Source organism: Rhyacophila brunnea, unplaced genomic scaffold (genome assembly GCF_057557595.1).
Source record: "Rhyacophila brunnea isolate RB1 unplaced genomic scaffold, BYU_Rbru_1.0 scaffold_11, whole genome shotgun sequence".
Taxonomy (NCBI): Eukaryota; Metazoa; Arthropoda; class Insecta; order Trichoptera; family Rhyacophilidae; genus Rhyacophila; species Rhyacophila brunnea.
In genome coordinates, this window is record NW_028232763.1 from 29,237,357 (window position 1) to 29,309,445 (window position 72,089).

General features: G+C 34.1%; 4 protein-coding genes across 6 annotated transcripts; 2 read left to right on the top strand and 2 right to left on the bottom strand.

The window, feature by feature from the left end:
- Positions 1–13,218: 13,218 nt before the first annotated feature.
- On the bottom strand, positions 13,219–39,162 carry capu (formin protein cappuccino). 2 transcript variants are annotated; one of them, XM_085960226.1, is made up of 11 exons: positions 37,315–39,162; positions 34,986–35,168; positions 27,605–27,780; positions 24,973–26,206; positions 24,708–24,844; positions 22,904–23,167; positions 19,402–19,611; positions 18,995–19,135; positions 17,489–17,666; positions 16,018–16,315; positions 13,219–15,299 (listed from the first exon to the last, which is right to left on the bottom strand). In XM_085960226.1, the coding sequence occupies exons 1-11, from the start codon at positions 38,576–38,578 to the stop codon at positions 15,185–15,187; spliced, it is 4,200 nt and encodes a 1,399-aa protein (XP_085816352.1). In that variant the 5' UTR covers positions 38,579–39,162; the 3' UTR covers positions 13,219–15,184. The 2 variants fall into 2 exon arrangements, with proteins under 2 accessions (XP_085816352.1, XP_085816353.1); XM_085960227.1 differs by lacking the exon at positions 34,986–35,168 and having other exon boundaries at positions 37,315–39,089.
- A 1,711-nt stretch (positions 39,163–40,873) lies between these two features.
- Positions 40,874–43,039, top strand: LOC147078562 (uncharacterized). Its single transcript, XM_085960228.1, has 2 exons — positions 40,874–41,059; positions 41,635–43,039. Exons 1-2 carry the CDS (start codon positions 40,987–40,989, stop codon positions 42,894–42,896), a joined length of 1,335 nt encoding a protein of 444 aa, XP_085816354.1. The 5' UTR covers positions 40,874–40,986; the 3' UTR covers positions 42,897–43,039.
- Positions 43,040–54,014: 10,975 nt separating this feature from the next.
- Positions 54,015–61,716, top strand: tank (EI24 domain-containing protein tank). Its single transcript, XM_085960506.1, has 7 exons — positions 54,015–54,150; positions 54,267–54,433; positions 55,885–56,140; positions 57,664–57,783; positions 57,913–58,136; positions 59,530–59,604; positions 60,542–61,716. Exons 1-7 carry the CDS (start codon positions 54,136–54,138, stop codon positions 60,651–60,653), a joined length of 969 nt encoding a protein of 322 aa, XP_085816632.1. The 5' UTR covers positions 54,015–54,135; the 3' UTR covers positions 60,654–61,716.
- Positions 61,717–62,694: 978 nt separating this feature from the next.
- On the bottom strand, positions 62,695–71,685 carry LOC147078564 (transforming growth factor beta regulator 1). 2 transcript variants are annotated; one of them, XM_085960507.1, is made up of 5 exons: positions 71,490–71,685; positions 71,188–71,407; positions 64,769–65,051; positions 63,152–63,383; positions 62,695–63,066 (listed from the first exon to the last, which is right to left on the bottom strand). In XM_085960507.1, the coding sequence occupies exons 1-5, from the start codon at positions 71,607–71,609 to the stop codon at positions 62,908–62,910; spliced, it is 1,014 nt and encodes a 337-aa protein (XP_085816633.1). In that variant the 5' UTR covers positions 71,610–71,685; the 3' UTR covers positions 62,695–62,907. The 2 variants fall into 2 exon arrangements, with proteins under 2 accessions (XP_085816633.1, XP_085816634.1); XM_085960508.1 differs by having other exon boundaries at positions 62,696–63,066; positions 71,564–71,685.
- Between the last annotated feature and the right edge of the window lie 404 nt (positions 71,686–72,089).

Consider the following 72,089-nt stretch of genomic DNA (forward strand, 5'->3'; position numbering starts at 1 on the left):
TCCCATCCCGTAGCACATTTTGAAACTGTAAACGAATATTATCAGTATGCCGAAATCACCAGAACAACAATGGGGTCACCTCACGCGGACCGCGCTACATCGACACCTGCATGACTCAATGAACGTTTTTATCATTTTCTACATGCATATTTTCGGCTCACGTGTTTATTGTTTTAGTGGTTGGCACTCTGTATTTATAAGAATATTGTCTATTATCGATGATCTGCAGGTTGGTTCTGTTCAAAATATTATCTATGGATGCAATATCGCAAGTAATTTTAACATACGCACACGTAGAACCTCATTACCATGAATAATAATTCAAAATATACTAAATTTGTCGCCGTACCAGCATGTGACAATACGTGACGTGATCATACTGTAATACTGTATGATCCTTTAGTCTATCTACACTTTACATTATTTATAGAATCATTACTTTCGAAACAAGAGAACCAACATTTGAATCAAGAATAAACTTTGATATACTTATTAATGAAATGTCTCGATGAATGTTTAAGCACGACGAATTCATTAAACCGTTCGTTTTTATCCTGTTCATCATACACACTCACGTATAGAGTTGGGTATTTCCCGAGAAAATCTCAATCTCGAGATTCGGGATTTCCCGAAATGATGAAATTTCGAATTCTCAAGATTCGGGATTTCCAGAAAATATTTCTCGAGAATTCTCGAGATATCGGGAAATTTAAAAATACCTGTAAAAATCCTAAAATCAGTGTAAAATACCTAGGTCTATGGTAAAAACAGACAAATTCGAAAAACGTGTTTTTTTTTTTATTTAAGTATGTAAGAAGACAAACAAAATAAAGTGGGAAAACATTACTTATTGAAATGGAATTTCAAAAAACACAAGACTGTCAATCGTTGCGTCTGACAATCGCGTACGCTTATGATACACAAAATTCCCTGATGTTGCAAAAATTGCGCTCATTTTGAGTCAACGTTGGGTTAATTGTGTTAAATATCCGATCAGTCTTGGAACGTTTTGTGTTTTCTGTCGACTTTTTTCATATAGAAAATCGTTTGTTCAATTAACATTTGATAATAAAGAAATCCCGAATCGCGAAAAAAGATTCTCGATATCCGGAATTTCCCGAAATGTTAAAAATTTCAATTATTGAGATTCGGGATTGAAAATCTCGAAAATTTCTCGAGAATTCCCGTCGAGAAATTCCCGAAATCCAACTCTACTCACGTATAATGCTAAATTTTAAAAGCTTTGAAAGTAGAAAAATTGCGTTAGCAATAAACGAAGGTTATGCAAATAATTACGCGCTCCTTTAGTTATAATAGGTACTAATATATTAACACAAGCGACGATATAAATCGTCGGATCACCCTCGCCAACAGGTGCTATTTTGGTTTCCAAAGGCTTCTAAAGAACAAGACTCTTTCAGAAAAACCAAAATAACCTTATATAAAACTCTCTTGCACCCAGTATTAACGTATTGATTAGAATGCTGGGCACTCTGCAAGAGAGCTCTCTGAGGAGAGTTTTGAGAATCATCTTTGGAGCATTTGGAGGTCAAGGTATAATGAAGAGCTGTACACACTTTATAGCATATGCATATGAAAATGGAGAGACTGAGCCGGATCGGCCACGTGTATAGAATGCTGGAGGATATACCAGCAAGGCGGACTATATATGCAAGCCTCGAGGGCAAGAGAAGACCAAGACAGCCGAAATTCAGATGGCTGGGCTGCACCACAAATGATTTAAGAATGCTCGGTCAAAGCAACTGGAGAGCTGGATCGTCCAGAATGGAGGAAGTTTTTGAAGGAGGCCAAGACTTGCCAAGGATTGTAGTGTCATAATTGATGATGAATATATTAAACTTTCCGAATTTATTAACCACATAATTATTATAAATACGGTGTTCAGATATTACAATAGTCTCGATACTATCTGGTCAATAATTCAGTGGCGCGTTTAATGACGTAGACGCCCGACGCATAATATGATAAAAATGACACCAATATTAATAATAAATAATAAATGCAGAAATGTTGTTATGCTTTGAGTGATATTTTACACCCAATTTGTGAGAAATGGGCTTCTTTTTCTAAATTTAAATATAATTTGATAGCTTTGAGACTGGTTTAAACTGTTTGGAGGCCCCCTTTTAAATTTTCCGACGAATCAATTGCGTCATTTGTGTGAAAGAAACGCACCCCTACTCAAAATTGCACACTAGTGTGATCAATTCCATCAAACTTTTATGCTAAAAACAGGAAACACTACTTATACATCGTTATGTTTCGAAAAATTGCATCATGCCTACGCCACTGCGCCATACCATTAACTTACCTCCATACCCATGGGAAATTTTACACATTTATGCTAATATTAACCAGAATACTAATTATTTTTTATCGGCTCTCTTTTCACCCCTTTATTTCCAATACGTACCGTAAATATTATTAAAAAAATGAACATTGAATAATATTATTGCAATACAAAATGCCTTAGCCTTAGGTTTCATATTATTATGTAAATTAGTAAGCAAGATTTTTGTTTTAATTTTACTTAAACAAGTATTATGAAAATATATTATCAGCGTGAAAAACGTACCTTAATAATTTTGACTAAAAATAAGTTTTTTTCAATATTGTAAAAAAAATAATGGATGAAAAAGTGCTATACCCTTTTGACTCTCTCACCATAAATATTTTTTTTTCCAATTTTATATTTAAAATACAGATGGTTACTTTTTTCTCATCTGTTTCGAACTGGGCATATTATTTTTGAGTAGCGTTTATGGTTCAAAAAGCATAAACACTAAAATTGCAAAACAAGTGACCCCTAGACTAGAAAATTGCCGTTTAAATTATAGCCGAGTGTTTTGACTCTCAGACGACCTTTGGCGGAAATTTGAGTATTTTTTTTTTTTTACAAAAATACCCTTTTTAACCCAGATAATTTTTAAGGTCTACTTTATTTATGATTCAAATTGGAAAATAAGGATGAATATTGATTGCCGCGCAATTCATTATGTAGGTAAGATATCCTTGAGATGTATTGTCATTAATTTAAAAGTTATGAATGAAATACATAAATAGGTATATAATTCAGGTATTTTCATTCGCCGCTATTTTATTTAAACTTTAAAGCTTTTTTACCTTTAAAATAAATTATGTCCTATATTCGCTACATAAAATATATAGACGAGCCTACTTATATGAAAGTGAGGCTGAAAAAAGGACTCTTGGATTAAGTTAGCTACTAGTCAATCTCGCAATTTTCCCCACAGTGCTGTCTGTACTCTACATAAAAACCCAAAAAAGTCAGTCATGCAAGCCTGAACGAAGCCATTTTTTACCCATGAAGTTTTCAGATTGACAACTTTAGTACAATCCCGGTTTGACCGGCGTAGTCCCGAAATGGAAACCCCGTGTCCGCGTGAACCTCAGCCTGGAAGTCACTGACGTGGTTAGAACGAGCCTGGAAAATTTTGAAAAGAAAACTAAATCTGACGAGAAAAATTACATTTCGGGGAGGAAAACCGTACTGACGAAAAATAACCTAATTTTATTTTTGGCGGAATAAAATTGGGAGGATTTATTTTTTGTTAAGAACACTGTTCGTAATTTTAAATAATTCCCTTGGCATTATTACAAAAAAAATCGTTTTTTGGTAACTAGCATTAAAATGATGTATTCCCCCTCTTCCCCTTAATCAAGGTTTAGGAGTTTCATAAATGCGAATAGGTAGACAGGACTCAGTAACTTAGCAAGAAATATTGGACCCCTACACAAAAAAACCACTCAGCGCCTCTAAGAATCTCTTTTTCCAGCATTCTGTACCTCTACCATAGACATTCTGCAGATGGTAGGAACTCACCGGCCTTCCAGTGGGTCTATTCTATACTTATCGAACACTAAATTGATAAATAGTATCAAACTTAGGGTAGGTTTGTATCAAAATATTAGCACTTATTGTAACAATTACACGAAGCCGGTTTTTATTGTTGCAATAAGTGCGATATTTTAACAGCAGCAAGATAGGAGCTGTTAAAATATAGCACTTATTGCAACAATAAAAACCGGCTTCGTGTAATTGTTACAATAAGTGCTAATATTTTGATACAAACCTACCCTAAGTTTGATAATATTTTTCACTTTATCACTTTAGCGGTCGATAAGCATAGAATAGACCCACTGGATCTCGGAATCCAGTTAGGTTGAAGAAAAGATAAACCAGATTAACTCTTTTAAGGCTCTTATGGTCAACTTTCTTATCTTCTCGTTACTAACAAGGTCCGGACACTACAATCAGTATCAGCCGCAAGCAGCGCTCGGAATGGAGCAGAACGCACTGGAGCGCTGTTCCGATTCGTGAATTCCTCGAGAATACCGTTCCGTCTCGTGGAATCCTCGAATATACCGTTCCTTCTCGTGGAATTCTAGAAGATAGCAAGATGTCTCGTAAAATTCTCGAGCCTCATCAGAATATTTCATATAGCGTTCCGGTTCAAAATATTTTGAAAAAATAATGAATTAATTATCTTTCAATTATTAATTACTGGTTGAAAATCCCTGATTATTGTTTCTACATAATATGTCGATACAAATGAATGCCACAATTAGCCAAGTTAAAATTTTGTTCTTAGAAATGCATCGAGCTAAGGTACCTATATTTTTTCCCAACAATGCATTTCTAGACAACCCATGTGTCTAATAATAAAAAATAAAAGTTTTTATTGAAGAAAGCACCCCTAGATTTATTGCTCTCTTCCGTATTCTTAATAAGACAATATGAGATAATAAGTGTTTTATTATAACGATGTTTTTTTGCGTGCAGACAAAATCACAAAATACATCATTTATTTAGGGTACCTATTATGGGTATAGATTATAGAAGGACGTAAGGTAGATGGTTTGTGAAATACAAAAGTATCATGATGCAATCAATCCACTTTTTGAATATTCACGTCATTCTTATGATAATAATATACAATGGAAAATGTATTAGGCACTCATAAGACCATTGCAGGTAGGTGTATATTGGTATATTATATTATAATCAATTAATGAAAATAGTTTTTTTATTATTAATTAAAAATTATCATGGGGCAGTACCTTCTAAAATTTTCATGTTTTTAATATAAAAAATGTATTAGGCTCTCATAATACTTCTGCAGGTAGATTGTTTATGAAAAACGGCAATGCCTTCTAGAATTTTCACCTATTTATTACTAAGCTTAAAATAATATTGATATTGCATATTTAAAAAAAAAATGTATTAAGCTCTCATAAGACCTCTGCAGGTAGATTGTTTGTGAAAAATGGCAATGACTTCTAGAATTTTCACCTATTTATTACTAAACTTAAAATAATATTGATATTGCATATTTAAAAAAAATGTATTAAGCCGCGTTGACACGGTCCAAGTACGATCCAAGTAGACTTGGATAGGAATAATTAGTATGAAGATGTCTCATCCAAGTGACAGCTTCATACTATTTATTCCTATCCAAGTAAACTTGGATGGCATCCGATCCAAGTACACTTGGACCGAGTGCCATCCAAGTGCACTCATATGTGACATCTTCATACTAATTATTCCTATCCAAGCTACTTGGACCGCGTCCTACTCATCCAAGTTAACTTGGATAGGAATCAATAGTATGGAGCTCTCACTTGGATAGGAATAATTAGTATAAAGCTGTCACTTGGATGAGACATCTTCATACTAATTATTCCTATCCAAGTCTACTTGGATCGTACTTGGACCGTGTCAACGCGGCTTTAGGCTCTCATAAAACCCCTGCAGGTAGATTGTTTGTTAAAAATATATTAGGCACTCATAAACTTATGTAGGTATAATTACTTTATACTCAATTAAAGAAAATTGTTTTTGATTATTTTTCAATAGTACCTACATGATAATGGCAATTTCTTTTAGAATTTTTGCATTCTTACTAAGTTTAAATAATGAATAATGATATTTTCATACTGTATAAGGTTCTCATAAAATCCCTGTAGAGTGTAGGTAGTAGATGGTTTATGAAATACAAAAGTAGGTATCATGATACTATTTACTTTTAGAATATTCTCTACATTCTTATAAAGGCAATGGAAAATGTCTTAGGTACTCATACAACCTATGCAGGTGAATATATTGTTAAAGTTTTTTTTTTTAATTTAAAATTTATACACAATTTCACCTCGCTAACTCATTAGTTTTTGAAATACGGAACTGTTAAAATAAATCATTTAACAAAGAACCTGCTTTTTGTTTGATTTATATAAAATGTGTAATCAAATTGACACCACGGGTGCTGTGTTTATAGGGTGTGTCAAGTATAATTATTATTAGGACGATGCTTGTTTGAAAAGCCAAGCCTTTGGCAAATTTGAAACTTGCCAAACGTGCCGTTATAGTAAAGTTGAAAAATACTGGCTTAGAGTACATATACTGAACTACTTTAATTAAAAAATATATCATCATTGGGTTGTGAATTTTACAGAATTAAAAAAAAGAAAATTCATATGTAGTGGCGCCCAGATGTCTTGTCATCCAACTGGTGGCGCAGACTAATCCCATTCCTATAGCAATTCAACTCAATATAGAATGTCTGGTACTCTGAATGTACTCGGTCAGAATGAATTGAAAAAATACTTAGGTAGGTTATTTCTAGGGCCATTGATGAAATTTATTTTTGGATTTTCAAATATTGTTAATTTTTTATATATTTTTAATAGTTGTCCTCGTAATATATTTTATCCAATACATATTTTTCTATTATCATAATATTGTGTAATAATAATTTATTCGTGGAAATAGTAGATCATTTTGTCCTCTTTAAATTTTTCCACCAGCATCAGATTCAATTGAAAATTTCCCTGACCAGATTACAGAATTTTTTCTAGCTTTTCCGCCAGCAATCAATTTTTCATCCAGCGAGGCTATTCTAACATACCACTTAAAAAGTTAATTATTACAATAAGTTAACAGTCTGAAGTTTCTTTTATCTTATCTTATTATTAATAGTTATCTTTTAACAGCCCCACTCTTGGCTGTGTTAACTTTTAGAGCGAGATAGAGTACATCAATTTTACATATTGAGATGATTAAATAGATATACCTATGCATAGAGGTCTCCAAGTAGAGTAAATGTAATTGCTGGTATAAAAATTCTATATCACTGTCTTTAACATTCTGTATATCTTGTCAAGAAAAAAATATTGACATGTCATTTACATTTATGAGTGTTTTTAATGTTTTAAGGATTTACTTCACCATATTCGATCCTACGAGGAACCTCAACAGAGTGGAAGTTTTATAACAGATTTTGCTTTTACGAGAAATTGATGTTAGCGACTTTCTCATTATATTAGGTCCATACTCTGGGTCCAAACATACATTGAAAAACAAAATATGAATTTGACCCACGACATTATAAGCCGGTACGTCATCGCTAGGCCATCGTGGGTTTAACATAATAATATGTTATACCTATACAATTAAAAGAATGTAATCCAATGTTAATAATAATGATTTTACCTTTTCATAGAAAACATAATAACATACTTGAATTCCTTTTAAAGCGTATAGGTATATATGAGGCGTCTAATTCCAAAAAGCAATAAGTCTACATTTGGTCAAAATCGAGAAAAAAATTCGCACGTATTCTTTGTATAATTTTACACAATATGTATTGATTTATAAATTCCAAAACGCGACATAACCCTACGAAAAAAAATATTTTAAGTCTCGATTTATTACAAAAAGCGCCAAGTCCGTTTTTCATATTATTTAAAGCTTGGTTGATTTCGCGCGTGTTTATGTCAACCAATAAGGGAACGTTCAATATTGAAAAGGGCGTCTCCCATGCTGTAGCATCTGGTAAACTTATGACAGTGCCACAGAAATATGTGCCTTATGCGGGATAAATTAAAAAGTGAAGTACAAGTAGCGCTAAGTCCAATTTTATTTTGCCTATATTTATTACATTTAAGAGTTTATCGGCTGAAACAAATTGCCATTTGGTTCTAATTTTGACATAGAATACAACAGAAAAAAAATCTCACGTTAAAACAAATAATTGAAGCTAGAAACATAAAAACGTTGTTTCCCGAAAATATTGAATTGTGGACTTGTCGCTTTTTGTAATTAGACACCTCATATAATGTATGTGATGATGTAAAAACTGGTCCAAAACCTTTAAAATAAGAAAAAAAAGTGTAGATAGCAAAATTTTATTAAATAACTAAAATACATTTCAAACATATTATAAATAGCTATTTCATAAGATATATTAAAAAATCTTCCATATCATTCACCTATATTCTATAATAATATATTTGTTTACCTATATTATGTAATAATATTATACCAATTCAATAAAAAAAACCAATTTAAATATATCTACACAATTATAATCAATAAACATGCAACAAAAATAATTGCGTTTCATGAAATCAGGTACATACTTTTAAATTATTGTACTAGTAATAGTTATATAGTTATTATTTATTATGTAATAGCAAGTTACCACATAATGGAAAGGGCATAGTATCGTAAACACAAGTTTTCTATAAAATTAATATCACTTTCACATATAAATGCGAATGTTCACAATCAATATTATGTTATATGAATCAACATCGGTCACCCTGTCAACTCTCAGAATTATAAGATGTACCTATATTACACATGTTCTTCAAAAAACGTTTTTAAAGAATTTAACAGCATAATATTAATTATATTAAATTCTATAAATTGGTTTTTAATCAATACGGGTCAATCGTCCATAAATGACGTTGCACGCTTATGAACATTTTGATCAATTAATTAGAAAAAAATTAATTTGTATTTTATTGGATTTGTGACATCACGTCTACACCACTCTTTACCGCGTTAGTCACAAATCATCACAATATTATATCAGAAGCTCCTCCCACCATTGATGTGTGATGTCATACATAGACGACCCTTTAACTATTTCAGTTGTAACAGCATTAGACACTTTTACATATTATTAGTGGTGTTACAACTTAAATAATTACGTATCAAATGAAAACAAAAATTGCAAACATTAATACAATTAATATTATGTATATTGTTATGCAATTCTACCAAGTACAGTAAACTCCTGATTATCCGTGTGCGGATTATCTGGTTTGCGGATTATCCGTGCACAATACGATGTATACGATATAATAGCTCTTTGGAAAATTCGAACTGCTATTAGAAAATTATTAAAGGATTCCCGCAAACAAACCAAAATAACAGATTATCTTAATAAATAATGAGTAGGTATTAAACATGTTAAAATAATTGTCTGCTTTAGAAATCTATAATATGTAGTACTTTAACCTTTCTAACGCGGCAACTGACTTTAGTCAGCCTATACGCGCAAGTCATCCGCGCGTCAGCTGACTAAAGTCATTTCGATTTTCGTTTGCCTAGTACTGCTTTCGGCCAGGCGCGAAAAAATCTAATATTGATTTAATTTATTCAGAAATCATCCTTCTCTTGACATCTGTCAATGAATAGCCTAAACTTTTGTTCTATCTAATTTAAATAAATATTTTTCGGGAGCGTGTCTTGGATAAAAAAATATCAGTCATCGGGCCAATTCAAACTTGCCGGGTATATAGTGTCTTATCGCTTCTTAGTGCATGTGCGCCGAAGATATTTGACTGACGTGTTTGTAGCGATACGAATTCGCGATATAATATGTTATATTGTTTTTTAGTGATTGAAAAACTATTTGGTGCATAAACTGTTATATAGAATATGAGAAAGTTACATTGATCAAAGTGAATTTACAAAACATTTTACAAAAGGAATGCTTTTTGAGATTGCATTCATTCGTCTACCTGCTAGTATATTATCCGCGAGTTAATAGTTTCGGAAAATAATTTGAACAAGGTGTAATTTAAATATAAGAGTCCGCGATTCAATATTTCTCTTTGTTTATTGTTGATTAACATTTTTAAATACTATTTTCCGATTATACTAATAGGTAAAACGGACAAAAGTTGTTTATTTACCTTAGTTATCAGTCATTTATAAAGAAAAGATATGTTAAGTAAATAAACATTTTCACACAATTGAAAATTTCTGTATCGGAAAAATTAAAAACATTTTGTGATAGCATATTGTGTGTGGTCGATATTTTGTCATTATTTTAAAATGGATATCCCTGGTAATTTGAGCGATGAAATGGGAGAAGCAATTCATGATCCTGATTCAGATTATGAATTGAGTGAAAATGAGTACTACGATGATTCAGATACTTCCAGTGCCCCATCAGAAAGTGCTGCTGCCGCCGCCTCTAATTTAAATGTAAATCGTAATGTTGACGATCTGTCTTCGTGGACTACTGGACCTTTCATACCAGTTGTTCACGAATTTGATGATTTCTTTTCTGGAGTCAGCCCGCACACAAATTTATCAGATAGCTCTAAAGAAATAGAATTTTTTGAGCATTTTTTGAATTCAAATATAATGGACAGAATCGTAATCGAAACAAATAACTATTATACAGAAGACATTAGAACACAAGAACCATCGCCGAAATCACGAATGCATAAGTGGGTCAACACAGACGTCCCAGAAATGTACATTTTTTTTGCTGTAAGTATGTTGATGACTAGAAATCGTCACATCACAATAGAGGAACATTGGTCAACCGATCCACTCTTATCCAGCCAAATGTTCGGGAAAGTAATGCCAAGAGACAGATATACTTTGCTTTTGAGGATGTTGCACTTTTCGGATCCCAATACTCAAATTCCTGGAGATAAATTACATAAAATTAAAATTCTGATCGACCATTGCCGAGAAATATTCAAAAAAACAATGATGCCGCACGAGAACTTATGTATCGACGAAAGCATAATTGTTTTCAAAGGTAGATTGCTGTTTAAACAGTACATTCCTTCAAAACGCCACCGTTTCGGCATAAAAATGTTCGTTCTTTGCGATGTGATGACTGGTTATATATTAGATTTCATAATATATTGCGGGGAAGGAACAGATATTGTCGATGAGCAGGGACTTGGCATTTCGGGAGCTGTGGTAACGACATTAATGAACGAATATTTCGGTAAAGGTCATACTATGTGGACTGACAACTGGTATTCAAGCCCAGACTTATTTAAACATCTTCACGAAAAAAAAAAAACAAATGCTTGCGGAACAGTCCGAAAAAATCGAAGAAATATGCCAACATTTAGGAAGCTCAAGAAAGGAGAAGTGGAGTCAAAAAATAGTAGCTCGCTATTGGCTATAAAATGGCACGACCGGCGCGAAGTCCATATGTTGACTACATTGCACAATGATTCATTTACAATTACACCCACAGGAAAATTCAATAGGCAGACCGGAGAGCCTATACTGAAACCTACATGTGTTATCCAATATAATAAATGTATGGGATCTGTAGATAAAGCTGATATGATGTTAAGTACACTAAGTTGTATGCGAAAATCAATAAAATGGTACAAAAAGGTGGCTTTCCATATCATAGATCTGTTTTTATTAAATTCATATATTCTGTTTAGTACTATCACAGGCAAAAAAACAGGTCTAGCTAATTTTCAGTTAAAAGTAATCAGGCAAATATTTGAAAAATATCAAGTTCCAGCCACATCCCGCGCACAGCAACCCGTCGACCATCCACTGCGCTTATCAGCTAGAGCGATGGCAAAGCATATGCCGGACATAATTCCTCCCGCAAATAAACGGATAAATCCTTGCAGAGTTTGTCATCTTTGTGCGAATACAAAAAAAAAGCCGAAAACCAAAAAATATTCCAGATACATGTGTTCTGAGTGTAACGTGCCATTATGCGTGTATCCGTGCTTTAGAGAATACCATGAAAAGGTGAACTATTAAAATATTTAAGTGTTTCAAAAATACTAAAATGACCTACCTACATATCAGACGATGTTGAAATTTATAAATTAATAACATTTGAAACTATGTGGATTATGTGTTCTGTTTAGTGAATAGTGTATTGTCATGTTATCAAAATAAACCATTAATATTATCAAGTGGGGTGTAAAAAAGGATTTCTCATAATTTATTAAGTGGTCTGGGATTACGGTTGCATTAACTCTGAAGTTTTAAACATAATTCTGTCATCGACGCACTTGTCCGGAGCCGACACGTCAACAAAATGGCGACTGAAACGTAAGTCACACGCTTTTTGTATAACGCGGCTTGTTCGTCATTCTTTATCATAATCAGGGCACAAATGTTTATTTTTAAGATCGTTAAAAATATTACGACTATTCATAATCACCATTGAACACTTAAAATATTTTTGATGACTGTATTTGTACATGTTTGACTGACATTTATTGTGATTTATCAATACTTGAAATCATGACGCGATCTATTGTATTAAAGCGGTATTCTTGACGCTTTGAAAGGGTTAAAAAGAAAAAACCATAGTTCGGATTATCCGTGCTTTTCGTTTATCCGTATTGCCTGCCTCTCACCGTTAGCCCAGATAATCGGGAGTCTACTGTAAATGCAAACCAATTGAGAAAAATGAATAAAAAACATTATAGTAATATAATAAATAGTAAAACAATTTAGGTATGTTTAACTTTCACCAAAAACCAGTACATTATTTCGAATTGTGCTAAATAATATAAACAATAATTTATTATTATCTTTGCTTTTTCTTTTGGTAGTAATCAGAAAACTGTAATTACCTACAGCCTTTTGAAATATTCCATGAAAACGAAAAAAAGATCAAACAAAACCCGATCATATTGTAATACCTACATATTTCATTTAAAAGTAGTTTAGCTACTCGATAATAGATGTCAGTATTTTTTTTTAAATCAAGTATCTATCACAGCACATCATGTTCATACTGTGAGGATAATTTTTGTATTAATATTGTAGTTTGGCGATGATTTTTTTTTTGTATTATCATATTTACAATTAATAAGTACAATTTATATTTATATTCAAGTAAATATATTTGATTTGAAATAATATGTTCTTATCATAATATTATGTAGTTAGAATCTCTATATAAATAGAAATCTACACATATTGATCAAGTGTATATTATGTTCGATGAGAAATAAAAAAAAACACTACGCTAATCCGTTAAGGCGAATTCTCTACCTACCAGTGGGTCTATTCAATAACAATTTATAACATTTTTTTTAAATTGTTAGTTTATCTTTAACTTTAAATAAAAAAATATTTTTCTTTTTAATGTCTTCAGTTACATATTTATTAATTAATACAGTTGAAATTGTAAATTATCAAAAAATGTCTCAAATTGCAAGCTTCATATTTTTACGCTAGGTGTCTCTGGTAGGTAAAGGATTTGCGCCTATCCCCTCCCCTGTTTTAGAAAACTAAATTATTAATAAAATCAAATGTAAAAATATAGCTAAGTATATAGGCAAAAATTATTTCAATTAAAATAGCACCAAAAAATCTAATGGTAAATTAATTTCAAAAACATGCAAAAACATGTTTTAACATACTGATAAGGCACATTATTAAAAATTTTGTGAAACTAAAAAAAAATTCAAAAATGCCAACATTTTGTTACCGATGTTGGTAGGACTTCACGGTGCATGCATGATAAGGTACGCTTCTATTAGATTTGCCAACAAATTCAATCATATAATGCAGATGCTGTAGTCGGTGCAAAATTCTGTTAAGGAAAAAAAAACTTGAAAAGATAATTGGAATGTGGTGATGTTGGTTGATCAACAGCACACCCTCCACTCCACATCGATCGCAAGACCTAAAGGAAGCTTCGGTTATAAACAGTCTTTTAAAAAACAATATAATTAAACTATGTACTACTATTAAATTAGTAATCTCACATAAAAATAAATGAGTGAGTTCAGCAAATTAACTGACATTGATTACGGAAAAAATTATAATATTTCTGTCACATTGCTGTATTCCAGGCATGTCCAACTTCAATAAGGTTATGATCTAGTATCCAGTATGAAAATGGCAGTTAACCACCACATTCGCCCATTGTCAAGCTTCAACTAAAATAAACGTATCATATTTGGCTCCAGATTTTGCCTTGCTTTAGACTGCTGCAGTTTTGGTCTTGTTTTGGGCACTCGTTGCTCTGATTGTTGTCAAAATTATTTTCCTACTGTGCAACGGTAAGGAGAAACTACGGCTCAGTTTAAAGTGCAGGGACTGACATACGACTCTTTCTCTCACTCCTGCGGTAGGCTCTGAGTGACAAATTAAGTGATTCGACGAGGCGACAAGGGCTTCCTCTTGGTTAATTCGAAAACAACCTTCAAGTAAGCTGGTTAAGAAAATCACAATGAAATCATATTAAAATGTCTCTATGGTGCGATCGATCAAAATCCATCCCGCGATCGACCCGTTGGACATGCCTGCTGTATTCGATATATTTATAGAGAACAGATAACGTGTGCGCATTATAATAAGTCTCATCTCCGTGGAAATCCATACATATCTCCGCATTACCTTGAGTCAGCATTATGGTATTTGATATTACATCCTACTATCATAATATCAGTTACCGTAAATGTTGGTCATATTTCAAGGTAAGCAGCTTGAAATGAACATCTCGTTTCTCCAACGTAAGATTCAAAAAGACAACTATTATCACTGATATCTTGTTTAATCAAGCTCCCATCAATAAATCAAATTGATCACGGGACATAATAATAATACTATTTTCTAGTTTGGTCCTATACTTTGATTAATTTAAATAAAAATACTATAATCAGATGTACATTCAGTGTAACACTACGCCCTAGCTGAATGTGGGCAGTACTGTGCATATGGTGAGGTGCGCGTAATGCGGGAGATGTCTTAACTGATTAGAACAAAAAAATCATTTTTATAAAATTTTTGTTGTGTGGTTATTGCAATGTAAGTCTCGGTTTTATTCAAAGTTCCTTCAAAAAAAAAAAACTTTTTTGTTAGAAAACTTCTTATTCCCCAATGGATTTCTCATGGTCTATTTCCAGATTTTAATAAAACATGGATGTTGTATTTTTCGACATAATTATTGGCAAATTAAATGCCAACAATGGAATAATAACCGTGTTCTAATTTGACTTCTGCGCATTTCTCGCAAGATCAGCAATGCATATGCCACACATGCCTGGATGTAGCTAGAACATAGTGTAAGATCTGTTACACACGAGTGTTTGGAATGGTTTTTCAAGGTTTATTCTGTTTAAATTTTTGAAATCTTGCTTTCAGTCCTCCTTCCCTCTTTGGTTCATTTTGAATTTTCGATATCCGCTCTTCTTGCGCTCTTTTTGCTTCTTTTAATCTGAAAATATTCATTACATCGATATTAGGTGTGCGTATTATTCAAAAAAGCAAAAACCACAAAACGACCGAATGAACCAAAATAAGTGTTTCGTCAAATAGTCTTATGACGCGTCATGTTGACGATGATTCTCAACATTATTAGTGACCTATACAAATGATATGTGACTTTTTATAAATGTTCAATGATGGTTCAGAGTATTTGGCTGCCCATTTATGGATACAGCCTGTTCTTCATAACGGGTTATTTGTACTATAATGTGAACGCTTTAGTTCTGGTACAAGTCGAATATGTTTTATATTCGAAATAGTCAATGTACATAGTAGTAAATAAAACAATACCATTCACTTGGTCATAATAATTTCATGTTTCAGGATTTATTTTGGCAAAATCTGTAAAAGAAAAATGAAAGTTGGCACCTTTTTTGTAATTAAGTATGTAATAAAAATTAAGTAAAAAAGTAATTTCTCTTGACCTTAAAATAAGCTATATAATAACATATATATAGATAAACATGTACACATTGTTTGTTTGAGTAAACCAGACATTGAGTAAATATGTTTCTGATTTTCTTTAACCTCTGTCGAACTTAATGTGTCTGACATGTATAGGGGTTCTATAAAATATTTCAAAGGTTCCTTTAACAAAAAAGGTTAGAAATCACCGGTATACACCTCAGCCGTATTAAATTTATGTATGTTATACAAACAGCACTCACCTTTCTTTGATTATTTTCTGTTCTTCTTTCTTCCAGATATCTTTGAAATCTATACAAAACTGTGACCATAATACGAAGAAATCTTTAGGGGAGCAGTCTTGCAGTGGTCCAGATCTAGGTGAAAACTGATAAAACTTCATCGTATGTATAAATTTACTTTGGCACTCGAAGAGATTATCTTTTTCTAATGATAATTGTTTATCAGCTGCTTCTAGGAACGTGGTCATCTTATCTTTGAAGGGTTGCATATTTTCTTCGCTCGATGCCGCTATAACCTTCTCAGTTTTACACTGACAACCTGAAAAAAACATTCATTAATAAACAAAATTAGAAAACTGGGATATCTAAACTGCCATATATGTGCCACATTGTAACTAAAATTTGATAGTTCCGGCAGATAAAAAGAAAGCAAATGATAAAATAGTTGGGATGGGGCCGAATAAGACAACCTGACACAAGAGGTGCAATCTAAACACTGTCAGCGATCTAATAGCGCCTGTAATAACTGTTTACACGTAAAAGTGCTGACTGTCCCGCCAAACTCATTCTTCAAGAGTAAACAAGACGCAATGTTTTCATTTTATGGTACTATTTGACAGTCGTAAAAATCGGTTAACCCCAAAATGAGTCTCTGTGCGGTGTAGTTCGTTTTTTCCGGCAGGTTCGTCACTATCGTTCTACTGCGCAGGCGCAGATATCGAACAAATTCCAGCTGTCGAAAATTCAGAAGCTTCTAAACTTTTTTGATTCATGCATGCAATCTTTCCACTTGCAGAATAATACATGTTTACATGTGCATTTTCTTGTTATGGCCGTGATAATACATACTGTCAGCAGTAAATGCATTGCATGTATGGATCAAAAAGGTTCAGAAGCTTCTGAATTTTCACGCAATAGTTGGCACTTGCATAACGTATGCGCATGCGCAGTAGAACGATAGTGGCGAACTTGCCAGAAAAAAATTAACTACACCGCTCAAAGCATTTTTGATGTTTAACAATTTTCACAATCAGTCAAATAGTACCACGCGTCTCGCTTACGCTTGAAAATTGAGATTGGTAAGACAGTCAGCATTATTACATTTAAATAGTTATTATTCCAATAGTTTAATTTACACACTATTGGCGCCAGTAAATACATGCACGTGTATAGGCGCTATAAATGTAAACTGGCAGAAGGCGGCAGTACCGGTCAATACTACACTGAGGCACAAAGAAGGACGTTATTAATGATTAAATTATAGTTTTTTGTGAGCATAGTTGCAACAATGTCACCGGCCACAATACTGTGGTAGAAGGGAACGGAAATCCACTAGACTAGGTTCCCCTGAAAATCACTGAAATAATGATGTACTTTCAGTGATCACAATCCTTAGTAATGAGGTAATGGATATTATGGAGAGTAATAAGATGTCTATTAAAAACAAATGGCAACATAATATATATTTGCGATGGAAGTAAAAAATACATACTGTCCAACTGTTTCTCCAGGGAAGTGAGATCTAGTTTAACGTCGTCGAAGAGAACCCAAGAAGCTCTGTCAATGTCTCCAGGCTCAGGAATTGGAAAAGGTGCTCCTGATCCTTCATCATAACGTGACATGTATGTGCGGACTATAAAGTGTAACAGTGTCACACTTGAGTCTTTGGACTGAAACAAAACATAAATCAACAATAGTTAAGTAACTTCCGTTAAATTAACAGTTTTTTAGTATGGATTTATTGTTCTCAGAATCCCACTCATTTTGGTAATCATGGAATACTATGCTAAAAATGCTAGAATTACGCTATTTCAGTAATGCCTATCATAATATGAATTTCAACTGAAATAAGTTATAGATCTAAAGAAGTATAATTTGAAAAAAATTACGTATTTCAGTAAGTATACAAGTATATTCTTATTAAAAATATTAAAATAAGTAACTGGTTATTAAAAATAGTTTAGAGATTATTCCCATTCGCCGTATTTTGATTTATCGTTTGTCAATTTATGTGCTACGGCCGTATGTTGTAGCTTAACCACCGGGGAATGCCAATAGAAATGGCGTATTTCAAAAAAATACTACCTTATTTTTAAGTCAATAATTATTATAAAGCAAACATTATTCGTAGAATGTTTACGACATTTGAATGGTCAAAGACATAGCTTATAATCAGTATCTTTAGAATTATCTTTAAATGTGTAAATCTTGCTCTTTTTTTGAATAAAAAAATGCCTAATTCTTGTCAAATTAATTTGGGATCACAGAGATTATCAATATAATTTTTTATCGTAAATATTTCACTATAATAATGTCGACATAAATTTTACTAATGGTTTTATAAATGCTTTAAAAATTAATAAATATAAAAAATTTTAACACCACTGCACGCGGATGTACAGAAATATGACTATATTCTAAAACATTAGATCGAGGTTTAAAAGAATACAATTTTAAGTAATAAAAATATTTTATGGAGTCATCAAATGTTTAAAATAAATATAAAGGATAATAAGGCTTCAAAATTATATTAATAGATTATCTACAACGCTTAAGGAATGTCCAGGATCATGCTTTGAAAATAGCATAAAATCTCCACTTTGACCTACGCTGAGCATGTGGGCCGTTAAGAATTTTCTTATTAAAGATCATTCATAGTAAATCTGGACAAACAATTTTTGAGACTGAAGGAAGGGAATACGTCCGAAAGATAGTCCACTGGATCCACGTAATAATAATAAAAGTTCTGGCATAGAGAGCCCTTCATTCAGCAGTGAATTGATCCAGGCTAATGATGATGACATAGCATGAATATATATTTTATTCTTCATTATTATTATTATATTTTCATTAAAATATTTATCTTGAAATTGCACAATTGAAAAATCTGTTTAGCACTGCAAATTTAGACTCTGATATCATAATATGACATATTTGTATATTAAACATACATATTATTATGTCCAATTAGATTAAAGATTATGTTATAAGACTATACCTTAACATCCCGAAGTTTGGCAAGAATTTCTAAACCAAAACCGTCTGCTTGACCTCTTTGTCTGTTTCCACCATTCATGTAATTTCCAAGAGTCAAAATAATGGCAAACAATTTCTTTAATCCTCCATTAGTAATAAGAAACTGTAAAAGGAAATAGATGCTATATGAAATTGAATGTACATAAAATACAAGGGTATTATTATAATATATCAAAGGTTTATATCGTTATTGTGCAGCTATCTTCACTGTAGTAAAAACTGACAGTGGGCTCTACGGTTTTTGTGCATACAGTCATCTCCATAAGCGAAGGTGATAAAATTACAAATCTCCTTCCTTCATTCACTACATAACTATTACAAGTCACAATGATTATGCATGCGGTACATTGAAAAATATTAAAGTCTTACGTCACATGTTCTTTTAATATTATCCAATTTATTGGTGATAGACATAATGGAGTCATCAAATTCAGCTTGGAAGGTAAAACATGATATCCGATCGGCAAAATTTTGTATTTCAGACAAGTCCAATAGAAAGTTTTCGGGCTTATCCAGAGGTATGCTAGGGTTATTTTTTATGTGCTCTTTTATGTTGGTCAGCTCTTCAGGAGTCGCTCGCTGTAAATAACAAGAGAAATTGATTTACTTGTGATCGTTATAATAAGAAGCTACGTATTATTGTACTTATTGTATTATTAAGTCACATTTCTCTGTATTTTTATTTTAAAAATTGTTAATACTTATTTTATGTCATGTCGTGAACGCTTTGAATTTGTAATTTGTTATGTTTATTATATGTAAAATAAATTAATTTGGTTTGATTATATTCTACTACAGAAAATATATCCAGGGAACAGAATTATATTCAGCGCATCTATTTTATACACAAGGCTGCTATCGAGGGTAATTTATCATATTTATGTATTGAGGTATTATCCGAGGGTTGTCCGTAAAATAAGGTCTCCAAAGCGCTGGAGTCGCGAGGAACGCTTTAACACAAGTTCCGATAACACTGGCGTGTAGCTTGGTTTCCGACCTACAAATCCCCACCACTCCGAGCTGTCTACGAAGCTTATGCGCCAGCCACACGGCAGCAACTTGCCTGTGTGGTTTAATGTGTACAAAAAATACAGAACACTCTCGCATGGCCACATGGCACAAGTCTGCGCAAACCTCATTACGACAGAAGTCGTCGCCGTGAAAATACTGTTCGCAGGAATTGCAGCAATGTCGTCAAGTGAGGATTTGTTTTTGTCACAAGCGTTTTTCTATCGTTTATTGGTTAAAAAAAGAGAAATAAATCCTACAGATCCAAGTGGACCAAACAACGGCTATTGAGAAGAAGCATACACTCGCATATAAATTTACGATTTAAGAGAAGATCCAGCTGACTGGCGGAATTATTTAAGAATGGATGAAAATGCATGAGTTACTACATTTGGTCACGCCTCTAATTGACCGACAAAGCACAGTGATCCGTGAATGTATATCTCCTCATGAACGATTGACATGTACTTTGAGGTTTTTAGCTACTGGAAGAGCATATAGGGATTTGAGATTTTCGGCAGCAAATTCTCGTCAAAAAGTTCTTCAAGTAGCTCAGCGAGTCAGACATTTAAAAAAAAACAGATGTTGCAAGACCGTAACCTTCGACGAACTGAGAACAAGCGCGGCTTGTATCCCGTATACCGTCCACACGCACAGGTTTAACCGTGCAAACCGAGTTTGCACAGTCAAAATTTCAAGAAAGTCAAATTTTACACAGGCCACACTTTTCTTATTGCGCGTGCTTCGAAAGCATGAGCGTGTGGCCAGCCTTTTAGTCTTGATTTGGTAGCTGTTTGCGATGAAGCTTCCACTCGCCGCTACCGCCAGGTGTGAGTTACGTTCTGTTATTCTTTTTTTGCGTGCTAAGGACACTACGCCTATAGAAATTTATCAACAGTTATGTGAAGTGTATGAACAACAGTGTATGGACATCAATAATGTGCGAATATGGTGCAGAGTTTAAAAATGGACGTCAAGACGTCCATGATGAACAGTGTGCCGGACGGCCATCAATTTCAGACGAAACATTTGCAAAAGTAGAGAGGGTAATGCTGACCTAGCACCAAGTGATTATCATCTCTATCCTGCGTTGAAGTCACACCTGGGTGCGACAAATTTCAGGACCGACGAGAAGTTGAAAGAAGAGGTTGTACGCTACCTGCACGCCGCGGCGGGAGAATTCTATGACACAGTTATACGAAAAATGCTACACCGCATGCAAAAATGCATCGATCGCAACGGGGATTATGTAGAAAAATAGTAGAAAGTCCAGGCTTTCTAACAATGTATAATTCATTGCAAATAAACGTGTTTTTCTTTGCGAAAAAAAATTGGAGACCTTATTTTACGGACCAACCTCGTAATTGTTACAATAAGTTAGCCGTCTAATACCCTGTCCATCGAAATAGGCCAAACAGAATCGTTTATTACCCTCTAACCTTACGCTGTTTCCGTTTACAACCATTTACTAACTAGTCGAGCGTTCATGGAGCTGCGTGCGAAACTGTATACAGAAATCGCTTCGTGTTTCATAATGCTCCATTAAAATAACGGTGTTTGTACATGCCCGTCTATTTGAAACAAGTATTTATTGGTCTCTATATTCTCTATGGTCACTTTTTGATGTCTATGGGTGCTTAACTGTCAAATAAACAATAAATTTTCGCATTTTGCCACTAGATATCCCTAGTAGTCCCTATATGTTGAACTCGCTATTACATACTTTCATGTCTTTTATTTTTCGGTTTAATACTACATTATGGCCGGATAATCCGAATGCCAAATAAACGTTATTGAATAAATATAATCATTAAAATATTTATTTATAGGAAATCTCTTAACGTGGAGGGTAAACAAATAAAAGTAAATGGTTATCGTGACAGTATACCTACCTAGCATATTATAATTATTATGCATAAATCGATGCCAGCACAATCATGTGAATTGAGTTCTTAAAAATATAATATTATATTTATTAGATTTTCATGAATCTGCGTCTGATGTGTATTTACTAATGAAACTCTTGAATTCGAAGGCGTCGCCGCTTTTACAAAATTTGCGGCATTGTAGTTTAGCCTCATCTACGAAAGCAAAGTTTAGTATAAATAAAGCAGTCACGATTGAATAAAATAAAGCACCAATTATAGGATCAATTGTAAAATAGATAATACCATTAGACAATGATCAAAATAATTCACTGAATCATAATGAAATACGGAAGAAAACAAGTACCTATGACAATTATCAACAAACGCGGGCTGTCAGTTGCAATCTGTCAAACATCGACTCTGCCAAATTTTAGCAATCGGTTCGCTAAACTTATGGTAGAGGGGCATTTCGTGCTCGGATTCGGCGAGATGCTTTTATACAAAAACTCCACGAACGCAATTATACGTTTCGCACGCCATCTGGTGTAAAATCGCATTCGTAAATAATGGGTGGATGGGGTGGGGTGTTAACTGTCAAAACTGTCTATCTCGCTCTAAAAGTGAACACAACCAAGAGACGTGCTGTTAAAACATAGCACTTTTCGACAATTCAGATGGTTAACTTATTGTAACAATTAACCACCTCAATACATAAATATGATAAATTACCCTCGACACCTGCCGATAGCAGCCATATATATAGAATAGATGCGCAGATATTAGAAGCTTAGCATCTGCTATATATCTATATAAGAATTTTTTTCTAGAAAGCTCATAAATAACAATAAACTTTAACTTCAACAGTCATCTCACGTCAAATATTGTCTGTTTCAAACACTTTATACATTAATTTATTATATTTATATCATCAAATTTGATTTTCATTATCAAGCAATAAATATGTAAACAGATAAGACCAAAAATGTTTAACATACCGCTTCATATATTTGTTGCAAAGCTTCCAAATTGACGACGGTCGTGTCGAAACTGTAGATGGCGTGCTCAATTTCCGAAAAATCAACGTGCAAGCTCTGAGCTAGAATGCCGACATTTTGAAATCGTTTGCCGTCCAAGATTTTAGCGGCCTGAATTTTCGAGGGCTTTTCAATTTTCTTCTTTGTCGGCTTTCTAGTGATCACTTGCCGTGAGAACAAATCCGCAAATTCATTTATGTTTTCCAAATTAGTTTCTTCTATTACCTGAAGAGAAAGAATAAAGAATGAATATTAATAAATTGTAGATAAATAAACATTATTAGCAATTTTGTTTCTGAAATAAGCGGCATTATAATATTAATAACAATATAAAGGTTAAGTAAATGTAAACATTAAATAAATTTTTTTTTTCATCGTAAGTATTGTCATCAAATACATTCTTCCCCCCCAAAGGATGCCCCAAATCACGCATCAAGACTCCATATCAAATCAGTACTTTAAAAACATCAAAACCTCACGAGGAGGCCCCGACCAAAGGTTTGGCTTTCCTGACTTACAACATAGTAATATTATTGCAAAACGCATTGTACCTGAGACGGTCGAGGCCAATGTCATTTTTACAAACCCTAAGAATAAGGTACGGCCAGCGACCACCGCACCCCTCGCCCCTCTCCTCAGCAGACTAGGTCCCGCCAAAACTGAAATAGCGACAGTTCTCCTACCCACCATTGAGAGCGTGTCACGCAAGTACCTAAGTGGCGTCCCCCCGCACGCCGGCGGGGGTGAGCAAACATGTGCGATCGCCCGCTTCCCAATTATTATATCTCGAGAAACATGCGGTTGTCAATAAATATTGTGATAAATAACAAAGTGCCCGCGAAACTAAATTAAATAATGTGTAAACACGTCCACGTAAAAAAAAAATATACTTCAAAGCCGCAAAAACAAACCCACCCTTGAAATGTCGGCGCCGTGTGAAGTGAAAGTTCTCGGCAAACTATTGTAAAATTATTAATGTTCATCCTACTGTAATGCAATCGATGTTTGTATAATTTAGTGTAATTAAACATCTCCGCGCGGAGCAACTGTCAAATTAAAATTTTTCGTGTCATAATTTATCCTCTCTGTCCTGATGTCACACATAACCTCCAACTCGAAGTGGTACTGTATCAGGACATCCACCAAGACACCCATATGAGTCCTAATTCCCGGTATCAGTATCTAACAATCCAATGTGCATCTCGGCCGCCTAACAAAAGAGATTGTTTTTGCTGAGAAATTGATGTTAGCTACTTGCTGGGATTCGAGCCCGTGGCCAATGGCTTCATAAGTGGACCACTCTATCACCCATCCATTGTAGACATTGTACAGCATCAATTCAGTATTAAAGGAGTCAGCAAATTATCTGGCTGCACATAGCATCTAAACATATTTCAGTTACTGTTTAATAGTCCGTTTAGTAGCTAAAGCTGCTGTTATTACGGTCAATAAGCATTTTGTTATCTAATAAATGCGAGTAGAGCAGAACAATTATGAGTAGGTACTCAATTTTTGCAGAATTTTAATCAGTTCGATAGAGTAAGGAAGCAGGAAGAGTTCATTCGGCCAAGGCCATATTACTCAATACACCAAATAATAGGCAACAGTGCCTAGGGCCTACAAACCTTTTGGGGCCTACAAATATTTTAGGGAATACAATATTTCACTACTACACTAATTTGTTTTCAGTCTCCTTGTAAAGTGAAGGTGACTCATCAGAAATTCACATTAATTTTATTGGGTGAAAAAAGGAGTGCAGACTTACCAGCCAGAGAGGTTTGTTATCCTTAGGCTTGTCCTCTTCTGGGGTGATGACGGGTGGCGGGTCCGTTGGTGCAATTATGCGAGTCCAATAAAGAGGCTTCATGGGCACCGTAGGATTAACGGGATCCTTCCTCATCGCTGAAAACAATACAAGCAAATTGTGAAATTTTCCCCGGAAGCCATAACATTATTCTATCTATGCTAACCAACTTGCCCCAGTTTATATAGAGCATTACTTAACACTTGTAAACAAAAAGGTTACTCACTAGCTCTATTTGGAGGATTCCAACCGCCAACAGGCGGAGCCGGCAGAGGAGCTGGCGCCATTCCGGGCATGGGCGGAGGAGGAACCCCCATTCCGGGGGGAGGAGGTGGCGGAGGACACATCCCCATGGCAGGCGGCGGCGGAGGCGGTAGAGGCGGTCCACCACCAGGGGGAGCTGAACACGCACCGGGCATCGGTGGAGGAGGCGGACCCGATCCTGGCATGGGGGGCGGTGGAGGCATTCCAGCCATAGGTGGGGGCGGAGGAGGAGGCGGAGGCTCCATACCAGGCATGGGGGGAGGTGGAGGAGCAGAACAGACAGAAGACGAGTGCAAAGGAATATCACCGGTATCAGGCATAGGAGGCGGGGGTGGTGGAGGTGGGACGGGAGCCGGCGGGGGAGCAATCGACGACGGCAGAGGGAAATCATCGTCGAACCCTGGCATGGGTGGGGGTGGAGGCGGAGGTGGCAAGGGTAGATCTGAATCCGATTTTGTAGTCGGCGCTGACTCTGGGGACCTCTGTGTACTCTTTTCATCTGGCGGGGGTGGCGCAGGAAGGACAGCGGCAGATTCGGGGCTGGGAAGTTTTTGATCACCCACCCCGATGACTGTTGCATTGACTTCTTTTTCATTACTCGAAATACAAAATTCATCATATGATTTGACGAGACACTGCGAAAGCGGTTCTTGAAGAACAGATTGCTGATCTCCGTCATCAGATAGGCCGTCGTTGTTGAAAAACGGCACGGCTCTTTCAATCTTGCCGTAATTTTTAGCTTCTAAAATATTATCACTGTTGCGGTCCGTATCAGGAGAGCCGAAATCTCTGAGGGCATTCTGCGTGAGATTCTGTATCTGCGCGAGGGTGGCATATCTGTCCAACTCTCTCTGCAAGACGTTCACCTGCTCCTCAAGCTCTCGCACTCTTTGACAGTTGAAGCGGAGCTCGTCATCTCTGTTGTCTATATTGGAATCTTTCAAACTGGAATCTGTCGCTGGCGACTTCACTTTGTTATCTTCGTCTAATATATTTTGGTCTCGGCCTGGACTACATTCATCTGGGGGAAGCGAGTTGATTTTATTCTTTCTAGAAACTGGTGCCACCTGATCGGGCGGCTTCTGATTGTGTGGGATATCCTGGACCGGTGGCCAGGAGACAGTTTGAATTCGTCCGGGTGTGGCGGGGGGTGCTACCGGCGCCTCAGTGTGTGCCCAGTAGTACATCAAGTCAGGCTGGAAAGAAAATAAATAAAAATCACTATGATCATTCCGGGCAAAACTTTTTATGCAGTTTAGAATATTAGAAGCCTTCGAAACTTATAGTTTTAGGTTGATTTACCATAGGCTGAAATGAATAGGTAATTGAATGAACTAAAATGAATAATTATGTATCTTGCTGAAATATTTCTGCATCAATTTAACCAATTAAGAGAAGCAAGTGTTTTAATTTGTTTTGCAATGCAAGCAATTTGCTGCACATTTTTCAGAATGATTTCAGAAATTATTGCACTGAGTTATGATTGCGATACATCGGTAAATTATGATACATAGGTATATTTTATTGTCATATTTTAGCTCAGTTTATTGTACATTAGTGCATATTATGGCAGAAATTGCACCTTCAGCAGTGTATTAAAAAATCTGAGATTGGTTTCATGATGACAAAATTTTATGAAGACTTTTTAGTATAGTGTTTCTCAAACTGTGTTGAATGTGAACCCCTGAGAAAAAAATAGTAATACACAACTTGTAGGGGCACCGCTATCAAAACGTTTGAGATGCACTACAAACAGTAATAAAATTAATTAATAAATATTATGTCCATTTTTATTGTCTTAACCAAATAGTTAAATAATAAAAAAAGTATATTGCTACAGAGAGATCAGCCACTTGTTAAAAAGTACCAGAACCATATAAAGATGTGTATTTTTGAAAAAAATAATAATAAATCCTGTCAACATAACCACTACTACTATATTTTAGCATCAAATGGCGGTTTATTGACAATGATCAGGCACAGGCACCATTTTTTCAAGGGGGCCTCGCTCGGCCCTCTGTGTATATACCTCACCGCTTAAGCTCAAGCATTGGTCTATAATGTCGTGGGTCCCAGGTTCGAATCCTGGGTCTGGCAAGAACACATATTGTTTTTCAATTTGTGTATGAGTCAGAGTATGGACCTAATAAGTTGAGCAAGTGGCTAACATCCATTTCTCGTTCAAACAAAAAAAATCTGTTAATACAAACCTCCACTCTGTGGAGGCCCATATGATCTGATTAGGATCGGACATGGTCAAAAGAAAAAAAAATGTCCAAATATTTGAGAAGATATTGACACATTCAAAAATTCATGTTCATTTAGTTTTTATTTTTAATTGATTATAATATTTTAAACTGGATGCAGTCTGTTTAACGTTTTTCAACCTTTCTGAGTCAGCATCACACTTTAAAACTAATTAGAATATCGCGATACTTACACCAATTTATTATATTTGTCTAAAAAAAAAATGCGACACACTGGTTGGGAAACACTGCACTAACCCGTAGATTGTATAAGTGAAAACAAAAAAAAAATCTTGCAATGCACGATTTCGATTCGAGACAAAAGAAAACAAGAGAGGTGCTATTTACCCTGAATATGGACTCGTTGGGCGCATCCTTGTCGGGTATCTGCCTGAGGACTCCGGCCGCGAGCAGATGGGTGCAGTACTGCGCCCCGAGAATGCGAAGGTCCTGGCCGGTGAGCAGCATCCGCAGATAGTGGTCGTCCGCGAAGGCAGACGCGAACCAATTCACGAGCATTTGCCCTGCAAGCAGGCGGGCGGAAAGGACAGTTAGCGGCGAGTGCAAACAATAATAGGCCGATAAACGACCGGCCGTGTATTTCGCAAGCCGCGTGCAGTGTTGTCATTTATTCGCGAGCCGCCCACGACTGCTCCGAAGCCAATATACTGTTTAATATGTGAAACAAAATCGCAAGACGCGAATATTACTATTGCCTGCACAGGCGACACGGAAGTTCTGCGAGCCGGCAGTAAGTGTTACCGCCGCGGTTTTCAAAAAAAAAAAACAAGAAGAAGACCATAATAATATGTCTGCAATATCCTGCCCAACATAATGGTAAGTTCATGGCACTAATATTTCAGGGCATGGCGTGAACGTATTGATATACCGGAAATCATCAATGTTTTTATTTTTGGCGTCGCGTGTAAAGAACAATGTAGTTGTACAGTGGAACCCCGATCTACCGTTCTCGCATAAATCGTTTTCCCGCACGGACCGTTCATTTTTGAAAATTCCGCCAAACGCCCATAAGAGCAATGTTAAATTAATAATCCCGCATTAACCGTTCCCCGATTTATCGTTTTCCTCGATCTGTCGTCTAATATTATGGTCCCGTCCAATGACATATTAAATGGACGACTCACTTCATACCCGGCGCGCACGAGAAATTGTGCATGAAAGTCATTCACAGATGTATAGGTAGATGTCACGTGACCATTGACGTATCCGTTTCCATTATGCGATACAAGCTTCGAGAATTTATAGTAATATAACCTGTGAATATAACCTTTATTGTAATGGCGTATTAGTGTCATGACTCATTGCGTTAGAAACAGATTCTCGGTTACTTACGACTTCTCGGAGATTAGACGCAAGTGCGCCCAGCGAATCACAGGCCACTGACTGTCCAATGGTTCCTGTCATTCAATTGCATTGAATAAACATTCATCAATATCTTAAAATGGCATTTTATAAATAATAAATAATACTAACACATGCAAAGTGATATCCCATCTTTCTTGGAGTGTTTAGTAGATTTTTTTTACAATTTTTAACTAGGCACATTGGCATTTTGTAACACAATAATAACGGTGGAGTCGAAACCTGACAGTCAGAAATTTTGTATGGGCAGACCCAGCGGTGTCGCCACACCGCTTGCAAGCAGAATGTTCATTTGAACGTAGGATACCGATATTAAAATATGAATTTCGCCATCCGGCAGACCCGACACAAAGTGAGTATCATTTTATTTTCTAGATGCTTCGTCCATATTAATGTCATTGGTCCCGTCACAAATATTATCCCGATTGACCGTTTTTGTTGAATATTTTAAGACGTCGAAAAAAATCCATGAGAAAAACGAGTTTAAAAAAAAATACTTATATATATATATATATATATACGTAGGTACCTACCTATTACCTACATTTATCATTTTTTTAGGGTCCCTTGAAAACTTCAGAATCGGGGTCAGAAATATGGTCACTTTTCATGAGTTTTAAATCTGTCAATGGAACGATCTCAATATAATAGGTTTCAATATAGGTTTTGATAGCGAATTATCGAGAATATTTCCTATATATGGATCCCAAACATATATTTCTTGAGAAATCAAAGGCTCTAGTTTCAAATCTATAATATTTACACGTCAGTTTCATTACAAAAAACATTGCTATCAGCCGTTTTTAGAGTTAGGATGGTTATGATGTGAAAAAGAAGAGAAATGATAAGTATACAGCAATTTTGCCAATAAGGAATATTTTAATAGGTACATACTCTTGATATGTCATCATAGTTTTGGACACTGTTCAAACTGGTTCAAACAAATTGACGTATAATAACGACATTAGTCATTTAAATGAGGAAAATTTTTCAGTTTTTGAAAATGACAGCGGGAAACATGATTTATTTATAAACATGTGACTACTCATTATAACTATTTTTTAATCTATCTATATCGGATTGATAAAAAATGAAAAACATATGGATTTGACATGTTTATCGAAACCAATGATAATATAGGTACCTATCAAATAGATAAGCAGGTTACTACATTAAAAAATATAGCCTGAGATCAAACGCGTACGGTAGCCACTAAACGTTGCAATAAGTCGCAGGAAATCGTTAATCGATAATCTTCGTTGCAGGTTCGATTCGGACATGGGGATTTGATGTGGGGTCATCCGACAGAAAACGGATGCCGTATCCCGTTCGTCAGTCCGCATCAAAACCCCATGTCCAAACCAACCTTGGCAATGAACACCTGGCCAGCAACTTGTCGTAATCTTTATGTAGTGGTTGTCATGTGCACGCGGCAGTTTTATTGTTAGCTAATTTTCGTGATTACATGTAACTTGTACATAAAACATTTCACCGTAGCACAGTTCGCCGTGAGCTTTGTTTATTACATTCGATACGAACGTTAATACAATTTTCATAGCCGATTTTGGCAAAATTCATGAAATCAAGAATAAAAACCTAACCTAACCTAAATATAGTATATCGGCTATTTTCAAAATTTGTTTGCTGCTGGCTTCCTGTAAAGTGTAAACCGACAAGAACCGTGTTTTATTTAGACATGAATTTGATGTCAGTACTATACGACCCAAAGAGGTTGGACGGTCTTTAATATACGGCCATATTATGTTTCCGATAAACATTTCACGGTGAAGTGTGAGACGGAGAACTGCATACCTGCAAGTTGCCTGACACGAATTTTCGTTGTAGAAAATTTGGACTTTCGTGAGGCGCTATTGACAATAAATGGAGTGAACAAAGTAAGTTATACCCAATGGTAATGAATAAGCAGATATCTGAGTAGGTATGTCGCCGCCGTATCTATCACTTTAAAACCGCTAAACACGTCGGTTTCCAATACCGGCTCCGCGAGTAAAGAGGGAGGGGGGCACCGGCCTACAGAATTCATTATTAAAATAATAAAAATATGCTTGAAAGCAAGTATTATTCAATTTGATTGTGCAGTTACTACACGATACATACTTTTTACATAACATAGTATACGCAAATATTATGAACCAATGTTGAGTTACCTACTTATTGTTTATCGACATTTTTATCTCCGTTTCTTTTCAATTATTGTGTATCTAGGTGAATTAATTGCTCAAATATCTGCTCGGCGTCTCGATAGCAAGGTATTCAATCATTAAAAAAACAAATATTAAATAACTAAGTGATATGTAGGTATTTGTTTTCATTGAACTTAGACTACAGTGTGTAGACAGCGTTTGTGAGTTTTTAAAATTCAATTAAACCCTGCCTAATCCAAACCATTACTCATTAGATAATAATCAAAAAATATTCGTTTATCTATAAAATATCTAAAATTATGCTATTAAACAATTAAACTATACATATTTTTAGATATTTTATAGATAGAAGAATATTTTTTATCGATTATGGTTCTATATAGGTAGGGCTTAATGAATTTAAAAAAAACTAACAAACACCACCAATCTGTAATATTATGACATTCTTAATTCAAAGAAAACAAATAAGTTTGACTGAAAAAGTGTCCTCAATTTTAGTCGAATCGGCCAGAGCATACCTAAACTATTAATTATGGCTTGGTTTAGACAGGGTTAAATTGAATTTTAAAAACTTACCAGCACCATCTGAAAATTGTATTATCAGTTCAATAAAAACAAATAATAGTATGACTGACAAAGTTTAATGTGCACAAATTTTTGTCGAATCTTAACACCCTACCTCCACTGATACGTAGTTATAATCATTAATTAATTAATTAATTGGGTAATTGTGCCCCAGATCCCGTCATGAGCTTTTATCATTTTTATTTTACGAAAACAGTTTATTCATGTAGACAACTATAATAAATACCATTTTCTGTCGGTGCATAGGCTTTTCGATCCAATAATTGTTAATTTAAAATTTGAAATTTTCATACATTTCGATGCATCATTATCACAAAACTAAGATTCTATTAGGTTGGGGTAGGTTAGGTTAGGTTTGGTTTGGTCTAAAAAGAAAGTTATAAAATCTCATGACGGCATCTGCGGTACATTTACCATTTGTATAATAATATAACAAACTCAACAAAATAAATAAATATCTACCTGTCTTAATTTCGAGAGTTTTAATCGCACTTATTATAGGCACACAAAAATTATAAACGTAATCACGATAGCACCTTTTGTCACTGTAATTCAAATAAGAAACGCCTTGTTTCAGTAAATACACAACCTTCATTTTACACTTTTTTCCACTGTAAATATTGTACGATATAGTCAGTTCGATGTCCACTTTCAAATGAAGATTAACGGTCCCTACTTTGGGCAATATCGCCGGAGTCCGCCAATTCATATACATAATATTATTACTACGATCCCCATCCCATTTCCCGTGCAATTGCCTCAGGTGTACAATTCTCAAAAACAGAAATATTTCTACCAACTCCATGTTGTGCTTGAACCGGGAGGTGATGACATCGACATCGTACCTCAAAGTGGGGTTATAGTAAAAATGCATTGTTACAAAATCGACTGGGACAGGACTTAATTAATGATTATTATGATATTATGACACGCGTAGAGCGCGGCGTGCGCGCGATTGCGCCTGCCTGCTCAGTCAGTGAGGTGTAAATAACTTACATCTTGATAAAACTTTATATACCTGAGTACATACATAAGGAAAATAAACGTAACTACAGGTAGAATGAAGATAAATGATTATCTTTAGAGAACCATATTCTTTCTTTATCATTCCACCGATAAAGTCACACCAGATATTTTTCTCAACTACATGCTTGCAAGACGTGAGCACTATTATAAACATAACACAATTAATAAACAAAAGAAACGTAATTATTTTTTTTTCAGCATAACTTGGTTTATTTTCAAATACTTATGCCTAACAATATTCGTAGGAGTGTTAATTTCGCAATATACTATTCGAAAAAATTGTGTAAAACTTCTTTACCGGCGAAAACTGCATTTATGTTGAAAGCAAAATAATCATTCAATAACGATAATAGTATGTTTAATTAAAAGTACCACAAGGTTTCGCGCCCAAATTTGAACACATTCACTTGCAGAAATAAGCAGTGAGCAACCGAAATTACTAATTATTTAGAAACAGGAAATTAAATTTTCTCAACAAGCACCCACCGGAAATATAAAAAAAAAAATTATTATTCTGCATTACGACTGAGGATTAAAGGGGTACAAGTAACAAACGTAAAAAATCGAATTGTGAGCAGTTTTCACATCACCACATTACTTAAGGGGGGACATGCTCGTCGAAGGTCAAAATTGAGTTTTTATTGTATTTTCAAACCATGATCCTGGACACTCCTTAAACGTTGTAGATAATCTATTTATATAATTTTGAAGCCTTATTATCCTTTATAGTTATTTTAAACATTTGATGACTGCATAAAGTATTTTTGTTACATAAAATAGTATTCTTTTAAACCTCTCGCTCTAATGTTTTAGAATATAGTCATATTTCGGTACTTACATGACTGTGCAGTGGTGTTAAGATTTTTTACATTTATTAATTTTTAAACGCATTTATGAAACCATTAGTATAATTTATTACGAGATAATTTTTGTAAAATATTCACGATAAAAAATTATATTGATAATCTCTGTGATCCCAAATTTGACAAGAATTAGGCATTTTATTATTCAAAAAATCGGCAAGATTAACACATTTGAAGATGATTCTAAAGATACTTATTATAAGCTATGTCTTTGACCATTGAAGTGTGATAAACATCTTATGAATAATGATTGCTTTATAATAATTATTGACCTAAGAATAAGGTAGTGTTTTTTGGAAATACGCCATTTCTTTTGTCATTTCCTAGTGGTTAAGCTACAACATACGGCCGTAGCCATAAATTGACAAACTATAATTAAAGTAGGGAGTATTATCTACAACGTTTAAGGAGTGTCCAGGATCATGGTTTGAAAATACAATAAACACTCAATTTTGACCTACGACGAGCATGTGGGCCGTTAATGTATCCTTGAAAAAACATCAATAGTGTGTTGAACTATTTTGTATGGAAAGCTTTAAGGGAATTTTAAACTAGGTTATTATTTTCATAGCAACGCATCTAATTTGAAAGTGTTAGCCGGACTTGTACAACTTTAAACATCAATAAAATATAAAGATTGGAATTATGGTAATAATGAATCATTTTAGAACAATATTTTTATATTCGCATATTTTAACTTTAAAGTCAGTCGATTTACTCAACTCAGTTACCCATGCTTTTGGATCTCTCTAACACTGTAGTGCCTCAATTATAATTAGGTGGGTATCAAATTTCATTTTTGATTGTCGAGATTGTGAGATTGTCGTGAAAAGAAATCAAATTTAGAAGGTTTTAGATTTATTTCAGAATGTGTGGATTTACAGACTTACAAACTTATGGGATGGGGGAGCCACTGTCAAAAATTACCCAATCAAGACTCGTAACCGGACAAAATCTGACATTCGAATGAAATTTTCAAAATGGCGTCCTATGGTAGTTTGTAGTTCCATTTTTGGCCATTCTACAGCTAAGTTTGTAGGTCTGTAATAATAAAGTATCTGTCAATTATTCAATTTTAAATTTGTAATACAGGTCATGTCACGATATAGATGTTGTATTTTTCTTTGGGGTTTTATAATCATTCCACAATAAATTATAATATTATGATAAAAAAATTAAGCACACATCAGGGGGGCTGACAGGGCTCTAGCCTGGGGGCCCGGGCTTAGGAGGGGCCCGGCGTGGCAGGTCAACCAGTTAAGCGAGATATACACACACCACAAATTTGCTCTAATAGTATAAAATAAATTCGCCTGCGGCGCTATTGAACAAATAATATTTTACTTTATAATTACTTTTAGTGTGTTTCCTGACTAATAAAAGACTATTTATCCAACATGGCGAAGGTTCACATGTTACTTAGCTATCACAAAAGGGGGTTGCGATCAGAGCTTCAAAATATGACGCTGAGTGCCGACAATTCAAGCGGATTTATGTAAAAATACCAAAAATCGTTAAAAAATATACATTATACCCTTTATTTTACACGTAACCCTGGAGTTCCGCGGGTATGTCATTTGGGAAACACTACTGTAGAACACCACACTGCCCTTAACCTTAGCGATAGGTTGGGGGGGGCCGCTTCAGGATGTGGGGGCCATGCATCAGATACAATATAATATGGTAGATATGTATCTGGAAACTTACCCTCAAACTTCTCATAGATTTGGAAGTCAAGCTTTTCGGGAACAAATTTGGGCTTGGACAGCTTGGCCTCCAGTGTCGCCTTGTCCAGGGTGAGAGAGGCCACCTTGCGGAGGACGTTCGAGTCTCCTATCACAGGTGCCTCGCTCATGGACGAGTGACGTCGATGATCCCGGACGTCTCCACCTACAAATTATAACCAGGTGCGAAATCCCAATTAATAATATATCCACCACATTACGGTAGGTGTTTAGTTTGACTCATAAGTATATTTTTTGAGATAGCGACCTTGCTAAGAAAGTCTCGGGGTAGTTTTAACTCATGAGTTCTAAATAAAATAACCCCGTCAATAACCCCCCTGGACAATAACCCCATGTTTTAAAAACTCCGGGCACTAAAACCCTTGTATAAAAAATAAACTCATTAAATAAAATTTCATTGATACGACAAATAATGGAAATCTACAAATTTGTTGACAAAATTGACAAATAAATAAGACAAAGCAAGATGCAGAAGCGGTGTAGCAGAATTTCATGAACTCCTAATAAAAAAATTTCTCATTTTATTTACTTGGTTATTATTTCTTTTTTATCGTATTTAATTTGATGTAGGTACCGACATTTAAAATGGAGGGAGTTGATTGTCTGCTGTTTATTTTAACGATTAATAGGTAGGTATATGCCATAAGGGACAATAAAAGTAGTGTAGTGAAACAATCGATTAATTAGTCATAGAAGAGAAGCAAACACTCTGACTTTGAGAAAATCACATAAATATATTGTGTACTCGCCGACAATCGAACCCGGAGCCCCCAGACCAGTGCCTTACGCATGGGATTATGAAGGATTAATTTTACTTTCCGGGGGGTTTTTGTCCAGGGGGTAATAATTGTCCTGTTTAAATATGTTGTGACCTCGCCGAGAATCGAACCCGGAGCCCCCAGATAAAAGGCCAGTGCCTTACGCATGGGATTACGAGGGATTAATTTTAATTTCCGGGGGTTTTTTGTCCAGGGGGAAATAATTGTCTTGTTACAGCTATAAATAGTGCTGAACAATCGGTAAACTTTGTGGAGAAGATATTTATGTCATTATAATGTCCCACCTTTTCTCATCATATATGATCACATAAATTTTCCTGGGTCTCCATATCCAACAGTATCATTTTAAACATTCCTTATACCTAATCTACATTTTGTTACATAGTATAGGAAATCCGTGGTAATTGATTTTTTTTTTTTAATTATTCTTTCCTGAACGCGTATTACCTATACATCCAATAATTAGTGTCCATTAATACCTAGCCAACAAAATCAAATATACGTGATCGATATTTTAAATTAAAAATAGTTTTATAGTGTTCATTATATTGTTCATGATGTATCTTTGTCTGGATTATGTGTAAATATTATTTACTAAAATACTATATATTTTCGTAAGGCCTTATAATGGAGTTTGCAATTGACTCGTAACTTTGAAGAATGGCCATTTGATTTCACAATGATGGCGTTATGAATAATAATCGAAAATGTCACTGGACACCACTCATGAATGGTTGTCATATCTCCATTTTATTACAACGTTTGTATTAGCTCGTATTCTTATTTGCCCGGTGGTTGTTTATCCAGTACAAATCTTGCAATCGATTTTTAACTAACTTTCCGACTAGCTAGACATTTGAAACTTTTAGAATATATCAGAACACGATGCCAATGCATTCTTTTAAATACTTTTAGCCATCTTTAAGTAGAATTGAATTCATTTTCAGTTAATTCTGTTTTGTATGAAAAGTTATTTCGGAAGAAATCCGTAATCCAATCCACTATTATTGGTTGCTAAGTGGGTGGTCCTAGCAACTAAATTATTAATATATACGTGCGTTACTATGGAAATCAAAATGACATTTCAGTATTCTATATTTGTTTGTTTGTTTGTTTTTTATTTACTTATCAAGTACACGTTTGAGCATATTGAGCATAATAATTCAACAGAAAATTTAAAAACGTTGTATATAAAAAGTTCTTTCTATCTTGTAATTATTTCATTTATAATATCAACATAACGGATTGACGAAAATATTAATTTGATAAATTCCAGTGTTTTTTGCTAATTTAGCTACCATGCAGGTACCTATTTCAATTTTAAATAATGCATTACACATCAACATTCAATGATTGTAATTATCAATAATCTTGATTCACCCTACATTCAAAGTAAAAAATCAAAGAACAATCATTTTACATTTGCACGTGTAGGTAAGTAAATGATATTACATAATTTTAATGTCTTAAAGTAAAAATTAAAAACAATATTTTTCAAACGTAATTAGGTACCTTGGGTCAGGCATGATTCACTCAGCTTTGAGGGAGGAATTTCGACTTTTCGGTGCCTAGAAAGGCTAAAAGTTCCGAGAGGGTTATGTGAACCTTTTGATGTTTTATTTTCGCCATTTTCGGAGCTGTCAGAATCTGCGACCGTGCGATCTTCTTTTGTAATGTCATTTTTTCCAGTTGTTTGCCGATTTCCCATATCCACTGAGCCACTGTCATCTATCTGAGCTATTTTTCCATCCGAATCTTGTTTTGATAAACAAACGAATTCGTCTGGAGATGTTTTCTCCGAAACTGTGACAGATTTCGGAACATTTTCAAAAGTGTTTGGCATATTTTGAACAAGCGAGTTCGAATCCAAATTTGAACTCTGGCAAATAACTTCATCGGTGCAAGCGTCCGGCATCGTATAATTTGTTTCTGTCACAACATAAACGTTTACACTATCTTCTGTTAAGGTATCGTCCAAACTTACACGACTGACTTTTGACACACTTAACTTTTCTAACTTTGTGCGATTAGAAGTTTTGATAATGTTTCTATTGAAATTATTCGCTTTGGAAGCGCTTTTCGAACTATTCAAGTTTATGTTGAGCAATAACCTATCGTCCGAATGACCATTCACACTTTCTTCGGAATAATAACACTGATTAATTTCAGCCGCAAAACTAACCGGTGTCAACGGATCGGTAAACACCGATTCCGAGCTGGATTCGTCACTAGGGGGAGTTATTTCTTTTCTACCAGATTTTGCATTCAATAAACTTTTCTTTGATGTGCCGTCGGCGGGTAGTTTTAAAACATCTTTCTGGGAATCAATTATTCCTGTCGTGTTTTTGATATGACAGCTATCTGTACTCGCTTTGTTTTGGTTGTCATATTGTCCGAGTGGCTTTTCTTGGTTCGATGACCGTGCATTGCCATTGGTCGGCTGACAGCTGTGGCCGAGTCCCGTTATTTCATTGGCTCTTCCACGACTCGTTTCCGTCGGTAAAGCAGTCTTCTCGAATACCGGTCGAACATCAAGAATTTCTCTTTCCGCGCCAACAATTTCTGTTACGATGTCATCCGTGGACGTATTCAACGATCGGCCTGTGTCCACTATTATATTGGAAAATTGAGATTCAGATTTTTTTCTCAGTATCGATTTCTGAGTTTCCTTCGCAGGCGATTTTTTGTTACCCAAATTTTTGATCAAGTTTTTTCCACGCCCCGTTGATTTTCCACTCTTTGATTGTTTACCTTCACCGCCTTGTAAATTACCCATCGTAACGGTTAGGTTTTCACTATATACCTTTAAAATAATCCTCTAAATACCTACTGATATTTTAGAAATCGTAGTAAATTATATCATTTATATACGAAGTAATTTACAGATAGATACAAAATATCTACATTCTTTACAATATCGTTGTGGATATGAGGTTGTTTATTGATTAGTTTGATTATTGTAGGATCACCCTCCGTCATTATAAAAAGCTAGCACTTCTAACACTATAATTTCATTAATCTGATAGGTTATATCGAATGGCTTCTGGATAGTGAGTAAATCTTCCATTTGTTTAAAGGTATTATGTTTCTTAACACACTCAGATGATAAATTCTTATCGTAAATTAATTAATCACACTAGAGTTTCTATTACACCAAGGTTAAGACATTCATTTGATAAATTGAGCCACTGTAATTGTGTAATATTATTTTTAATAAACCACTTCTTCTGTAAAATAGCAGAAGAGGAACGATTGCACATGCGTACGGCGTCGGTGAAAATATAACCGCACACTGTTATCAAATCAATAAAGCGTATTCCAAAACAGTGACTGTTCACCGAACAATATTATTTTGATATTAACTTACAAAACTATAAATAAATATACTGTCACGAGTTCAAATGTTAAATTCAACCTATTAATCATATTACTACAAACATGCCGCGCTATCCATTAATTAGACCATAGTTACGTCATTTTATAAAATAACATTTTCTTATCAATTATTTGAATGACAAACATAAGTTAGATACATAGTGTCTATATTTAAATTTTTATGAAACGGATGATCATCATATCATAACTAGTGGTTGAATAATTTAAATATATTTTGTCGACCTTTGACATTGAAAATATTATTAACTAGGTACATCTTTATGTATGGCTAAAATTAATCACGTAATCAATGAATTATTATGAAGCGCTTTTAATGGTTTAATACAGATGCGTTTATAACGGTCTTGGTTCTGTAAAAACACTTTATTCGATTCATTTAGATATGATCATATCCACACTCCTTTTGATAAATTATTGACAACTTCAACTAGACTTAGACAAGATTATAGGAGTAATATTAATCATGTATCATTTATCTGAGCAATGCATATATAGAATAGTTGCCCAGTACATTATATGGATCCACAGCTATTGATTTATGTAGCTACCTAAATTCAGTAATTTTAAATTTTAATGTTTTAGCGGCAAAGTGTTACAGTGAATTGCCAGAGTAAGACGTTTCCTTCCAAATATAATAAATTATGGACAATGGATAAAAAACAAATAAAATGCTTTTTAAAATTGAAATACAAATATTATTTTTGGTTTCTTTATATTAATTTTGATATAATTGATATGAGTGAAATTTATTATTGTAATAAGTGTTACATATTATTTCAGATAGCAACATCTATTATACTGTCAGTGTCAAGCAGTGATGCCAACCGTACTATAATTATAGTATTTGTACTGTAATTTTGGTCCGCGTACTATGTACGGTATAAAATAGGTATAGTACGCCCAAAATACTATAATTTTGAATTTCGGAAAAAATATATAAAAAGTACTATAATTTCGCAATAAAATTGCCATGTCTACTGATATTTTTTGATAATTTTGGCAATATACTGAATCTACTGATATTTCTTCATTCTACAAAAAAATTGTCCGTTATTTTTTTTCTGAGAAACAAAAAACCTATACATATTCAACAGATGACAACGCGTACTATATTTTATCCCCAAATACTATAATTTTGGAGGCTCTGTACTATAATTCCACTTTCAAAATATGGCAACACTGGTGTCAAGCAGTGTTGTCAACCGTACTATAATTATAGTATTTTTACTATAATTTTGGTCCGCGTACTATGTACGATATAAAACAGGTATAGTACGCCCAAAATACTATAATTTTGAATATCGGAAAAAATATGTAGAAAGTACTAAAATTTCGATCGATAAATTGGTGCAAAGTACTATAATTTCGCAATATAAGAAGATTTGGAGTACTTGGAAAAAAATTGGTCGAAAAACGTAAAAAAATCCCTTGACTTTGGTTTAAAATGAAATTTCTTGAAATCTTCGGTAAGCATTTTTGGTCGGAAGATGTACCTTAATAAAAAGGGGTCTCGGAGTTTCTTAAATTCTCCGTTATTTTTTTCTGAGAAACAAAAAACCTATTCATTTTCTACAGATAAAAACGCGTACTATATTTTTTCCCTAAATACTATAATTTTGGAGGCTCTGTACTATAATTCCACTTTGAAAAGATGGCAACACTGGTGTCAAGTGTCACTGTCACATGGTAATATTGACTTGGCGACTTGAGATTGACAGAGTTCGTGCCTTCGTATGTAGTAATTATTATATTGTACAACGAATAATTCAAGTATTTTGAAGAGGCATCATGGATATTTGGAATGACAGTTCACTCGTTGCACCACCACTCAATACATATCAATGTAATAATATTGGGAGAGGTAATTATTTAAAGTTTTTGTAATAACCTCAAAAATTATTTTTTACTTGAATTTGTTTAATTTTCCGACATTTGTGTCAATTTTTTTTCCGACCATGTCCGATCCTAATAGGATCATATGGGCCTCCACAGAGTAGAGGTTTGTATTAACAGATTTTGTTTTTTTTTTACGAGAAATGGATGTCAGCCACTTGCTCAACCTATTAGGTCCATACCCTGACTCACACAAATTGAAAAACAATAATATGTGTACTTGCCAGACCCAGGATTCGAACCTGGGACCCACGGCGTGATAGTCCAACGCTTATGCCGCGCGGCCACCGTGGGCGTTGTGTCAATTTAGAACCATATTAAAACACATAAAAGTAAACATACGGTACCGTTTTTGTGATACACGCCTTTTGAAACACACTATAACCTAACATAAAAATAAGGAGATTGATTTTGGTTTGTTTTTCACAAGGTTGTGTGACATTTTGGTTTGGTTTAATGGCTCAGAAACCTCATAAACGATATGGATTATTGTATCTTCATCCATATAAATTGTTTCTTCATATAAGTGTTTATTGTTTTCAGATATTTTGGAATTACACACGGTAACATCAGATGCCATCTACGCTCTTGAGAATCAAAACATTTTACATCGCGAAGCAGCTTTAATTTCAAGACTTATATATTTGATGGGAAGAAAACTCAGACATGACATTGGATATTCATACATCAAGCGCACAAATGCCGCTCTTGTGAAATATTTGAATTTAAAAATTTTGAACGACCTTCAATCATTTAATTCCGTGTTACCGTGCACAACATCTTATTCATATTTACCTACCCGTCAAATGTTGCAGTATGTTTTGATCCGTATTCAAACATTTTCAAAAATAATGCACAGAATTATGACATGCTCAAAAAAAGCTGCAGCTTTTTTTTTTGATCGCTTAAAACGCGGTGAAAATGCATGGCTTTCATTGATGCCTTTTTCAATTCTCTCTCGGATCTGGACATTATCCAAGCGTCTGTTCGAAAATGCATGCAAGTGGTACAATGTTATGTACAATTTTAACGATCATTTAAATATTGTTGGTGTCCCTTTCTTACCAAAAGATTACATTTTCCCGTGTGATTTAAAAAAATGGAATGATTGTGATGGTTCAGATGTAGGGATTGATTTAGACTGGAATTCTTATATGAATAATCCTATTTTAGAAAAGTATCATATATCTCATCTACTCGATTCTGATTCAACAGAAAGTGATGTTGATAAAATTTTTGAAGAGTGCACTAAGAATGTCAAATTGACTTATCCTGTAATGAGAAATGAAATATCTAAATTCAGTGACTACGGAGAAAGTGTATCACGACAAGAATTTAAACAATTCCAAGATCAAAACTTGATTACAGAACCTAACGTTTCTCTTCATAAACAAAATAATGTTAAGATTTCTTCTTCAAAAAATAATAACATGTTGAAATCTAAAATTATAGATTTCAATACCCATAATGATAAAAATAATGCTCAATCTAAAAACCTTAATAGTCCTGACAAATCGACACATTTAATAAAAAAAGAAAATAAAATATCTGTTGCCCATAGTCTTGAGTCAGTAATAAATCTTAAAACTTTAATTTCATTCCTTAAAAAGGAAGATCTTTATAGAACAAACAATAGCCCGGATTCATTAACTCATGAACTCGGCCTGATGCAATGGCAGACATTAAAAAATATTCTAATCGCTAAAATGAAGAAAATAGAATCTGGAAATGATTCAAAGAAGTCTTATAGAAAAATTTATAAAATATGGAAAGAAAGGTGTCCAACATCTAAGGCCCCTGCTTAGATTGTGATTTTTCTTTTATTATTGCAAATACTACCCAATGTTATGTTTGCGAAAGAGCTGGGTGATAACTGACACAAAATATAAGTGACCCCCTCAAGATGAAACGTGAAAATTATATCAAACAAAAAAATATATTATGTAGGTATATACTTGGATGGATTCCAAGTCCGTTCTGTTGATTTAGAAAATGTGATTTCTTGTCCTAGAACAGAAATTGAATCATAATATTTAAAATTGTAAATTGTAAATTAAACACATATACCTATAACAGAAATAATAAGAGTGTGACACTTTGTACCCTTGTGGCACAGCCTTAAGGGTTCCATCGTCGTGGCCGGCCCTCCCTTACCCTGCAGCAATGCTACAAAAGTGATCTACGCGCTGCAGGTCTGGTGTGGCGGGAGGCGCAGGAGTTGGCGATGGATCAAGGGAAGTGGTGCGAACTTGTGCTTGCCCTATGCCCCATTGCTGGGTCGTGACAGGGTGAAAGAAGAATAACAGAAATAATAAAAAGATGTATTGTACTCTATGGAAAGAGACAATCTCAGGTTTCAATGGGAATGCTATTACTAACACCGTTAAAGTAATCCTGGATCAAGTCGATCAAGGCCATAAATTACATTGAGCAATTTTTGTATTCCTCAGAATTGTAACTTTGATTTATATCAGTACATTTTTGTCTATGGTAGTTTATGGTACTACGTGATCTTGAATACCCTTTAAAATCAATCATAAATTATAATCACTGTTACTATTTTCTGTGTTTTTTAAGTATTTAACTTTGTACAATATGTGTCCATGTTCACTAAACTTGTTTAAACAGTATAATATCTGAATAATATACTATATTATTTATTATCTTCTTTGACAAACAATACTACAATGTGAATATTTAAAAAATAAATAAACTTGTCGACTACTCCAGTAATGGAAGAAGTGTCTTATAAAAATATCTGTACTTTTATTTGTTCAATTATATGATAAATTAATAATATTGTCCTATTTTATTAAGTTAACATTTACTAACCTAGTATTATCCTAGCTATGCCAAAAATAATTCCATGACAAAACAGAACAACGATAAATATAACTGACCTTTCAGGAAAAATATAAATTTAATATTGAAACTGTCCTATCTCTATTATGTTGATAGATTTTTGATAGCACAGATTTTCAATACGCCATAATAAATCAATTTATATTCCTAATTTCTGCATTCCTAATCGCTAGAAAGCCTCAAATAAACGGGACTTAACTCAGTGTTGCCGGCAAGCTTAGGATGTCTCATCTTAATCAATATAATATGTTCAAAATGATTGGGTGACTAGGTACAACGAAATAATGACCTAACCTAACCTAAATAGATTCCACAAAAATTAATGTTTCATTTTTCCCCTGGCTGTTCTGTTTTGTCATGTTCTGTTTTGTCATTGTTCTGTTTTGTCATATTCTGATTTTCTTTGGTTACCGCCAAAAATATATCATTGACAAGATTTGATTTGATTAAGATTTGACATAAATAGTGCACAGTAAACTTTGTCAGTCATACTTATTTATTTTCATAGAACTAAGAACTGTTAGTTTTTAAAGTTCAATTAAATCCTGCTTAACACGTTGATCGCCATGGGGGTCACCGGTGACCTGCAAAGAAGACCTGCCTTAGAGTTGTTCTACAGCGCCGGCGGGCACGCGCGCAGTGCATTTTTCGATACGCGGTGACCGGCATGGCCCTTCTGTATATTACTGCCACTTGGCCTGAAAATATGTCTTCCCAGTCACAAAATATAGGCTCACTAATGTAAAGAATGTACATAATGAAAAAAAAAGTTTTCCTTTTAAATTGTAAATGTGTTTTCGTTGATATAAAATTAAAAATTAAATAGATTATAAAATGTAAGTTATAAAAAATATGTAAATAATAAAAAAATAGAATAAAAAAAATGATTATAAGGTATGTATACGTATATTTCCAGTTTATGTGTATCCAGATATTATACTACCCAATTTGAAAACTTTTATTCCGTATTTGTGCCTTTTCTGTTTATTATACTATCTAAATCTAAATATAATTCGACCGCGAAATGGCACCATGCTCTCGTCAACACATATGGACAGGTGACCGGCGAAGTGGCCGGCCCGGCGCAATAGAATAAATTAACTTGTTGGCGCCGCGACGGACACATGTGGCCGGCACATCATAAAAACCAATATTTACGTAAAAAAATCATCAAAATGAAAAAAAAACATTATATTCTTTCATTACCTATCAAATAATACCTTAGAGACAAATAATCATTTTTTAACTATTTTGTGTAAAACTAGTTGGCGATCAATGTGTTAACCAAACCATGATAGTTTAGGTATGCTGTGGGCGATCCGACAAAAATAGTGCACATTTTTTCAGTCATAATATTAACTAGGTATCACTAACAAATATCATATAGGTAGCCCTTCCTCACTTATCTAATAATTTTATAAATTAATAAAACGGTAATTTTTAGAAGCCTACCTCGTCATGAATTAATGCACAAACGAAACATTTATGCATGCAGGAGAATTAACAATGCAGTGAAAGATAATATACAATCAGACAAACTTATCTTAATAACGGTCAAAAATGGAACTACGAACTACCATATGGACGCCATTTTGAAAACGTCATTCGAATGTCAGATTCTGTCCAGTTGCGAGTCTTGATTGGGTAGTTTTCGACTGTGGCTCCCCCATCCATTCTTTAGATAAGTTTGTAACATTGCAGTGGTGAGAACTGTTTTTCGAGACAGCTTTGACTGTTACGGGCTGCTTCGCAAAGGACATTTTGACAGGGCACCTATGAAAATACCTACATGTGCTTGCCAAATTTGAGCACGAAGGTGTTACTTAGAGATTGGTACTCATATTATGGAAAACAGGTAAGTAGAGAGCATTACAGCAATGTGCGCTGTTTTACGCGAGACTCTTTTGACCAGACCTTCAGTAGGGATGCGGTTCTCTTATTCCGAGATTTGACATGGTACCTACCTACCCACTGAAACAAAAAAAGAAATTTTCACGTAGGTAATTTACATGGAACACAATAAAAAATACATGAGAAAACGTGCAATAAAATTCACACAGTCAGGTTTTGCATATATTGTGACATATAATTCAATGAGATGAATTTCAACCTGGTTGATGATGAATAGGTGTGTTTTAAACAGTTGAAAACTTTACCGTAGGATATACAAAAGCATTACAATTAATATGTACAGAAGGAACCCACTGTATAGGTATCTTACTATAATACGACATTTTAATATTTTTTGGTCACTAGCCAGTTTGTCACACTTACCCCAAAATTGGGGTAAGTGTAACTAGATTCATCATTATTCCAAAAGTAGTTCAAAACCATAACGTATTACATGCATAGAAAGGTTATATTTCATTTAATGGATATTGAGCCTTGAGTTAAAACTACAGTATAGAATTTCAACACAAATGGACTAAAACATTTATTTGGGGTAAGTGTGTCATACTAATGCATGAAGCGCTAGTGATGTCCCGAAACAAAAACGACGTATTTTTTTTATTAATTAAGGCGAAGTCTTCACTGACCCTTTTTTAAAGAGGCACCTAGCGGAAAAATACGAAGCTTGCAATTTGAGACATTTTTTTGATAATTTACAATTTCAACTATATTAATGAATAAATATGTATCTGAAAACATTAAAAAGAAAAATATTTTTTATTTTAAGTCAAAGATAAACTTACAATTGTAAAATATGTAATAAAATGTGAATTTGTTGAATCGGACCGCATCCTATTATTACATATATTTAATGGTCATATTTATTATTAAAATTTAGTTTATTAAGTTTTCTAAGCATCACCTAAGAGATTTTTGACTAATTCATAGTTTTAATATTTTTTATATCTCTTAAAAAACATCGATTTTTATAAAAAATATAAATGTGTATAACTTGAAATCCTTTTAGCTCCTTTATCTGTCTTTCGTTTATATTTGTTAGATAAGCACTTATTTTAAAAAACTTATGTATTAAATTGAAACACATGCACTCTTCCGAGCACCTACTTAGCTAACATAAAACTATAATAATAACCAGGGCTCGAAATGGACCGGAACGCACTGGAGCGCCGTTCCGGTTCGTGAAATCTGTAAAATTATCGCTCCGTCTCGTGGACAAAATAATTTGACCGTCTGAGCTAGATATGGCATATAACAAAAAAAATCTAGCACACTTATGTTTAGGTATAAAATACACATAACATTTGATAACCATGTTAATTTTCGAGCGCTCCGGTTCGTAATCTTTTCCATTTCGAGTGCTGATAATAATAACATTATAAACATTTTATTTCAATTACGAACATTTTTTCAATCGATATAAACAATGCGTCGCGTCCCATCACTGCTTAAAAATAAATAATGACTATGCGAATTCATAGAAAATATATGGGGGAAGTGTGACACAAAACAAAGGTGCACTTACCCCAGGTGCGTTTACTTTCGTGGGAAAAGTGTGTCTACTCGATTAAAGCTTTAAAATGCTTATCAATAAGTAAAACGATAACAACACGTGAAGCAGGGTATCAAAACATATAAACTCACCAAATTTTACAACCACAATGTGCAGATTTCTGTGTTTTAAAAAATAGTTTAGTAACAGCTCCCATCTCACTCGTCGACTTCAAAATGTCGTCTGGAGAATAATCCATGTAGCCACCTCAAAAAACATGGCATCGACACCATTTCTGATTAGATTTATAAATCAGTGACTTTGCTATCACCATTCCATAGATAGCATCATCCAATTTGTACTAGATACTAAGATATCTTAGTAGCTACACTCACCCCAAAGTTACACTTACCCCGATTCACCTTACGTAAAAAAAAATTGTGCACTTCACTCGCATTTACTAAAAAAAGGTTGATAATAATTTGAAGTTGGACAATCTTTGGATCCTGCAGTTAGCTGGATCACCCAAATTGAAATTGGATTTTTTTCGGTTAATATAGGTGCACAAACGAACGTACCAAAAAAAAAATTGAATTTCAAAGTTTTGTGACCCAGGTAAATGAACCTAAATATTTTTCGAATTAAATATTCAATGTACCTACCTACAATACCTTTATTCTTCTTCTTCTTCGATGGCGCTACAGCTCAAGTCGAGCCCTGGCCTCCTCCACCGCCGTCCTCCAGCCGGAACGGTCCTTCGCACGTCTTTTCTGGTTCATGATTTTTAGCAGCTGGTTGGCATCTTTAGTAATGTTGTCACCCCATCGTGTGCGTGGCTTTCCCACAGGCCTTTCCCCTCTGGGTTTCCTTCGAGGATCTTCCTCGGTATCCGTGACTCAGGCATGCGCTGGATATGGCCTGCCCAGTCTAGCCTCTGGAGTTTTATGAAGGTGGAGAGTTTTGAATCTTGGTATAAGCGGTATAGTTCCGTGTTGTACCTAGGTACTTCTCCACTCCCCACCATCAATCATGGGTCCGTATAGGGTAAGCCGCCCAGTGAATGAACGCCCCCCAGTGAATGAACAAAACTCGATTATTTTAAAATCATAAGAATTGGGTGATATTTTTCTGAAGTACCTAGGGATTTTTTTACGTTGGGAACACTTATATCCATATGAAAACAACTTTAGAAACCCCCTCCTGCCTCTGTTGCCAAGTAGGTGGTCTGATATTCGGTCAACTTTTTTGGTCATGAAGTTTTGTTCCTAGCTGTACGAAGGAGTGTGCGTGGTCCGAAATTTTAATTGTGACTTTTTAACCCCTTTCCCTGCATATATTACCCAATTATTGATTTTGCTGAAGTAGGTAACTGAAGATTATTAAGGTAAGAATATATCCTTTTATTTGTATGTTTTTTGTGCCGTAACGTTAAAGGTGAGTGTGCGTGAATGCAATGCAATGCAATTCTTGCAATTGGCGCCTCTATGGCTTCGGACCTTTATTACTAGGGTATGGATTTATATGCAACCAAAAACATGATTATATGCATGCACATATGCACTTAAAATCATTGAAATATGCAGTAAAACCAAAGAAATATGCAGTTAAAAATTGACATTTTATGGAAAAATATTGTAAATACCCTCTTCACCCAATATTACAGATAAAAAATCGAATAACAAATTAATAATCTTAAGCAATAGGTATAATACAATAACAAAAAATACAAATAATCAATATAAAGTTAATCAATTAGGTACAATTTTCAAAATAGTTTGTTTACAAGTAGATAATCTAATTTTTACTGTAGCTACAACAGGATTGTGGTCAGATGAGATGTCAGTACCTGGATTAGTTTTAGTAGATGTTACGCTATTTCTGTAACGATTGCGAATTAATATATGGTCTATTTGATTTCTTGTTATGTCATTGCCATCATCTTGTGGGGATTTCCATGTATACAATCGCCTTGCTGGAAGTTTGAATAATGTGTTACAAACAACCATACTCTGTTCCTGGCAAAATTGTAGTAATCTTTCTCCTCGATCATTTCATTGTCCTAGACCAAATTCTCCTACTAACTCTCCACTTTTACCTTTACCAATCTTTGCGTTGAAATCTCCTATAATCAAGGTAACTTCATTATCTTTCGTCGATTTTAGAATTTCATTTATCTGTTGATAGAATTCTACTATAACATCGTCATCTTTGTCGGCAGTTGGAGCGTACACCTGTATTATATTAACATTACCCATCCATGATTTGAGTTGTAATAGCATTACTCTGTCAGAGTAGGGAACAAAACTATTGACCGATCTGTTAATTTTATCGGTCACTATGATACCCACTCCATTTCGATGGTGGTTATCATCATTTCCCGAGTAATACAAGGTGCCGTTGTCAGTTTTAAATCTGCCGTTTCCCTTCCACTTCACTTCGCTGATACCACTAAGAAAAGAAAGATTACTGAGGGAATCACGCGCAACCCAACATGTTGACATTAATCAACTGAAGGATCCCGAAGTCAAACTACAAGTAAAAAGTGCACCGAACACAGAAATAGAACAAATAAAATCTTCAGTCATTACATCCTCTGACATAACAGACAAGTGGGACAGGATAAAAGATGTGTTCTCCTCCATATCTAATACTCAATTAGAATATAAAAGAACAGCTAAGAAGCAAAAATTGATGACAGATGAGATTCTGTATGTAATGGACGAAAGAAGAAAATGGAAAAATAAAAATGAAACTCAATATAAGAGAATTCATAAAACGAGTACCATAAAAAGTAAAATTCGTACAGCTAAAGAAGAATGGATGTCCGACCAATGCAAAGAAATTTAAAATCTCCAACGAAAATACGATTCCTTTAATATGCACAAGAAGATAAAGGAAACATTGGGAATTACGAAAGGAACCTCATCAACTATCTTGAAAGACGAAGATGGGCGTATTATATTAGATATAGAAAAGAAGCTGATTCGTTGGAAGACATAATATATTGAAAATCTGTTTGATGATGATAGGGGACATATTGACTATACTTTTAATGAACGTGAACAAGCCCCATGCATAAATAGGGCAGAAATAATAAACGTAATACGAAATTCTAAAAATGGTAAAGCTGTCGGCCCTGATAATATTTACAACGAAGTGATAAAATTATTAGAAGAAGATCAATTAGAAATTCTCGTTGATTTGTTTAATACAATTTACGAAACGGGCATAATTCCCGATTATTGGTTGAAATCGACATTCATCACTCTACCAAAAAAGGCGAATGCAAAAGAGTGCAGCGAGTTTAGAACAATAAGTTTGATGAGCCACATGTTAAAAGTTTTATTAAAAATCATCCATAATAGGATTTTTCGAAAATGCGAAAAAGATATGGATGACACACAATTTGGCTTCAGAAGTGGTTTGAGCACTCGCGAAGCACTTTTCAGCTTGAATGTTCTAGTGCAAAGATGCCTCGATGTTAATGTTGATGTTTATATGTGTTTCATCGATTACGAGAAAGCATTCGATACTGTTAGGCATCCTAAACTTGTCGAACTCTTACAGGAGAAAGGCATCGATGCAAGAGACATTCAACTGATAGCTAACTTATATTGGAATCAAACAGCGAATATTAAGATCGAAAACGAAATCAGTGGAGAGGTAAAAATTCGTCGCAGTGTAAGACAGGGGTGTATATTGTCACCTTTGCTATTTAACATGTACTCGGAAGCTATTTTCAAGGAAGCCTTACAAGGTGAATCGGTGGGTATTATGGTTAATGGCAAACATATTAACAATACACGATATGCCGATGATACTGTGCTGATTGCTGATAGTTTAGAGAGTTTACATCAACTGGTAGAAAAGGTTAATGAGGTCAGTAATTCTTATGGTTTAAAAATGAACCTTAAGAAAACAAAACTATTACTAGTATCAAAAACAGCGACACCAGACACCAACACAAATTTTGTCATTAACAGCGAACCAATCGAACGTGTGACCCATTATAAATATTTAGGTAAGTACATGGGTCAATGAGAAATGGGACCAGTCTCAGGAAATAAAAACTAGAATTGAGATCGCAAGGAGCGCCTTTCTCAAAATGAGACGCCTCCTTAGCAATCGAGATCTTAACCTAGGTCTGAGACTGCGTATGGTACGTTGTTATGTGCTCTCAATTCTTTTCTATGGTATGGAAGTATGGACGCTAAACCAAGAGATGTCACGGAGACTTGAAGCTTTCGAGGTGTGGCTGTATAGACGCATCCTCAAAATTCCTTGGACTGACTGGGTGCCAAATGTTGAAGTTTTCAATCGAATGGGGAAGGACCGAGAAGTTCTACGTAGTATCAAAACCAGGAAACTACAATACCTCCGCCACATTATGAGAGGACAAAAATACAGGATTCCCCAACTTGTCATTCAAGGAAAGATCAATGGGAAGCGTAGCAGAGGACGGCGCCGCATTTCGTGGCTTAAGAATCTCCGTGATTGGTACGAGTGCAGCTCCACCGAACTGTTCCGGGTATCAGACGACAAAGATAAGATCGCCTTAATGGTGGCCAACCTCCGCTAGGGGATGGCACAATAAGAAGAAGACAAGTAGGTAGACAAATAATTGAACAAGAAATGCAAAATGTAAACTATGGAAACTAAACACAACTTAAAAAAAGAAAAACGACACACTTAACTATTCCTATATACTATTTGCTGTTTTTTTGTCCGAAAAAATGAGTTAAGTACAATATTTTTTTTTAATATTCTCTGGCATTAAATTTTCCGCATATCTGTCAGTATTTTGTTTATATGCGGAAAATGATCTCTCAACGTCCACAGAGGTGATCGCGCAAAATTTGAATAAAGGTGCCCGGGGTGCATTTACCTGATTTAGTTATGTTTCGATTAAATTATAAATGCAAAAGCCCTAAAATATGCATTTATTAATGAAATATACACGAATGTCTCAAATATGCTTTAACGTCTCAAATATGCATTTATATGCACAATAAAATTTTATCTTTGGATTCTACATCTTTCGAAACGGATTTCTGTGCAACTCCCATAGCTGAGCATACACCCTTAGTGTGAGGCCTCAGTGCCGGCGTTCGGCGCAGCGTTGAGCGTTATGCGCAACTCAAACGTATAACCGTATATGTATAACCAAAAAAAGACATTGTCTACGAACATTTTCACACACGGTTATACGTTTGAGTTGCGCAAAACGCTCAACGCTGCGCCGAACGCTGCCACTCAGGACGTACACTAAGTGCTCGACCGTAGTCATTTGGCGGGCGCGGCGCGGCGGCGTCTTGCGAAACTCAAACGTATAAACGTGTGTATTATGCCCCAAAAAAGACACTGTCTACGAACAATTTACACACGGTTATACGTTTGAGTTTTGCAAGACGCCGCCGCGCCGCCCTCGCGCGATCACTACGTTCTTGCACTAACAAAACATGCACTAGCATATAAATCCGGGCCCTATTTATTACACTAGAGGCACTCCTTTTGTCGATTAGTACATGATCGATTTGATTATGGTGTTTGCCATCAGGAGAGGTCCATGCCTACTTGTGTATGTCTTTTCTAGGGAACTGGGTCGAGCTTATAACCATGTTTTTGGATATAGCAAACTCTATGATCCGAATTCCGTTATTATTGCTATTATTGTGTAGACTGTTTTTGCCTATGATATACCTATTTGTTCTTTGCCGATTTTTGCATTTAGGTCTCCGATTATATTTTTTATATCATTTGAGGGGGCTTTATCATAGACATCTTCTAATTTACTGTAGAGCGTATCTTTTATTAGGTCATTTTTATCTTCTGTTTCTCCGTGTACATTGATGATCGATAGGTTGAAAAATTTAGTTTTTAGTCTGAGTTGGTTATTTTTTTTTTTAAAGCAGTACACGTCATATTCTTTCATTAATTGGGGTAAAATTTAGAATATTGCCTTTAATCTTTTTGTCAACAATTAAGGCAACTCCAAATTCATGGACCCTTCTCCTTACTAGGTACTATGTAATACCGTGTGAGAGTTTCGGTCGAACGTCCCGCTGCCCAGCCATCTAGTTTCTTGGACTGCCAGAACATTAATTTTATATTTGTCTATTTCGGACACCAGTTCTTTGAGGGCTCCCCTTCTATACAGTGTTCGTGTGTTCCATGTACCAAAAATCAAGTCCATGTTTCGTTTGCGAGGTCGTCGTAGAGATGTTGCCGGTTTCCGAGACTTTGGTTGAGGAGTCGTAACAGTTGGGTTTTTACAAGATGGGGTTGTTAGCCCCACGCTCAACCCTCTTTTCGGAGGGCCATTTCTTCCTTCTCCGTTAGTCCTGACCACACCTTCCACCAGGATTGACTAGATACCTGATCTTAGGTGTAGTTGGTCAGGCTTCCAGGGTTCACCACGTGGAGGTGGAGATAGGAATTGAGTAGGAGAGGTTATGCGACACTATCAGGATACAGTGTCGTGCGGTACGTATGCACTACCCCGTTAGATACCCCTAAAAGTATATTAGTCTATGGATACCCCGCAATACCTGTATTAATTAGTATTATACTGTAATACTACGCGCTAATAAAAATATTTCAACAAAAATAATTGATGTCATATATTTACATAACTTGCAACACCGTATTAAAGTAAAGAGTTCTATTATCTATGAAGAAGTAAAGTTTATCCGTTCGGTTGAGCTGTCAATTATCATTCTTTATAAATAGAAATATTTGACGTATGTTGAAATTGTGTGAAAATATTAGTTTTATTGTTTAAGATGGAGTCAATAAAGGTAATAATTTTATACTTTACTTTGATCAAATGCTTGTTATTCAATAATTATAACAAATACTTCGAAATTGGTGGTTTTTATAGTAATAATAACATTAACAAACCCATTGTTTTCAGAGTTTATCCGTAGCTGTTTGTAAAGGATTCATCGACAGTTTACGAGGAACGCTAGTCCTTTTTTATTTAGATAAACAGATGAATGAACGAGTAGTCGGGAGGTACTCGCCTTTAAAAGATGTTTCAAATGCAAATAAAGTAAGGCAAGATCCATCAAAGAAACGAGAGTAAGTATTCGATTTCGTTCGTTCGTTGATTTTTAACTTACGCGAAAACTGCGTCGAGTTAAGGACAAGCATAACAGTTAGGTAAAGATATACATAAAGGTAACAAAAATTAGATAATAGATATTGGTGATAAATGGGTTTTAAGAATTATGATTCATCATACCAACATATATTGAAGAAAACATTATTCTATAGAGATGGTGCCTAAATATGAAAATTAGGCGAATCTCTAGGACGCAGAGGTCAAACCAGAACTAGCTTCAATGATTTTTATAAGGAAACAACAGAAGGCTTCACCTGGAAGAAGATTCAAAATCTTTGTTTATGCTCATGCATTGTTGACAACACACATCTTGCGATAAAAACTTATGACATGGTCATATTCATTGAGAAAAACGGCCTCACGATGGCCGAGCACCTTAAGCGTCGACTTATAATGTCGTGGGTCCCAGGTTCGAATCCTGGGTGTGGTAAATAGGTACACATATTGTTTTTCAATTTGTGTTTGGTGTCAGAATATGGACCGAATAGGTTGAGCAAGTGGCTAACATCCATTTCTCGTAAAAATAAAAATCTGTTAACACAGCCACCACTCTGTGGAGGCCCATATTATTATGATCCTCTCAGGATCGAACATGGTGAAGTAATTATTAAATTATCACTAAACTCGAGGTAGTTATTTATATTGACTAAGCCATAAGCGTTGGACTACAAAGCCGTGGGTCCCAGGTTCGAATCCTGGGTCTGGCAAGTACAAAAAATTGTTTTTCAATTTGTGTGTGTCAGGGTATGGACCTAATAGGTTGAGCAAGTGGCTGACATCCATTTCTCGTAAAAAACAAAATCTGTCAATACAAACCTCCACTCTGTGGAGGCCCATATGATCCTATCAGGATCGGACATGGTCGAAAAAAAAAAAATAGGGTGGGACTGGGATGATGAGGGTGGAATTAATATAGTTGGCGCAATAAGTGGTGATGAGCCACCTTATGTTATGTAGAGGTTTACCTGACTCTACAACCGACATATTATTGTCTGGGGTCATTTGCATAGCACAGACGATAATACTAAGCGGAAATGAGAGTTAACAAATCAGTTGCAATTTGGGCCTAGAACTGTTCAGTCAGATATTCACGCACAACTCAGTGAATATCCAATACAATCATAATCACAATGTAAATCTTACGTAACATAACATCAATACCAATGTGTCACTATTCTTTAATGCCGTGCATCAAACATCTATAATCTAAAATGTAGTGCTACAATATAAACCCGAGAAAATACAATGCCGTGTCTTATTTCTACTGCGCCCCGAACAATAACATCACACATACGACGCAACCTTCTGCATAAATTAATAGATGTTGGATCTTCACACCAAATGATCATACATCTATAGTTATATAAATATCCTGCAAGTGTTTTTCAAAGTATCTTTTCTTTTTCAGAGAATCTAAAGTGCTTAAACGCACCTTACAGTGCTGTGCACTAAATGGAGGTGTATTTTGGCTTAGCATTCTCGTTTTCGAATGCGGTTTACTGCCATGCCTCAAATATCTACTCACCATAATGTTTGGTCACAATCCTGGGATTGGTAGTTCTATTTGGTCATGGATGCGGCCATTTCTCTCCCTCATTTTTGGAATGATATGGGTTCTGCCATTGTTTTTGCTTAGTAAAGTAGTTAACAGCTTATGGTTTCAGGTGAGTAACTTAATAATCGTATTCAGAAAACTAATACTGTAGGCCGCACAATTGACATTGACAGTTCTATGGAAACGTCTGGTGGCCACACCAAATCTCACTTTTGTTGTGATTGAAAAAATTAAAGCTAAAATTTATTTACTAAAAAAATGGATCAATTTATTTATAGATAAGTCCATTTAATAAAAGACATTTGAACATTTTAGTACATATCTATTTATTTAAAAATAATGCAAATGGAAATTCCTCAAATACTCCTTTTTTCCAATGCGAGCCACATGGCTGCTTCTAAGTTTACATCTGCTTCGATGGCTTCGATATTTGTTTTTATGAAGTGTATTACACTGAATGATCTTTCACAGTATACAGTAGTAGGAAAAATCGACAATATTAATAAAGCAATTGTTGCCAATTCTTTGATTTGACTTGATTCTTGGTTAACATATAACTTCGACCAAAATTTATCAACCGTGTTTTTTTTAATTACTTGGTCATGGCTCATTTCCAATAACACATATTTAATGTTTGCTCAGTTAATTTAATTAAATACTGAAAATGATGTTGGTGGCCTCACATGAGAACCACTGCCGTAGACTGAGGGTAACTTAGTGGAAATTGAATATAAATTCTCATTCAGTCAGTTTTCTTTCCTTTGTACTTTGAGTAATTATTTATTTAGTATATAAACATCAATGTACTTTGATCTTCCGTTGGATACGAACCATAGACCAATATATTATATAGAGCCTGTAGATCCTGATAGACGAAACCTACATCATAAAAATCGATTTATGTATATTTGATACTAATATACTAACAATGAAATGTTTAACCCCGCCATGGCCGTGCGGCTTAAGCGTTGAGGGTCCCAGGTTCGAATCCTGGATCTGGCAAGTACATGTCATATTGTTTTTCAATTTGCGTATGAGTCAAAGTATGGACCTAATAGGTTGAACAAGTGGCTAACATCCTTTTCTCGTAAAAATCTAATAATACAAACCTCCATTTTGTGGAGGCCCATATGATCCTATTAGGATCGGACATGGTCGGAAATACAATGAAAAATCTACTGTGAACAGCCACCGCTGAATAGCAATTTAAAGATCTACCGGTATGTATTCTCCGCTGAGTGTGGTCAGTACGCAGTAAATTGTTGGCTATTATTGTGATTTTGTATATGGGATAGCCTAGTTCAAAATTTGGCCGAACGACTAGTCATATTAGTACATTTTTACTAGAATGCAGTATCAGATTCAAATTTTTCCTATACTCACAATGGCCGATTGAATTAACTAAAATGAAATTTATCTTAAAGTTAGCCACTGACTGAATTTGGGAACTAAAATCATCACTCTCATAAAACTACATAAGAAACTGTCATGCGTGAAAAAATCATTTATGGGGCTAATACTCAACATGCTTATAATGTCAAAATTTAACAGTTGTCAGACGCCCAGCGTCAGACGTCAGCAACCATAATAATTTAAGCATTAATTAACCTAATTCAAACGCTATTTTTTCAGGATATTGCAGATTCTGCGTATCGATATAGTAGAGGACGGCCACAGATGATGTCAAGTGTTAGCAAACTTATTGCCGACACGCTTTTCAGTGTATTAGTACAAGCCTTGTTTTTAGTACAGGTGATTACATATTATTTATATTTGAGGTTTGCATAATTGTGTTGTGAAAAATACATGTGTGGCATTTTTATAATGGAAATTTATTAATGAAACATGCAATGTTGCTCATCGATTTTTTATTTGTTTCAGAGTATGTTGGTGAATATGCTACCGATCCCATTTTTGGGAGAGTTTTTGTGTCTCATTCATATCTGTTTATTATATTCGTTGTATTCTTTTGAATATAAATGGTTTAATATGGGATGGGAATTACACAAAAGACTGACATTTATTGAAAACAATTGGGCATATTTCATTGGATTTGGATTGCCTTTAGCCATTCTAACTCAAATGCCTAGTTCTTACATTGTTAGGTGAGTTTAACTTATTATCACTTGGAAAGTATTTATGGTTACATGTAAATTGTACGTAAAGCATTTCACCACGGCACAGTTTGCTGTGAGCTTTCTTATCGGAAAGAGATGACTGTATACTATACGGTCTCCAATTTTATTAGATTCAATATGAACATTAATTAATTTTTATAGCTGATTTTGGCAAAATTCATGAATTCAAGAATGAAAACCTAACCTAACAAATAATCTAGTATATCGGCTATTTTTAAAATTTGTTTGCTGTTGGCTTCCTGTAAAGTGTAAACCGACAAGAACCGTGTTTTATTTAGACATGAATTTTATGTCATTACTATGCGACCCAAAGAGGTTGGACGGTCTTATATTTCTGATACAACATTTCACGGTGAAGTGTGATACGGCGAACTGCATACGTACAAATTTCCGGACACAAGTATTTATATCTTACTATACACATTCTTATTTTGCGATCTTGAAGATTATTCTCTCTTAATACGATCCTCCAATATACAGTATAGTAGAATCTCGATATAATGGACTTCTTATATAACGGATAAAATATCCGGTCAAATGTAAAAATCGTTAAAAACATCCTGTTAATGTTATGCATGCTTAAATCCAAATGTCACCGCTTGTAAACAATATTCTGCGCATGATAATCTAATATCATTTATTGACCATTTGTCAGATAACGAATTTCAATTACACGCATTTTCGTAATTTTAGAGAGTTGATTGTGAGAGCAGACTTCAAAAGTGTATACAAAACTTGATTCCTTTTTCAAAGCGAGATTACCGAAAACATGCGTGTCGACATTGAACATTAACATCACTCCACAACGGGTGTGTCTGGATATATCGAGGGCTTAGTGTCAAACAACACTATCTACAAAAGTGCAACTTTACAGGAGAGCCAAAAATCGTTATTTTAGATTCTTGTAACTCAACCAGGGAAATGTTTATTATAAAACCTAATGTTAATATTTTATAATTTATTGTGTATTGTACATTTATCTTGCTTATGATGATGTTAAAATTTATAGGGATATTTTTAAAAACATATGAAAACAAGGGTAACTTATGTAGTTAGCGTTAAACTTTACTGACGATTTAATAAGAAATTAGTAAAGATTGACATAACGTTGTTTGACTATCATGTAAATGTAAAATAACGTTTTCTCAAAAAAAAAAAAAAAAACACTCTTTTGTAGATAACGTTGTTTGACTTTAAGCACTCGATATCATCCGAAGACAAATAAACAGGATTTTGTTTGTGTTTTTATATATTAGATTTTCGGCTTTATTGGACACACCCTCACTCGCATAAGTCCGCTATATTTAGGTTCTACTGTATGTAGAAATGTATTACTTATACAATTTTATTTATTTTTCAGTGGATGCGTTTTTTCAATTTTATTCCCACTATTTATATTAAGTGGTAATGAAGCTAGCCCCGTGACAGGTTCAAGGTAAATATTTTAAATTTTATATAAAAGCTACATTTAGAATGTAAAGAGATAAGAAATTAATATAATATTACTTTTTATGTTACTGTGGAAGGCTTTCTCAAATCGTCACACCACTATAATATTATGTAATTATTAATATGACATACTTCCGCTAGCTAAGTTCTAAGCTGCGTCACTTTTAGTTTTTATCAACAGCAGTTCTCGAGTATATTTAGATAACAATATTATCTACTACCTCCTGGAATAACAATTCAAAAATGTAAACTTTTCACGAGACCAAAAATTATCACACATCAGAAAATAACAATTCAAATAACTTTTTAATGCTACTACATACTACAATCACCTATCACGTCTAGATTTTGTATGATATTATCTAAGCCTTTTAATAATCTAAATTTAAGGTTTGTGTTTTTATTCTATGTAGTGTCCACACATAATATAAACATAAAGAATAACTCAACATTAGGTCATATTCAGTATTGTATAGAAATGTAATGATACACCAACTAGACATGCATTGATGTTTGAAACACGTGTAATACAATTACAACTCTAGTTGTAAGTACTCATTGATAGTTTATTTCAGTTGTTTTTGGATAAAAAATTACAAAAGAAAATTGACCGTTTTTTTTTAATGGAAAACACTATTTTGACATAATGTTTTATTCCATGAGGTGTTTAATCGATTTGTATAATAAAATCTGTTTCCGGTGTTTTTAAATTTATTTAATTTAAATATATAATTTATAATGTATGTTTAAAATAGTAAGGATAAATTTTTCTGACATCGTTTCGGTTAGGTTATCAGTCAATTTATTTTCAATTGGACTATTAATAATTCATACTATCTGTTTATAATTGAAGATTGTGATTTTATTATAAACACATCATGATTAATAAGTGAAGAATGAACTAATTTCTTATTATTTCACAGTGAATTTCCGTTGAAGCTGTTTTCGCCAGTGATTGCCATATCAAATGGTATATTTAACCGCACAATTGGCTCGAGTGTACCAGTAACTGCGCACACCCAGACCCAGAGATGACTTGGTTCAAATGCAACAAAAAAACTTATGTATATTTTAATGATTCTGATAGCTAGCTCCCCCATCATTCCCATTTTATGAATTATGACAAGAAAATAAATTTTAGGTTCAAATACATTATGATCAGGTCACGTACTGTCACATGCTGGTACGGCGACAAATTTAGTCTATGGTTTCGTCATTCCGCAGAATATTTTGAATGATCACTATCTCTATAAATGCAATGATGGAGAGTGACAACTCTAATGTATTCGTATTTCAATATATTTTAACAATTTCTACGTGTGCGTACATTAAAATTTCTTGCGATATTGCATCCATAGATAAGAACCCAACCTGCAGACCATAGATAGTACATAATAATTTAATAGAAAACCCATAGAGGAAACCACTAAAAACAAAGAACACGCAATTTTGACATGAGTCGAAAATGTGTAGGCATGTAGAAAATAATAAAAAATGTTAATTGAGTCATGCCATGAGTCAGTTGATGAAGCGTGGTATGCGTGAGGTAACCTCATTGTTGTTCTGGTGATTTAGATAGATTATGCCAACCTACAATGTTTGTTTAAAGGTTCAAAATGTGCTACGGGGTGGGAGCATCAGTCTGATAACATTTTAAATACCAAGAAAAACGACATTACATACTTTTTTCCCGTTGCAGTAACTTACTGTGACAGCACATAGCGTGATCATAACGTATTTGAACCTTAACTGTTTTACGAGAAAATGTATTGCATTATATTTACGTAATTTATAAGCTTTTGGCTTCCATCCATGTCCAGTTACCTTTATAATAGTAATTTTAAATTCCTGCATGTATAATTTGTCGAGTCCATATTATACAGATTTCTGGAGTATGTAACTCAGAATTAAATTAAACATCACACTGCCTTATTCTTCTGATTTTGATCATAATCGAAGACAGTTTTAATAATCGGTTCCTTACCTGGTTAGTGATTTTGTTTACATATTATTATATTTTGACTAGAAGTCAATAGAGGTTCTGCTTTGATCATGGTAAGTAATACAAAGTAACTATTTCGATTTGCCATAATACATTAAAAAAAGAACATACTTTTCAGTCACCTTATCAATAATAACTTTTGTGATAACAATCATGTTTACAAGTAATTTGTTAAGGGTATTTATTCTTGCTACTCTGTCTTAAGGTGGCAGCAATATTATTAAGAGTGCAAATAGAAATTTTGTTGAATGTAACCAATCATGCAAGGCCAACTGTTAAGCGCTAATCTATATTATTGTTTGATACCAACAATATTATACTCATAAAAGTAATAATTTTAGTAAAAACGAGTCGCTAACTATTGTAGTTGATATTTATTTTAGTACTGTAAATATATGGTGAAGTTTAGATCTATGTTATGTATACAAGGCTGTTAAATTAGTTGATTATGTTTTTTACAACTGGGCTTTTTGTATTTTGTACGACATGGCTATTATATGTATATTTTTAATGTGCAAACGATTCCGCGAGATAGTTTATAAGGCAACCATACAATTTTGAAAGTGATTATATAAACATGTCTTACTCGTTGATTCAAATAGAAGTCATAGATGATAGAAAACTGGTAAAACAAAATAATTGTAGCAATACTTAATACGAGACAATCTTATGACTTCTGTATTTGTTTCATTATAATTAATTACTTGACAAAATATTAATACAAAAATAATAAATAATATTGAAGTATAAACACAATATTATACATATACCTATTGTTTATCTCAGAGCAATCCATGACGTTAATTTCAGTCAATAAATTCTATGCAAGTCTCGCAACAGTCTTGAAATATGATAAATGTAATTTGAATAAATTCTTTTTGAAAAATTGCATTACATATTGTGAATTTTTTTGAACGATTATGATATATATATATTGAAGTACTTAGAATTCAATGCTAAATGATTTTTTGTACAAATCGCATTCTATATTAGATTTACACATGCCATCTGTGTAAAAATCACATTGTTATTACATTTTTAAGAGTGTTAAAAAAAGTTTAATAAAACAAATAATGACAATTGTTTTTTTACTTATTTATTTATGACAAGACGCTAGACAGTGTTCCAATCACAATCTACTGAATTTTCTATTACAATATTTTCTTTAAATTACTCCACTTTCACTGCACATTTCATTATGAGTTCTTATTCCTAAATATAGTAAAACTAGATCCATCATTCATTTAATACTTATTAATTTCACTATACATTATGCTGTAAAGCCAGTCAATGTGTTTCTGAATAATCCAAGATATCGTCTGGCGGTTCTTCCTTTATTTCTGGCATTGTATGGTAAGCGGACAACATGATGCACCTTTGAAGTTTTTCAAAATTAATGGTAGGATCATTCTCGTCGCCTGTATAAATCTCCCCAGATTTTGAAACCTGCAACAAAAATGATATTGAGAATGTTTAGTCTTGGAAGAATATTATTGTGATATTGTTGGTTTGAAAAGAAATTGCGAATCACCTCGAACTTTCCCCATTTGTAATTTATACATTTCCTGGCACCCATTGAGCTTTGTATAAGATTCAATATCGTAGGGTGTGAGAGGCCAAAAAACTTTGCACCTTTCGGTGTGATACTAAAATTTCTGATATCAGCTTTGCCATTTATCTGTTGAAGTAACATGCCGTGGCAGAAGTTCGGCGATGTGCCGATTATCGGAGAGTCCAGATCTGAATCGGCGACAATTTCAAATCTGAAAGAATCAAAAAAATACATTCAAATAATCGGCATCGACAACTACCATCAAAACCCTAATTTCATTGTGATGAGTAATAATAAAAAGTTAGAGAAACAATATAAATAGCTGGAAAATTGTTTAATATCCATGATCATTCACACAATAATTTCAACTCAAAACTGAACACAAACACAATATTAGTGCACTAAAGAGCAATGGAGAGAATGATTTTGTATGTATGTATATTTTGAAAAAAATTCATTATCTACGAAGTTCTTACAAAAAAATCTTTTAAATACTTAAAAATGTAATGCAAGAGTAAAAATAAATAAACATTGATAGTCGTTTTATTTATAAAACTGCAAATTGTGGATTGGCAGACTAGAAATGGAAGGGGAGTATTTTATCAAGCAACGACCCAGTGCTTTAGTAAATTTCGCACGTGGGAATCATTTCTTGTGAGAGTATTTGATAGGAATATTTTATTATGTCCTATTGCTATCTATTACCGTCAAGTTGTCAACAAAATAATATTGGTATTTTTGTAATAATGTGGATCATAAAAAAAGTTGAATCTGGCGAGAAAAAAAGTGGCAAATCATTTTGGAGTTAGCAAAATCAACTTCCATCAAGAATAATTTTAAACAAATCAAACAAAATTAGGCGAACAATGATTAAGTTTGTAATAAACCCTTCGAATCCAAGTGGACAAAAAATGTTATAAAAATATTAATTATACAGTACACTCTCAGTAATCTGCCGCTCGATTATCCGATACTACTATAATCCACCGTTATTTTTACTAGTTGAAAGCACAAAATCAAGCTCTATAATTCGCCGGTATTCAATTGTCAAATTCAGTAGTCTGCCGCGTACAAGTATACAACGCAGATGAGACGGGTTTATTTTGGAAACTTCTCCTTCATAAAACGTATGTTCATCGCGTACTTGATTTTGATTATAAATAAAACCGTAATTTGCTAGTACAAATTTCTCAAAAAAACTATTTTTATGAAATACCTGTTTTAATAATCTGCCGCTTTCACTAATTGGACACTTGTCTGGTTTTTGGGGTGGCGGATTACTGAGAGAGTACTGTAATATAAGCAGTGGAGGCCCGAGGCACCTACAGGTTTAGAGGCCTCTTTGTGAAAATTTTGCCTATGCGATCAACCTACTATGTATTGAATGTTAAGCTGGCTCTTAGAATTCATAGTCATTGAAAACAAATAAGTATAACTGATAAAGTTTAGTGTGCACTATTTATGTCAGATCTCAATAGCCTACCTCCAACATTCGCCACTGCTATCTGTAGTTTCGTAACATATCCTCATTTCTTTTATGCTAAATTTACCTCTAATTAACAAATTTTATATTAATGTAGTAAAATCATGACTTACTGCGGTACATTTCCACCATCACTAATTTTACATGTGTAAACGCATTTCTTCTGGGGATCGCGCAGACTTCCGTACACTCTGGTCGAAACAAATCCAGCTGGGAAAATCAAGTCCTCCGTGTGGTACATGGGTTTATCAGAGATCACTTCACCGAGGGAATGCACTGTTAATCCTCCTAGACATATCGGAAAGATAGGTCTGCCTAAGGAATCCAGAGGTATCGGCTGCACTAATCGCTTGGCGGGTGGTTTTGCGGATCGCCGAGTTTTTGCTGGTTTGCCTTCTGGAAATTGATAACCATTATTAGTTTGTTTCATACTCATGATGGCCGCGAGGCTTAAGCGTTGGCCTATAGCGTCGTGGGTCCCAAGTTCGAATCCTGGGTCTGGTAAGTACACATATTGTTTTTTAATTTGTGTATGAGTATGGTACCTAATAGGCAGTGGCGAAGGCTCCATACTAAGCGATTATTTAAAGCCTACCTTCTAAGAAAACTATATCTTCAAGTATTTATTTCAAATTGCAATAAAAAAATATATAGAAAATTTTAAAATATTAAGAGTCATCTATTGTGTGAATTTGAATGTAGACTATGTAAATTAGCCAAGTTTAGAATCAAACAAAAAAATTACAAGCGAGTAACGACATCTGTTGTTTTTCTTTGAATGACGATTGTCGATTATTGACTTCATAATCGAAAATTGTTTTCTATACCTTTTATGACTCATCTCTTCGAGCAAGTCTACAAATGTTATCACGTCTTGGAAGCGTTCGAGTGACCGCCTTCCAACTCTTTTTGCAAAGTTTATTGTCTATGCCTGCCGCTTTAAATAATAATAAATAAATAAGATGATTTAAAAAAATAATGTCTATTGGGTTCAATCAGATATAATTATTAATTGATTTTAAAAATAACAAATAATTGTATCTCGTGATAATTATTTAGATTAGTTCAGTCATAGACAAATATAATTTATATCGTTTTAATTCAGTCAGATTGTTGTTCAAAACATAGTGGTATAGTTTTATTTTGTGAGACAATTCTGTGATTTATTGTATTCTGAATGTGGATAGATTATCTTTTTTTGTACCCTAAGTCATTCGTCAGTGCTTCAAATACAAATTATTTGTAAAAATGTCTAGTTTTCCAACTGAAATTGGTCATTGCTGTAGTACAGATCAAATTTTAAAAATATCATTTTCAAGTTTGACGTTTATCCAAAAATCAGAAATTATCAAAGCTGGAAGATCAACCGTTCATTTAAATTTGCATACAGCAAAAAAAACTTATGTTAGACATTTCCACAACAATTTATATGACAAATATTCGTTTTTGACTGGCAGTTGTCAATTAAATAAACTATATTGTTGGCCATGTATGCTATTTGCCACAGATAAGTCTGCGTGGAATTATTCTGGTATAAGTGATTTAAATAATTTGACAAATTCAGTGGTAAAACATGTGACTACAGAAAAACATTTACATTCAATCGTAAATCTGGAATCTTTTGGTAAAACTAGAATCGAATTTGCCGTTGATAAACAACAAAAGGCAATTGCTAGAGTACACAATGAGAAAGTCGACAGAAACCTTAATATAATGCGTAGATTGATAGATACAACAATTTTTTTGGGTAAACAAGAATTATCTTTTCGAGCACACGATGAAAGTGAATCATCAAATAATCGTGGAAATTTCATAGAATCTCATTATCATCTTACGATTCTGTAATTGAAGGACATTTTAATTCATTAAAATCTTCGTGCGCCTTTTCTGGATTATCAGGTGAGATTCAGAATGATTTAATTTCGTCAATATCATCCGTAATTATTTCAGAAATTAAGGCTGAAATTGCAGAAGCTAGTTTTGTTTCTATAATGATAGATGAAACACCAGATATTAGTCGCCGTGAACAGTTAACAACCATTTTGCGATACGTTTCAAATAATTCTGTAGAAGAACGATTTTTAGGTTATGTAGACGTAAGTTCAGAGAGAACTGCCATTGTTTTGAGTTCACATGTATTCTCCATATTAGAAAAGTTTAATTGTAGTGAAAAATTGGTAGCGCAAAGTTATGATGGGGCTGCAGTAATGTCTTCAGAATTAAACGGAGTTCAATCAAAAGTTCGAGAAAAATGTTCTATGGCCATATTTGTACCGTGCCATGCTCATATTTTAAATTTAGTTTTATCTAGATCCGTTGAAAATGTTGCGGAATGTAAAAAATTTTTTGGACACATTAATAAATTAGTGAGTTTTTTTAATACATCTACAAAGAGAAGTGCATTGCTCAATGAAATAATGGATCGCCGTCTTCCAAGTGTTGCATCGACCAGGTGGCACTACCACTCTCGTATACTTAATGTAATACATGACAATAGATCTGATTTCATAACGACATTCGAGACAATACAGAATAATTCTTCTAAATGGGATGAAGATTCTTTAACCTTTGCAGATGCTTATGATAGTAAATTTAAAGAATTTGAATTTAACTTTTACTTAGGAATATTCTCCGAAATCTATGCCCGAACGGATATTTTATTTAAAATTATTCAAAGTAGAACTGTAAACATTTCTTATTCCATTAAAAAAATTAACGAATTTAAAAAATGGTTAGAGACCGACTTCCAAAATAGTTTTAGTAATTTATATAATAAATATAAAAACCTCTGTGAACCACCAAAAAAACGTCGCAGAAATGAATTAAATGATGAGCAATATTTTAAAATCATTTTTAAGGAGGTTTGCGATAACATTTTAATGCAAATGAACGATAGATTTGTTTCATTTGAAAAATTAAATTTTTTAGAATTACTTGAACCGACGCTATTTAAATCGTTTAAACGAAAATTTCCAGATAAACTATTTGAATCCCTGAAAAACAGTTATTCTGGTATTTTTGATTCAAGTCAATTGAAAAACGAACTTAAAGTCATTTATTCTTTACCAGAATTTCAAGATTCAAATTTAAGAGAGTTGTTCGAATATTTTAAAAACAAAAAATGTCTAGTGGAAGCTTTCTCACAGACTTATAAACTAGTCAAATTATTTTTAACGCTACCGACCACGACAGCGACGGCAGAAAGGAGTTTTTCTACTCTAAAACGTGTCCACACATATTGTCGATATACTCAAAATCAAACTAGATTATCGAATCTTTCAATTATAGCTATTGAAAAAGAATTATTAATTAAATTAAAACGTGGGCAAACATTTTATGATGATGTTTTAAAAAAATTTATGCAGAAAAACAGACGAATTGACTTAGAGTACAAATGATCATATAGTAAGCCTTTATATTAATTACCTACTGAAATATCTTGAAGTGTTTTGAATGGCAAAATGACAACAACGGCTTTTTTCAAAGCCACCAATGATATATTTTTGGGCGTATGTTACGTGTATGAATGTTTATGAAAATACATAATTTAAACTCATCGCTCAATTTTATACCGTCGGTGAGCTATTGAAATTTCAACGATTCAGTGTGGCGTTGTCATTAGTGTGCACATATTATTATTCATCAGTACTAATATCGTAAGTATTATCTTCTTATTTCCTGTAAGTATACCTTACAAGTGTGCTATTTTTCTCTGATCTCTACAGCTTACCTCTTCCCAAAAGTCACCCTTCGCCACTGCTAACAGGTTGAGCAAGTGGCTGATATCCATTTCTCGTAAAAACAAAATCTGTTAATACAAGCCTCCACTCTGTGGAGGTCAATATGATTCTATTAGGATCGGACATGGTCGAAAGAAGATTAGTTTGTATATCGATTTGCCAATAAGAGTTGCAGTTGCATACCAATGGTAAAGACTACACGTCGGAGGGAATTAAAAAAACTTTTACTTAAAACAATAACCATTTAAATCATATGCTCGTTCATAATATTGATGGCCGTTCGCCCACATCTGTCAACAAATGCAGTTTGTACCAATTGTAAACGGGAATGAAGACTAACATTCTCTTTTTAAATATACGAGTATATATATGGGAATTCGAGGATTAAAAGGGAACAAGTAACACAGGTAAAAAATGAGATCGGAGCAACTTTCACAGGACTACAGACATGTTTCTGCATGACAAGATTCACAGATGTAACTGATTTATATAAAAAAAACGGTATGTATGTATTATAATAAATCCTACTCTCAGGAAATTTGTGTGGAAGACATTAATTTGCAGTCATTTTATGCACTTGGAATCTTTGAATCATCTCTTTATATAAAAACGATTTTATCTATGATTCTTTTGTGTGTCAGTAGAATTTCCATGTGCCCTATAGATTTGCCACCGCTGCACTAATACATCTATATTAGGACTAGAGTAAATGGAAGTTATGATAGTTTCTCATGCGTGCATCTACTATCTGTACTTTTGTTAGAGGTAAGTCATAGGGATTTCTAAGATTTTCTGGATAAACAAACACTCTAATCATGTCGTTACTATTGTCCAACAAGAATTTCTTGGCTCCGTGTTAAAACTGTGAATTAACAAGCTCCTCCCATTTAGTCGACGTCAGCGCCTTTGGCTTGTGCCTAAATCTTCTTGTTGGACAGTAGGGCCACCATCTTGAAAGAAAACTACTGATACTTGCAAGTATCCATATCAAATGATGCTTGTTGGCAAAGGATTTTTCATAAAAAATCACAAAATCAGTATCGCCACCAAAAGAATGTGTCAATATCGGACGAAAAGGTTAAAGCTATTGTACTCAATATCGTCATTGTGGTTAAGGTGTTTTGAGACCAAAAACCTAACAACCTAATGAAAAACAACCCAAAACCTTTGAAAATTTGTAGCGCTCCCCTGCTCCGAACGTAAAAGTATTAAATTTTTGTTCTAAAATCCAATGAAGATATAGGTATTTGACACAAAGACGAATTCAAACGGCACGTCTAGTCGTACCTAGTATGCCCACTACCCAGTGGCAAAGGGTGACTTTTGGAAAGAGGTAGGCTGTGTAGATCTGATAAAAAGAGCACACTTGTCAGGTATACTTACGAGAATAGTACGATATTTACTACTAATGAATAGGTACACACTAGTAAATGACAACGACACACTAATTCAATGACACTTCAAAAACTCATTGATGACATAAAAATGAGCGATGTGTTTAAATTACGTATTTTTCAAAACATGTATACCCATCAAAAATCATTAGATAAAACTTATTTTTATTTATAAAAACAAATCTATACTTACTTATTTATTAATATTCGATTAAACGCCGTTGTTTTTTTTTTAATTATCTAATTATTAATGATTTTGGACAAAGTGCGCAGTCGTGACAACATTATTATGCGCGAATGTTTACCCCGTTTTCAGACGGGACACCGGTGTCACGCTCGTATATAACAAGGAGGCCTTTGTATTCGAATAAAGGGGATTTTGTATTATGTTTATGAAGGCTCAGAGGTAATGAGTCAACGCATAATTTCGCGATATAAATTAGAACATAAAACTGGCTGCGATCATAAAAACATGTGTACCGGCGGCTTGAGAATGTAGCGGCCGATGGAAAAGTGTACCATACACGCTTTGACTCATTAGCTCGGGACGTTCATAAACATAATACAAATACCCTTTTGTTTGAATACAAAGACCTCCTTATTATATACAAGCGCGACACCGGTATCCCGTTTGAAAGCGGGGTTAGGCTCTGCGATAGGAGCTTACCTTATTTCGTACAAATCAGCAGACTTCCTGAGGTTACAAGACGTAAAGTCCATACGAAAAAAATTCAGAATTATTTCACACATAATCGGAGATTTATTTACGTCGAGGTGTTTATTATTTATTTACGGCGCGCTGTGGTATATTTTTTAATACCTTTGCAGTTGTTTTGTAAACTGTGTAATACTGTAATACATTCCTACATATACGACATCTCTCGTTGGCAAAATAAATTATTTTTATATAACATAAAATAATGAGTGATTAAGTATATAAATATGTCAATATGCAATTAAGAAATATTTTTCTTAAGAAGGTAGGCTTTAAATAATCGCCTAGTATGGAGTCTTCGCCACTGCCACTACCCAAGCGAGTGTTGTGTGGTTATTTTCAGTACTAAAAGTAATTATTCTAAGTGAAGAGAGGCAGATAACGAAAGACGATTATTGTTGTCAGCAATTTTGTTTAATAGAGTAGGTAATAATGAAAATACATATTAAAACTTTTTGCCCGGAGCGGAGCAGAGCTGGAGCAAGTATTAGGTCCAAGACCGGAACAACTCAAAAAAGGTTCCACTCCAACCCTCTGCTACTTATATTTGGCTTACAGTTGTAGTTTATCATTAAAAACTAAAAAGGCTATTTTTAAATTTGCCGAAATACAGGTAAATTTAGCTATTTGCAGGTTGACAGTAGGTATCGTAACTAATTACAATATTATATTCGTGTTATTACCTTGTGCGTCTGAATTTGATCTCTTTTTCGTTTTTTTTACTGGTGGTTGATGATCTGAGTAACTGGTACTTGGGGATACAGAATTTCTATGATTTGCTTGGTACGGTTCAAGATCACCCTCATACTCCAATAACTTCCTAAGCAAGAATCTGCGTTCCTCTTTGACCACCAATACGTTCTCTTGCATTTGCACTACTTGATCGCATAGGGCAGCGTTTTCCTATTGACATACATGATATTAGAACTGAAATACATCGACATAATACATTAATATTCATAAAAAAACATAACCTAACACATACAATGACTAAATATTTGATTTTGTTTTTCAAACGACCAAACTTTTTTTTATATTTTGTATTGACATCATACATGCCATTTAATGATAAGTTTGGCAAATAGGAATTTCTATAATATGCCATTTTTAGGAAGTATTAAATTCTGTTTTTGCCAAAAAAAACGATAATCAAATCGCGTCGCTGGTTGACAGTTGACAGTGGGTGGCCAGGCAAATAAAATATTTCCTTAATATATACTAAAAAAATAATATTCCCTAATTTATATCATAATATAATATTTATTTTATTCTGTAGTTAGAGGGTAAACCACGGAAGTCCAGTTTTTACCGTTTCTGAGTTAAATATGCAGAAAATTTTATTTTATTTCATTACACAAATGAATGAAACACTGAAGTCCATAAGTAGTAAATTAACGGATAAAGCTATTTAAAAAATCACTTAAGTCCAATTCACGTTAGTGCATAAACAACGGAGTCCTTTTTACGATGTTTATGCTCTAAGAAAAATGTTAATAAACCATTATAATAATTCCATAAACACGGAAGTCCAACAAACGTTAGGTAGGTAGGTACATTTATTATCTATACTATAATTTTCGTTTTT

Bases quoted from the DNA above. Each gene is read 5' to 3' on its own strand.
- capu (XM_085960226.1), bottom strand. From the start codon at position 38,578: ATGGGTAATTTACAAGGCGGTGAAGGTAAACAATCAAAGAGTGGAAAA. The intron at 23,168-24,707 runs GTAAGTCTGCAC...CTTTCTCTTCAG, and splicing joins ATAACAAACCTCTCTGGCTG to GTAATAGAAGAAACTAATTT. The intron at 16,316-17,488 runs GTATGTATTTTT...TGTTTTTTTCAG, and splicing joins CCTGGAGAAACAGTTGGACA to GTTGTCAGTGTAAAACTGAG.
- LOC147078562 (XM_085960228.1), top strand. From the start codon at position 40,987: ATGGATATTTGGAATGACAGTTCACTCGTTGCACCACCACTCAATACA. The intron at 41,060-41,634 runs GTAATTATTTAA...TATTGTTTTCAG, and splicing joins ATGTAATAATATTGGGAGAG to ATATTTTGGAATTACACACG.
- tank (XM_085960506.1), top strand. The intron at 54,434-55,884 runs GTAAGTATTCGA...TTTCTTTTTCAG, and splicing joins GATCCATCAAAGAAACGAGA to AGAATCTAAAGTGCTTAAAC. The intron at 56,141-57,663 runs GTGAGTAACTTA...CTATTTTTTCAG, and splicing joins TTAACAGCTTATGGTTTCAG to GATATTGCAGATTCTGCGTA.
- LOC147078564 (XM_085960507.1), bottom strand. From the start codon at position 71,609: ATGGCATATTATAGAAATTCCTATTTGCCAAACTTATCATTAAATGGC. The intron at 71,408-71,489 runs GTATGTGTTAGG...GTATGTCAATAG, and splicing joins AAATCAAATATTTAGTCATT to GAAAACGCTGCCCTATGCGA. The intron at 63,384-64,768 runs GTAAGTCATGAT...TGATTCTTTCAG, and splicing joins GATGGTGGAAATGTACCGCA to ATTTGAAATTGTCGCCGATT.